This window comes from Spermophilus citellus, assembly GCF_964194105.1.
Source record: "Spermophilus citellus genome assembly, chromosome: 2".
NCBI classification, from domain to species: Eukaryota; Metazoa; Chordata; class Mammalia; order Rodentia; family Sciuridae; genus Spermophilus; species Spermophilus citellus.
Window position 1 is genome coordinate 144,262,870 of NC_138183.1, and position 72,089 is coordinate 144,334,958.

General features: G+C 33.8%; 1 long non-coding RNA gene across 1 annotated transcript; it reads right to left on the reverse strand.

The window, feature by feature from the left end:
- Window positions 1–27,936: 27,936 nt before the first annotated feature.
- LOC308642671 lies at window positions 27,937–39,774 on the reverse strand. Its single transcript, XR_014020604.1, has 2 exons — window positions 39,652–39,774; window positions 27,937–28,172 (listed from the first exon to the last, which is right to left on the reverse strand). It is a non-coding gene; the product is annotated as an uncharacterized lncRNA (long non-coding RNA).
- Window positions 39,775–72,089: the final 32,315 nt, after the last annotated feature.

Sequence of the window (72,089 nt, forward strand, 5' to 3'; positions counted from 1 at the left end):
TACCACTTACGTTTTAACATACTTGAAAACTGTCTTTATGTATAATGTAAACAGATGCATGGGGTTTTTCTTTTGATTGTTTACTCCCAAGCTATTATATTTACACACACACACACACACACATACACAATACACATAAAATGTGTGAGTAGACACCTGTCCATTTCCATAACATATTTATATTTTTTATTCATTTAAAAATTTTTATTGCATTATTTGGTATATCAAAAAATTGCTATTGTTTTATTATTATCACTAATAGAAATCCTTGTAATAACTCATCATTTAAAATTATTTAGCATTTGGGTTGCTATATCAGGTTAAGAAAGCATTCGTTTGTTTCTCCTGTGATGACCAAATGATTATTTTTGCAGCTGTCAAAATAAACAGATGTATTTTTTTCTTTTTCTTGAGGTTAAATATTTCTATTAATGCATTTTTAATATTAAACTGTCTTTGCATTTTTGGCCATGATGGATTTTTTAATATGAACAACATTAATGAACATAAATATAAAACTAATAACTGCAATCTTTGGATCTTTGGAGAAGTAAAAATTGTATTTTGTGTGATTTTTAAATTCTCTTCAATTCTTAGGGATAATTATGTAATGAATCAATTAAATCACAGAATTCATTTAAGGACTATATTAATCATGTATCACAGATAATAGGTTCATCTTTAGCTCTATGACTAGGTGCTTTAAAATTCACTTTTATAAATGTATTAATAATGTTAATATGACATTGAGCTAATCATAAATGTTTTCTGAATGCTTATGTTGTCTATGCTTATGGAATTTCTAAGAATTCTGAGTTCAATTAAAGAGAACACAATCTATGAATATTTATTTCATGGTGTAAATTCAAAGCATGCTGAATAAAGCATCCTGAGCCTCCCTTTGTGGGGAGAACCTTTACAGATCAAAACAAAAGTAATTGGACTAATGGAGCAATATCTTGTGGCAGAGATGAAAGCACTATTGGTCCTGGACTCATAAAACTGTTCCCTAACTCTTTAAGTATACTCCTCAAAAGTTAGTGTCAAAAATGTTTTCAATTTCTCATTTCAGTCCTCTCATGTTGAAAATTAAATTCTGATTTTTTTCAGATATTCTGCAAACAATTTAGAAACTATTTTACATTGCTCAAGAAACTGGTATATTAGATTTTTTTCCTGATCTTTTAAAGTGTGTGACATCTTTTAAAGTTACATTTAAAGAAGTGAAAGTACATCATTCAAAGGTTTACAATCCATGAAGTGCTAAAGATCAAGGGGCAAGTCTATAAGCCATAGTAGCATGCTCAATCATTGCATTATGATTATAGTCCTAATATGAAGGAATATATTCTAATAGGGTTATTACATAGTTAATTTTTACTTATTGAATATAATCATATCTTTTACATGTATTTAGCAGTGACTATGCATCAAGAACCTCACCATCATTATGTGTATATTAACTTGTTTAACCCTCACATAAACCATTGAATTGACATTATTATTCCCCTTATGGACATAGGAATTTTAGGAAAAATATTTTGAATAGTTTCCCCAGGTTAACCAGTAGATAAAAGATAGAGCTGTGATTCAAGTAGCTGGGCTGCAGATCACATGGTCTTAACCCTATGTTGGAATTCTGTCTGGCTGCTGGTAACCCAAATGTTATGATACAATGAGATTGATATCATGAAATTCTAATGATGCATACTAAATTTTAGAAATTCATATACTATATTTTTGGGGGAAAATAAAGAGGAAAATTATCTTCTGTTTGATAAAACTGCTTTGATCCATTCTTTTCTATAGTGAATTTGAGCTTGAGTAAAACTCCCACCAGATTATGATTCGAAGAAACTTCTGTCTTTATTAAATAAAATATTCAACATGAAATAAATGGAAAAGACAGTGAGATTCCTGTCTACATAAGTAATTTGTTGTAGAGCATATAAAGGTAACATTTAAATTCAAGATGAGATTGGGAATTATTTCTCCCTCAGCTTGCCAAAAGCTTTTGGACTGTCACAGAGGATGGACTGAAAGAAATACTGCCTCTCCCTGTTCCCCAATAGTGTCAGGATCAACATCAATGTTGTCATGATGGAAGAGAACATTTAAATTATTTTTACTGGAGAACAAGTATGAAGGGGGAGACCAGGCAAGCATTATAAAATGTCTATTTCAATTTACTAGTAATCTTTAATGTACTTTGTTACAACTAAGATTAACACATTTACAATATAATAACATGTTTACAATGGAAATATTCAAAACTAAAAGAAGAATGCTCTAAGTAACACATTTTGATTGAGCACTTAGTACTTTGTCAAAAATCTTCCCACTCCCAGTCTCACATGGTCTTCACTCCTGTCCTCATTTTACCAAGTTTGCAGATTCTCTGTAAGAAACTCTGAACTCATTTCCATCCCGCCTAATCTCCAGTCTGGTGGAATAGAGTTATTTTCACCAGGATCATTAATCATTTACTGATCTCTATGGGCCTTTATTTATCTTGGATGAACAGATACTGCCTAAGGGAAGAGAGGAAGACAGAGGTTCTATCATATCCTCCTGAAGATTGGTGCATGTTAGTCCTTACAGGACATATCTAAGTATGAAAGCATACTTCCAGTGTCTCTAAGTATCAAAGAGAGAAAGTACGTGATCTAAACGTGAACCAAACTTTATTATCTATGGCATATGAACTGAGGTCTCTAGACAATGTTAAGTAGGATCTGGAAGTCATTATAAAATGAGGCTATTATAAATGTCCCTTTAGAAAATCAGCAGAAAGATTATAAAAAAGAATAATTCTTTATATTATTCTTTTATATTATTATATGTCTATTGTACATCAAGGCTGACGGTGGAGGGAGGGATCAATGACACATGCAGTAATATCAGGATTACTGTTTTAACATCACTTCAGACAAGCGGCACCAATTTCTGGTTGAGTATATGGTGTTGAGTCCTCACACCTGAGAAATGTTAGATGAAACTGGTAACTCGAGACTCACAGACAGAACAATTTTAACTATAAAGGCACTTCTAACTCCAGTTTGATCAGTGGCATAGTCTGAATTATAAACTTTATAAAAAAGAGAATAGTCCATTATTGCCAAATAGATACTGTACAAAAAATAATTACTTTAAAATCCATGATAATGCTTAATAAACAGCTATTGTTTGAAATTAGTATTCTGTTCATGGTATGCATATAGTTAATTTTAAATATATTTTTAAAATTTTAAATATTTTAAATCAGTGTGTTTTCTTAATTAAGCCAAATGACACCCTCTTCTGAGAGGAGTTTCTGAGTTCTGCTTCCCTTATGTGCCTGCCTAAGCGACTTCTCATTCAGATACAAATAAGACCATTCAGATATTCTTATAATCAATTTTTAAAAGATTAAATGCTAAAAATAAAAGATTAAACTAAAAATCCAAAGTAGTGTTAAATGCAAATCCAAAACAGCAATAATAGAAAATGAGAACTAGGCTTCAAATGAGGTCTTATTTGAAATCACTAGGACCATACCAGTAACTCTCTCCTACCCTCAACCACCCTCCAGGGCCATACACTAGAGTTGATAACATGTTGTCTGGTTCAAGACCTAATGGACACGAGCAAGGGCAGTCCTTCTTCAGTGTGGCTCTTCATTTTGCTCACCAGAAAGGATAATCTCTTTTGCTAGGAATGGCTATAAAAAGCAAAATGCTTAACATCTTTGTTAGAGCACAGAAAAGGAAGCAGAAAAGAAAATGAGGAAAGGGAAGACATAGTTATTAAAAGAGGGCAAAGTTTTGAAGTACTTAAGAGTTGCAGAGGCAAGAAATTTTTGAGAAAGGGCAGAAAAGGGTATGAATGGAAACCCACTGGAGTCCTGCAGTCTGGGGTGCTAGGACAGGGATGAAGCCTCAGATGTGACACTAAGACTGGCCTCACTGTGCTGCAGTGAGGGACCAGCAAAAGGTTTCATGAAGGGGTTGGTGTTGTGGCCTGGCACACAAGGCTTTTCAAAGTCGAGTGCACATTTCACACTGCAGCCATCATCCCTACATTGTACCAGATTACATTGTTTATTAAAATATAAAAATATTCAATACCACTTACAAACTTTCTTCTCCTATGAAGCTATGAATGTTTCACAGATGAAGGAGTTAATTTCCAATTATGGTTTACTGTTGCTTTTAAAAATAAATATAGATCTTATATTCCCCTGTATTTTCCAACAGGGTTCATATTTTGCAGTTAGAAAGATAGTTAATAAATATATTTTGAAATAATCTCTAAACTGTATTAACAATATACATTGTGATCAGTAACTTAAAAGACCTCGATGTTCCTTTTGTTTGAAGGAAATATGAATTTAATAGAGAATATGTGGAAAAGTTGATAGCAATATGTTATTTCCTTGATACATTTTCCTGTTCAACCTTATGGATGTAAATTAAATTATCCTTCCATTTCAAAGACTTCTTGCCAGATAATGAAATCAGATATCACTTAAATTTCTTCCTGTAGTCATACATGTGCTCTTTATGCTTGAAAATGTAACCATTTATTAGTTGTATAACTTTGGTAAAGTCACTTTTACCTCCATTATCTCAATATCTTCATCTGGAAAATATATCAATTTTGTTTTTAACTTATGAGGTTTAAATAAATTAATGTTTGAAAAGACTTAGGCAAGTGATTGCTACATAATCAGTGATATGTAATTCTTTGGTATGATTAAAACTTGGGTTGGTTTCTAAATGACCTTTTCCTGTTGTGTCCTTTTTCCAGATAATTATATCAAACTTTAGTTATCCACTTCGTTTTTCTAACAGCCTGAGCAGCATGCAACAAATCAGATGACTGTTCCATATTTACATCACATCTGGCTCAGACAAAAATCATGGGATGGCTTGACCCCCAAAATTTGAGAATTTAGAAAGAATAGCATCTGTCTTCTCCATCTGTTTAACCAGGACTTCTTAATTATCTGTGAAAACATCCCCAGTGCAAATCACTCACTGTTAACTTAATGAACTGTATTTGTTGTGACATACATTAGAACCTTGTGCATTCATTAAGATTACCTTCTAGTGGTATTTTCCATAGGGATAGGGAAAGCTAAAAATGACCCATATACTTTACTACTTGGATGAGGATGTTAAAGCTATTGTTCCTTTCGCTTTCTGTTGAGGTATTTGTTATCTCCTGTTTTTGTTGTAGGCATTCATTTTTTTCCACAATCAAATCACTGTCACTAATTGTTCCCTCCAGTGATGCCTGTCTGCTGCAGACGTTCTGAAGCAATTGATGTTGATGTTACATTGGTTCAAATTATACTTGAGTTTGCCCTTGAAGCTTTTTGGCTGTCCGTCTTGTGCTTGATTGCATTCCTCACCTCCTCACAGAACAGCTGTCTTGGCATTCTTTTTTCATTTTTCATTTGTTTCACTTGCTGAAATGTAATAGCTTGACTTCATTGCCAATATTTTAATAGTGTTCAGAAGTATCGTTATTGATTTTGATATTGATGCTGTTTGATAATGGATGGCAATGAATCTTGTCCTCCAGCTGAAAACGATTTTAAAAATGAGTCTAAATCTCTTGCCATTAGAGCTCCTTGGGAGGCCATCATTTCACAAGCCTACCATGCAGTTTGAAGCTGGAGGCTTGTTGTGCTACAATTTTTCAGGTTTCCTGTTGTGGAGCTGAATTGTGTGCATTTTTCTTTAGTTTGATACCATGTCACACCCGTGAAAACTTAAGAGTTGAGTGGACTCCGTTTATTATTTTGCTTAGGAAGATGAAAGTAACTCCTATCTCACAGTCACTCCTAATTCATTTGATTGCTTAAATGTGTAATTGTTAGTTATTAGGGAGCATATTTTTATGAGAATGAAATGTGAAACATAAAACTTTTTTAAAAAATTAATTTTATATTTTAAAAAGACTTTTCTTCCTGATTCCCTATTGTACTTTATTTTACTTCTCATAATCTTTCTTTCATGTGTGATTCCTCCCTCCCAGGAGCCTCTCTACCAAGCAGAGGAATACTTTCTCATTAATATTTGCATTTTCCAAAGCAAAGGCAGTTACTCATGCATGTTGAATAACTACTTAGTGTCTCTTATGTGTACACACACATACTCACCCACACACAGTTAAGATCGATTCACCTGTATGTTTTTTTTTTGTAAAATATGTGAAAATTATTTCAAATTTGCACTTTTGACCAACACAGGTTTTCCTATATAAAATAATAATAAGGTATGTAAAAATAATTGCCGCAGTCTTGGCTGGGCACAGAATCACGAGCCACCACACAGCTTTGTAGATTCAAACAGCAATTCTTTATTCCCGAACTCACACCGGCCTCCACACATGTTCTGGGGCCACCCCAGTTCTGCTGCCACCCAATTCACCTACTCCACGAGGCTTTCTTCCCAAAATGCTCTCTGAATCTCACGAGAGCTCAACGGGAGCTCAGGTAGCAGGAACGCCCTATTTCCAGCAGCAATAATCCTCAACATCGAACTTCCCTAAAACCCAAGTTCTTAAACTGGGAATGCCCTAAACCCAAGGACCGGGATACTATACTTCCTCAAACTGCAGGATACACCCTAATCCTGGATCCACCCTCGTCCTTGAGTAGGGTCATCTTTCTCAAACACACATGCAAGGTCACAGCAAATTTAACATGGGGTACGCTGGCAAGGAAATCGATGCGTCATTCCTACTTGGTAATGGCCCTCAGCAAATAATTTTAAGAAAATAATTAAAACCAACCATTATTGCTATGCAACAATTTTCTAGTCATTTAAAGCATATATCCAATAGGAGTATTGTTTTGAAATAGTCTTACATCAATTTAAAAAAAGAAAATGAATAATGTGACATATTTTGACTCATTAATTCAAGCATATCTTCTTAAATCTTCTATGCTTGGACAACTCAAACTTCTCCATTATTTAGACTGGTCTCTCCCCATGTGCCATGGGTCCCTACAATCTCATTCATTTAGGTTTTCTAACTATATAGACAGTAGGAAGAACCTTCTTCCTCTGGCAGCTGCCAGTTCCATGCTCAGAAGCATTATAAGTTATACGCATGTCAAATATTTTTGCTCAGTGAGTCACTAATTGGTAGAACTGTGTTTACTCATTAAGTGTACAATCTACTGACCTTATGTCAAAATATCTCAAAATATCTTTCTGATTAGACTCCAAACTCTATAGTTCACTTTGTAAAACAGAATGAAATTGTACACAGTATACTTAACATATTTTTTTTACTCAATCCTAATGTTAAAATTATTTGATATAGCATTGCTAATAAGAAATTTCCCTATTGATGATATTTTAAACCTTTTGATGTTAATCACTGGTACAAATCATGATACAACAAAATTTCTTTTCCTATTTCCTTGTGCACATTAAAAATCTTTCTATAGAGTAGTTGTCTTGGAATGTAATTGTTTGGTCAAAGCATATTTTATATTTGAATGCTTATTATCTTTTAATTATGGCTTCCAATAATCTAGGACAATGATACTTCTACCAGTAGTGTATCAACGTGTGATTCCTTATGTCTTCAGTATACTTGAAATTAGCAAATTAAGAATTTAAATGTTGTCATTCTCTTCAGTAAAAAATAAAATTATAATTTTAAATTTATTTGTTTTTTTCATTGATTCTTCTGGGTTTGGAAAAATTAGGGAATATTTTTCTTTGGATAATAAAACTTATTTAAATGTGAAATAATAATCATGTGGCTAATATATATTAAGGGCTTAGTTTTTTCTGGAGAGTGTTCTAAATATACTAATTGAACACTTAATATTCACACTTTATCACACGTTTAATGAGGTACTTTCTCTTACATAAAATTATTTTAATAAAAGCTTTGACATCAAATTTTAGGATACTTAAGAATATGGTCTTAGATTTTATATATGTGCCCAGACAGATAAATAGGTGCTAGATGACGAACAGTAGATGACAAGGTAAGTAGATGGATCAGCAATTCTTTATGGGAAAGGAATTAAAGAAAATATAGAAACTTTGAAACATCAAAAATAAAAACCAGTTGTCTTTCAAGGTTTCACTTTCAGTGTTGTGAATTTCATGTAATTGATGATTTAAATGTTTGTGTGCCCCCACATTTATGCATCATCTAATATTCTCTCATACAGGTATACTTATTGATCAAACGTATTTAATGATTTTCATAGTATTATAGCCAAGTCTGAATTCTGAACCAACCTCAGCCAAGAAGAATCCCTGTAGCAGCCCAGTTAGAAGGAGTTCATCCCACCCCAGGCATACATACATTTAACCACCCCTCTCACAGGGACTTTTCCTATTCCACTGCATTCTCCAATGTTTATGCACATATCTTTGCATCCTTGGTGATTAGATTATAAAGTTCTTATTAGCAGATACATTGAATTTTAAAAGGTATTAGTCAAAGCTTAATTCTTCACGTAAGATGGTATTCTTGTATGGGAATATAAAATATTTATTCTTCAAAACAATCCTGTGTGGTAAATAATATGGGCTTATTATATCCATTGTATACATGAAAGGCAATTAGAGAATGATTTAAGCCATGCAAGGTGATATACTAGAAAGTACGAAAAATAGTGCATCAAATGTAAGTGGTCTGAATCAAAATCTGGAACACATTTTACTATGATTGTGCCTGCCCAATATAGTCACAGAAATTATGCCCTCTGTGATACTTATATTTCCTGTACTATTTTAAGTAGTAATTGAGTGGTAACTTTTTGTTTAACGAGTGAATATAAGTACAGTATCAAAAATAATTAACTATTATTTCTGATATAGGAGAAAAATTAGAGTCTACTTCACCAATATTCTTTTCCTCTATGAAAAGGTGGTTTGGGGAAAATTGCTCATAATCTTTAGATCAGTTTTTTTTTCAATTGATGGAATATAGGAATTAGAGCAGACAATTCTAAGCTTCTTTCATGTTGGAACATTCTGCAATGTGGTTATAATTAGTTTTTTATATTTCTAACAATTCCCAATGGGAGTTTTATTGATAGGACAGAAAAGATTCAAGCTATAGTCTTATTCTACCTCACCCACTTATTTTCTTTTTCCATAAGACGTTGCAATTTATGAGCAACTTCTATGTTTTATTTAATCTTTACTCAACAATGAAAGCAGTAAAAATACATAACACATGTAAAATTAAAAATAAAAATACCCTCAGTATAGCATGTGAAGTATTGCCCTGGTAATAATCATGGTGGATACCACTCATTTGAAAACCTGTAAATATAATGCCTGCATGTCTTCATTATACCCCTCTTAAGAGTTCACTTAAGAGTTCCAGTTATGTGTTTTTTCCCCCCAAATCACCAAATGCTAATATTTCAGTTGCTAATATAGCAATTTACCTTAAATTGTTCTACTCTTTGAGCATAAAATCATTAAGTATTAGTATTCACTTGTGACAACTAGACACCAGCTCTTCGATCTATTCAAACTCTTCAGTCTGATTTGGTAAGCATGTCTAAATTTCCCTGAAAACAGGGTTTCTAAATTTTATAGACTTTTAATGTGTTTAGGGACCTTACTGAGCCTGATCATTAGTTAAGGTGCTAAAAGAACATTCTGTTTTCTTCCTGGAGCCTTGACTGAACTTCCTCAAGTGCCTATAGTCACAGTCAAAGCAAAAGTAAGTGTCCTGTCAGATAAGTGAAATGAAGAATCACTGAGAGTAGAGAAGATGGGAAGGGAGCTGGAGACAACTGGAAACTACTACAAACTGAGTGTTGTGATATTATTTCCTGATACATTGTAAAACAACAGTAGCAACTTCTGTGTGATCTGGAGGTGCAGTTCCCTGACAGAGTGCTTACCTAACATGTGTGAGGCCCAAGGTTAGATACTCAGCACTAGAGGGGGTGGAAATACCTTTCATAGTCATTCTTTAAGTAAACAAATATTTGTTGAGTGCATTGCTGTAAAGCAGTGAATATATATATAAAAAAATCCCTGTCATGGAGCTTGCTTTCTAAATCTTATCTAACTCTATTCTATTTTAATTCTGGACTATTCTGGTATATATTCCATAACTGTCATTTGCAGCCTTCCCTAGATCTGCTTATTCTCTCTATGATCCCATTACTAGCCTTTGTCATTCATTACATCCCATTTGACAAGGCCCTCCAGGTTAGCTACCTGATTAATCATGTTATCGATTTCATTCTTAGATTCTGGCCATCATAACCTTCTGTCTAGAATGACAGTCCTGTGAAGGCAATAGCACTGGAATTAGATTAATTCTTTTAAATCTCAAGCAAAGTAGAGCCAAGGTTCTCTATTTGTTGATCTCTTCTATAATGGTCATAGATTAAGGGAAGGTAATGCAACACTCCAACAAGAGCATTTGATTTTTTTTTTCTGAACACAAGGACCTGACCCATTGTTTCCACCAGCCAGAAGGATATTTACCTTATGTGTTAATTGAACCTTTTCCCTCTTTTTTATAATAATTGATTATAACATTATAACCTTTCTTGATAAAAGTTTAATGATTCAAAATGAGTAAGATGTGCATATTTATTATATATATAAATGGACTAAGATAAATGAAATCTTCCTAAAGTGGCATGCTAGAGTTTCAAGCTTTCATGAGTTTATACAAAGTGCAGATGTCTCATTGTGCCTTACTTAGTAAAATGTAACAAGATCACCTACTGGTGTAAGGTTTCCACTGCTTGCAGGTATGAGCAAGCACTACTGGTAAAAGGTCAAACAGGTGTTTTTAATTTTTGTGTACTGTCCAGTCTCTATTTGGAAATATATAGGATATGGTGTTCATGGATTCTTGTCAAAACAAAAAGGCTAAACACATGAATTATACATAACAAACTTAGCAGTCAGTGCAACTTATAACACATCTATCTCTGTCTGATCACATTATGATTGCCAGTAAAAATAATGCATATTAATACACATCTTATTTAAGAAAATAAAAGCTTAACTATACCTGCAGAGGAATAGATATAATTGGTAAATATAAACAGATACAAAATACAGTTTGGTTTGACACACTATTTTTTTTAATAGAATTTACCTCTTGGGCTGGGGAGGCAAGTGAGGCTGGGGATAAAGAAAAACTCGAAATTCACCTGTGATTTTTTTCTTATATCTATTTACAAACCAAACAACTATGATCAACTATCAGTTCTAGTAAATGAGTGATGTCTTAATACTCTTCTCAACTTTAAAAGTACATGAAAAAATGCTCAACATCGCTAGCAGTCAGAGAAATGCAAATCAAAACCACCCTAAGATACCATCTCACTCCAGTAAGATTGGCAGCCATTAAGAAGTCCAACAACAACAAGTGCTGGCGAGGATGCGGGGAAATGGGTACACTTGTTCATTGTTGGTGGGACTGCAAAATGGTGCAGCCAATTTGGAAAGCAGTATGGAGATTTCTTGGAAAGCTGGGAATGGAACCACCATTTGACCCAGCTATTCCCCTTCTCGGTCTATTCCCTAAAGACCTAACAAGAGCATGCTACAGGGACACTGCTATATCGATGTTCATAGCAGCACAATTCACGATAGCAAGATTGTGGAACCAACCTAGAAGCCCTTCAATAGATGAATGGATTAAAAAAAATGTGGCATTTATACACAATGGAGTATTACTCTGCAATAAGAAATGACAAAATCATAGAATTTGGAGGGAAATGGATGGCATTAGAGCAGATTATGCTAAGTGAAGCTAGCCAATCCTTAAAAAACAAATGTCAAATGTCTTCTTTGATATAAGGGGAGTAACCAAGGACAGGGTAGAGACGAAGAGCTGGAGAAGAAGAATAACATTAAACAGGGATGATAGGCGGGAGGGAAAGTGAGAGTTAAGGGAAATTGCATGGAATTGGAAGGTGAGCCTCAGGGTTATACACAATTACATATAAGAGGAAAGGAGGAGTAGGAGAAAAATTATATAAGTGGAAGAAACGATTTATAGTAGAGGGGATGGAGAGAGAGTAGGGGAGGGGAGGGGAGGGGAGGGGTGAGGGGACAGTGGAGAATGGGATAGACAGCAGAATACATCAGTCACTAGAAAGGCAATTTGTAAATCAATGGAAATGTAACTGATGTGACACAGCAATCTGTATACGGGGTAAAAATGGGAGTTCATAACCCACTTGAATCAATCTGTGAAATATGGTATAATAAGAACTATGTAATGTTTTGAACAACCAACAATAAAATAATTAAAAAAAATGCTGAAAAGAAACATACACGTGTATGGTGTGTATGTGTATAACTTATTCCACGTGTCACACTTAAAAAACAGAAATATCTTACCCTTTATCATAGCTTAGAAATTCCCCCATTTTATCTTGTACTTGTACAATCCTTTGAAAATAGATTTGGGATCAGGATCAAAAAAACACCATTTTCTACACCTGCTGCTGTCTCATTTATCCTGGGACCATCATGGCAGCCTCTCTGCATGCTCTACAATAGATTTTCATATCAATTTCAGCCAGACTTATTGCCTGGACTTGGAATATAGTTAAAAATGGAAGAGCTTTCCATCTCTCTGAATTGATTGAATCATGTGTATTCTCCAGTTGGAGATTCCAGACTAAGCTGCGTTGTTTCATCAGAGGTGATGCTTTGTAAAAATGAGAAATAAGTGCTAGCAGAACAGTCTGTGAAAATGGAATAAAGTAGGAAGGATTAGGTCCATGCAGAGGAATTGTCAAACACTTTAAGAAGCACTGCTTTCATCTTTACCCACAGGGACTTCACAAGAAGTTATTTTCTGAGTTTGAGGTATTTATCTAAAGCCTACTATAAAATCCTTCTTCTGAAGTGTAGGAGCTGTGTTTTACAGTAGAGATTCTTAGAAATGGTTCCTATTTCTTCCTAAAAGAGACCTAGAAATATATCTGACTAAAATTTGCTGTTGGAGTGGAGGGATAAATTCAGTTCACATGTAAATGCTTTCCTCTTATATTTTGACCAATAGTGATCTTAATAAAATCTTTTCTTTCAAAGGTAGACCTTCACACTGATTACAAAGATTGTGATGATAGGGTGGAACCTTCAATTTTGTGGCTTAGGTGACTAATGGACTTTTTAAAAGAGACATTCAAAGAGTCAAGCGGCTCTCTTTAAATTAGGGATAAGTGGGAATGATGTCCTCTCAGTCATCTGAAAGAAATTAGTCCAAAGACATTTTTGTCCTAGAAAAATAATATCCACTTTCATTGTAAAGGACTTGATCAATCTGCAGAGGAATGAGACTATGTTCCAAATCAGTGTTTTCTGAATATGTCCTGGGAGGAACTGTTCTGAGAGATCCACCTAGGGAGCCAGTGGCCGCTGAGGCACCTGGTAGGGAAGAGTGCTATTAAGTGTAATCATCCAGAGACTCTACTAACTCCAGAGGAAACAAATAAAAAGGCAAAGCACAATCAGAAAAAGAGGAAAAAGAGAAATGATAAAGGATTAAAAATGTGAGTAAAATAGAAGATACATAAGGAAAACAGAATATATCTGAAAATAAAAACATTAAAAATTAAGCTGGGTGCTGTGGCTCACACCAATAATCCCAGCATCTCTGCAGGCTGAAGAAGGATTGTGAGTTCTAAGCCAGCCTCAGCAAAGTGAGGTGCAGAGCAACTCAGTGAGACCCTTTCTCTAAATAAAATACAAAATAAGGCTGAGGATGTGGCTCAGTAGTTGAGTGCCCCTAACTTCAATCCCCAGTACCACCCCCCCAAATAAAAAAAACCCCAAAACATTAAAAATTGAAAAAAAAATCAGTGATCACGTTGGCAGCATCCAAAATAAAACAAACAAAAAGATAAAGTAAAAATAGAATGAAAATAGAGATGTCTGGAAATAGGGATGATAAAGAATTAATACAGTAGAAAATATAAAAATGAAAGTAAGTTATAAATAATAGGGTTAAATAGGATCCTTTAAGAAAATAATAATAAAAATGGAATTTTTTTCCTACAAAAATACTGAGTAATAATAAAGATTTATTATCTTAGAGAAAGGCCATATAGAAACAAAAACTCTAAAGATACAGATAGTAGGTAAATTCAATTAGTAATTCGATTATACAGAAGGAAACTGAATTAGTAATTAAAAACTAGCAGACATTAGAGCAATGAAAATTTTTTTATGCATTGCTGAGGTACCTTTACTATAAGAATCAGAATATTTCCATAATGTAAAAGGGAAACTAGTCAAAAATGAGAAATAAAAATAATAATATAAAAAATATAACCTTATAAATGCCTATGGTGTAAGTCCTTAATATATCTGTGGTGATTGTTATTTTTTAGATGTTAGGTGTCTCACAGAATCTCATGTGTGAGATAATACAAGAAAGTTTAGAGGTAAAATGGTTGGGTTAGGAGAGCCTTACTTAATATAATCAGTGCACTTATCCCCCAGTAGGGATTATCTGGGTGGTAACTGTCAGCTGGTAGGGTGTGGCTGGTGGAGGTGGGTTATTGGGAATGTGTTTTGGGGGAATATATTTTACCCCTGGAAAGTAGAGTGGCGCACCGCTCTGGTGCCCCGCCTTCTCTCTTTCTCTTTCCCTCTCCTCCCTCCTCCTTCCCTCACCTTCCTGATTCTGGTGTCCTGATCTGCTTTCCTCTACCACACACTTCCACTGTGATATTTTTCCTCATCTTAGGCCCAGAGTAATGGAACTGACCATCTATGGACTGATACCTCTGAAACTGCAAGTCCCAAATAGAATTTTCCTCCTCTAAAATTATTCTTATCAGGTCTTTTGGTCACAGTGACAAGAAAAAAAAAAGCTGACTAAAACATCTTTGCTTCTCTTTTAATTAAACTAACGTATCTGAAAGACAGAAAGAACTCTGAAAGCTAGTAAGTTCCCAGGACAACAAAGCTCCTCCTTTAGCCTGACATGAGGATAAGCAAATGGGTTGGAATTCACTCTGGCTATTAAAGAAATCTGTATTTCTTATCTGGTTCCATGCTTTTCTGAGGTCTATTTTAATATTTCATTCCCTAGCTCTGCCTAGTTCCTTATACAAGGGGATATTTCCCACAATGGAACTTATTAACTTCATCTGGTCATCTGGATGCCTTTCTGATCAGCTGACACCATTAGAATCTGCAGTGATTTACACAGTACAGTATTCAATTTAAAACTGATCAAAAAAGCAAAGGGAACCTACCTACTCACCCCCATCTCCCCTGCCTCATTCTCTCCTTTCTCCCTCTCTCTTTTTGTTCTCATCTCTCTCAACTGTCCTAACCTGACTTGTGCATTCCTGCCCCACTGCCCCCAATACTGTCAACAACTTCCCTGTGAATTTCAAGTGTTATTCTCAGAACCATTGTGACAGAGACAAGGTCACTTTCAGCTTCCCTTTCCTCTTCATTGAGTAGTTACACACACACACACACACACACACACACACACACAGTGAGGTTTACACTAGAAAGATGAGGTAGATTAATAAAGGTGCAGCAGCTGGATCTTGTTAATTTAGTGCAGAATACTCCAGATGGGACTCAAAAAGTAACTTCATTCTCACTATTCTTATGAGGTCTTGTGTTTTCTTTAAGATACTTCTACATTTATGAAATCTAGGTATAGTTGATTCATGACAATTCATGACCAGGGAAAGTCTGAAATTTTCATGAGAATTTCTGGTAATCCATGACATTTCACTCCCCATGTCTTGAGCTAGTGCACCACCTATTTTACTCCATGATTTTCTTGGTGCAACTGAGCCCCTCAGCATTTGATGATGATACAAATAATTACTCTAAGGCTTTATTTATACTGGTCTAAACACCACTTATTATTCAGTCATCTTTTAAGGGTCCATTATGATTTACAGAGTTTCAGGAATGATTTTGTATCTGGCTACCAGTTCATTGGAAATTCCACTATGAAGGACAAGCTTGGATTGAGACATAGTGATGATTCACTCCTTTGGGACTTTTGAGCTCTATTTATCCTTGTTGTCACTACCAGATCTGAATTCTGATGGGGACTAACCAGTCATGGGTGTATTCACTACAGTAATAATGAACTTCTTGGGCAAAATATCTCAAGTCTATCCAACTGTCTCTTGGCTTACATGATTTTCAAAAACTAGTTAGAAACACTATTCATCATTAAAGTATTGCAAAAATCCCAACTTTTTGAAAACCCTGTGAATCAAAGTGGTAAAAATATTTAATTGAGCATATTTTGTGCCAGATAATACATTAAGCACATACATATAATCTAACTTATTATCTATCTTAGAAAGTTAATACCATTGCACTTCCCATTTTTTGAGTGAAGTAACTGAGGTTTAGATATGTTGACTGAGCCCAAATCACAGAGTGACATTGATGAAAAAAAAATTCTTCTTTGATCCCCGACATTTCTGATGCCAAGAGTCCTTTGTACATGAACTCTCTATTACATTTTTTCTGGTCAACTCTGTTTCTACAATCTCTTAAATCACACAAGTTTGTTTAGAATTATCTGATTATACAAGACAATACAATAAAATAAGCAATATAGATAATGCATGAAGATTCTTTCCCTGAATAGAACTTCCCACTGATTAATACCAGTAGTTTAGTTCTCCAGAAGAATTAGTCAATAACACATAGTTAAATATTATATTATATATTAGTATGTTCATGGTCCGTTCTTTTAAGATATCATCAGCGGCACTGTTCATGCAGCTCCACATGTTAAAGTTCTTGCAAAGGGTGGATAAGTTGAAGGAGGAGGGTTTTGGTCTATAGCCTTCTTGAATTACCAGGATCAGCTAATTTTCAATGTTTTACTGTGGGCCTTCCTAGCAGGCTATGTTTAAATCAAGTTAATCTGTGTTTAGAATGAAAAAATTCTTTCATCATCCCTGTTAATCTGAGTCACCTCAAAAAGTAATTTTTGTAAGTTGACAGGAAACATTTAAATTGCAATTTTATGAAATGTCATCATTAATATAAAGATTATTTTGTATGTGAAAAAAATATGTATACCAGGAATCAATTACTGAGTTAAGTGTGTTTTACCCAACATCATAATGCTTCCTGTGAAGAAATTCTATTTCACTGGTTGTTTGACAGAAAAGGACATCAATAATGAATATAGAATTTAGTCATTTTTTAAATTGAAATATTTATTGAGATAATTATATATTCATATGCAGTTGTAAAAAATAATATAGAGATGTCTTATTCATTTTATCAAGTTTTCCTTAATGATAATATTTTGTAAAAAGAAAACAGTATAATATTACAACCAGATACTAATATTGATGCAGATTTTCCAGTTTGAATCCTTGGTGTCTGTTGCTCTGTATGTATCATACACTATATGATTTTATCACATAAGTACACTTCTTATCCACTAGTGCAGGCAAGATATTGGACATTTAAAACAATGCAAGGATCTCTCCTGTTTCCCTATTATGATCACACAACTACTTCCAGCCCTCCTTCCACCTATCTCTACTCTCTATTAATCCAACCACTAATTCACTCTTCTAAACTCATGTCATTTCAAAAATGTTACTTAAAGGGAATGATTTAGCATGTACTGTTTTGGAATTGTCTTTCTTCATCATCATAATTCCCTGGAAAGCCATCTAAATTGTTGCACATATCAGTATTTTGCTACTTTATTTCTTTTTCCTTTTTTTCTTTCTTCTTTTCTTTTTTTTTTTATTGCTGAACAGTTCCTGTGGTTTGTGTATACTCACCTATTGAAGTTTGCTGTGTAGCTACAGTAACCATGTCTATGTAATGGGGTCAAAGGGATAGACACATGGGCAGTAGGATAGAAATAGTCTAGAATTAGAATCCACAAGTAATTTCAACTGATATTTGATAAAGGTTCAGAAGCAACTCAACCACTCACCTATTGAAGGATGTATAAGCTGATTCCTGTTTGGCATTATTAAAAGTAAAGCTACTATGAATATTCACTTGCAAATATTTCATTTGCATTTTATAAAAATATATATTAATTATTCCTCTGTAATAAACATCTAAGAATATGAATTCTGCTTTGTATGGAAGTTCATGTTTACTTTTATAACAAACTGCCAAACTGTTTTCCAAACACACTATACATTCTACATCCCTTCGGATGTGCCAGATAATGCATTAAGTACATACACATAATCTAACCTCCTAACCATTTGATGTTGTTATCATTTTTTGATTTTAGTTATTCTGATAGGTGTGCAGTAATAGCTCACTGTGGTTTAAATTTGCATATCCCTGATAGTTAATGACATTGAACATCTTTTTATGTGCTTATTTGCCAAATGTCTGTCGTTTCTGTTGAAATGGATATTAACAACTTGTGTATTTTCTTATTAGCTTGCTTTCACTGATTTGTCTTGAGAGCTCTTTTAATAGTCTTCAGTTAGATGTGTGGTTTGCAAATATTTCCTCAAAGTCTCCAGCTTGTCTTTTTGTTCTTTTTGTATGGGCTTTCACAGAGCAAAAGTTTCTAATTTCCATGAGGATCAATAAATAAATGTTCATTTGGTGGCAATTCTAAGAATTCCTGTGCCCAAAGATTTTTCAAGTTTTGTTCAAGTTTTATAAATTCCCATTCTGTCTTCAATTTCTATAATTCTATTCTCTCTTACCTCCATTTTATGAATAAGTCCATCCAGAAACTTTTATTTTTTTATTTTTCAGTTTAATACATAACACTGATACTTTTGTATAAATTCTTTGCGAATATATATATATATATATATATATATATATATATATATATATATAAAATTTTCCTTCATTTGTTTAAAGATAATTTTGTAATGCTGCTTTAAAATCCTCGTCAGATTATTTGAACAACTGATTCATGTCAGAGTTAACCCCAAGTTGATTGTCTTTCAGTCAAGGTATGAGATTCTTGACTTTTGGTATGTAGGACATTTTCAACCTATCCTGAATATTTTATTTGTTGTATCAGCAGACCCTTTATTTTGGGGTCCCTTTATTTTTTTTCAAGAAATCAACCTGTTTAGTTCTTAGACATGTGTCTTGTCCTACATTTTTACTGTGTGTGATTCATTATTCAGTCTTCCTGGTATTATTATGGTCTACTCTATTTATCTAATGCCACTGAGATCCTCACTCACTCTTGCTATTGCTGCCTGACGGATTAAATGGGGATTCCTCCAGGCTTCCAGATACTTATTATCAGATGAAGGGGTGTGGAGCCATCCTACCCATGCTTTCCCTAACCTCATCTACTGTCTTGATGTCTGGGCAGGTAAGGAGATTCTCAGGCCCCTGAGGACAAAGAAATTTCCTACACTAAGGCCATTTTCCATTGCTGGGTTTCGTCTTCCCTTTTAGCTTCTGTATCCTAGCAAGTCCTTTTTTTTTTAATTGTTGGTCGTTCAAAACATTACATAGTTCTCAATATATCATATTTCACAGTTTGATTCAAGTGGGTTATGAACTCCCATTTTTACCCCGTATACAGATTGCTGTATCACATCAGTTACACTTCCATTGATTTACATATTGCCATTCTAGTGTCTGATGTATTCTGCTGTCTATCCTATCCTTTGATTAGGTCCTTTGTAACCTTTTATTTACAGACCACTAATATATCACTTCTCCTTTGTTCCAGGAGTGTAGTACTCTCGTTCCCTTAAATATAAGCCTTTTGATTGCCTAGCACAGATCAGAATTCTTTAGAGAAAGCAGAGAACGTTCGTGAATTATTATAAATGTAAAATTTATGTCAAAAGACTGTAATTGGTTTGGCTGAAAATGGAATTCAACAACAAAAAATCTTATTGTTTTGTAAATATGTAACATTAAACAACTCCTTGCTAGATCCAAGTGCTCAGTGCACTTGGTTTTCCATACCTGGTGTGAATATCGGTGTGGTAGGTACACTGGTAGGTGAGGGAAAATGGAAGACCATTACAACTATAATGGTAGAAGGTTGTTTTTAGTAACATTTTTTTTCACATAGAGGTCTAGTGGCTTAAATTAATAATACACTTCTTTTAATATGAATGCATTAATTTCAAACACTGCAGCATATTTTCAGGCTGACCTACTGTAATATAAATCAAGGTTCTGAGCAAAACAGAATTGACTCCATTTGAAATAAATAAATAAATAAATAAATAAATAAATAAGAGACCTAGGTTAATAATTTTATTTGTATTTTTTGGTTTATAAGCATTTTCATGTACACATTCATATTTAGTCATATAAAGAGTATGTGGTAGATACAGAAGACATCATTAGATATACTTTTATGTATTTTTCCAATATTTCAAAGCTAGTAAATGGAAATGGAAGGGATTGTGCTTAATTCTCACTTAGGCTTTTCAATTGATAGGGTCCCACATCCTAGAGATTGTTTTTGGTTGTAGATACCTTTTTTGAACAGCGATAGAAGAACATGACTCGATATTTGCTGTAAATCCTATCCAACTTTTAGTAATTTCTGTGTTTAACTATCCTGATAATTCACTAAAAACCTGAGTGCTTTCTTGACTTTATTTAAATTTAGTTTAAAATAATGCAAGGCAGTCTTAAGAGAAAACATTAAAGTGATAGAACTTATTTTTTATTTTCAGATGCAATAAATTGTTTCCTTGATATGCAAACAACTTTGTGAGGGTCAGCATCATTGCAGGCAGCATCTAAATGCTGTTTCTGAGCTGGGAGCTAACTCTGCTGTGAACTCTGCATATGATGCCTGGTTCAGTGAGCAAAACTTGCCTGGTGTCACTTTGAAGATAAAGTCATGTCTCCCAGGGTACATTGTCAACAAGCCTAATGAGACATAGTGTTGATGCTTTGACTCTTTAGCTGTGCTTTGACTTTCGAGTCCTTTGGGTTATTCTCTAATAATCTGTAGAGATCACAGCTTCTGGCTACTTTATACTGTTTGAATAGTTAAACAAGCTTGACTGTCAGATTTCCAATACTCAAAGAATGTAAAAATGAGAGAAACGACCTTAGGCATTATTTTTTAATATCCATTGAGATCATCTGTAGACTTAAATGAAAGTTGTAGATAGAGTTACACATTTAAACATGGGTATTTCTTTTTGGTGGATAGGAAAAAGTGTAATTTGTAAGACTATCCTTTGCTTAATTTGGGTCTGAGAGAATGACTGTTACTTACTGATTTAAAGAGTAATCTCTCTTTTTTTTTATTGGTTGTTCACAACATTACAAAGCTCTTGACAAATCATATTTCATACATTAGAATCAAGTGGGTTATGAACTCCCATTTTTACCCCAAATTCAGATTGCAGAATCACATCGGTTACACATCACATTTTTACGTACTGCCATATTAGTGACTGTTGTATTCTGCTACCTTTCCTATCCTCTATCCCCCCTCCCCTCCCCTCCCATCTTCTCTCTCTACCCCATCTACTGTAATTAATTTCCCTCCATGTTTGTTATCCCATTCCCCTCAAAAAAAAGAGTAATCTCTTTAATAGAGTGAAACCCCATAACAAAACCCCACAGAGATATGTTTTTTATTCAGCCCTGCATTCAGTAATGCTATGGGTCATAACATGGTTTTCTTAAACAAAATGATGCATTCTAATTCTTTCAATGTAGAAATAAAAGACTCCTTTAATTGTCTTATCCCTTTCCTTCTGTCAGTTTCAATATGAGCATCAGGGTTTTCTATACTTCAGAAAGCGTTTAAGATAGTATCACTTAATCTTGAATGTGCTTATTTTCTTCTTTTAAGGGTCAATACAACATAAAAGGCTTTGAAGCTTGAGAACATACTCAGAACAACCTGCCTTTTTGGAAAATTAATTGATTCTGTGAATAGGAGGCATTTTGGATGCTTTGCTTTGTTCTCATTTCAAAATACTTTTCAGTTTTTCTTAATGTTTGAATTGTTACACAGAAAACACTGCAGTAATAACAACTTCCTGCAGATAGTTGCTTCGATACTCTTCTTAGTCCTGATTGCTGACAGATTATTGTCAGGGTCGAGAGATTTGTAACATAGCAGTTTATTCTGTAGGAATTCTAAAATACAGGCTCAACAGAAAATCATTCTAATCTAATGGTTGTTGCTAAATTCCAAATGAATCATTATTGCATATAATATTTTAATTTTATAGTTACTCCACGTCCTCTAATTTTGTGAATTAAAGCCATGCTCAAACAACATATTTCACATAATATTTTTAATAACTACTTTGGATACTGTTGTCTAAGTGCAATGAACAATAAAAATATACCTTTAATCAAGATATACACTGTACATATGTACATGAACATTTTCATCTTTGATAATTTCTCTGGATACTGTTACAGGTTGGATATGAGGTGTCCCCCAGAAGTTCCTGTGTCAACCAATGTAGTAATGTTTTGGGGGCATGCTTTAGAAGGGTTTATCTTTTCTGAGTCCCTCCCCTTTCTCTCTGTGCTTCATGCATCCATGAGGTAAGCAGATTTCTGTCACCATTCATCTGCCATCATGCTTGCCTCACCCAGGCCAGAGTAATGAAGTCTGCCAACCATGGACTGAAACCTCTGAAATTGTAAGCCCAAAATAAATTTATCCTCCTCTAAAATTATTCTTGTCAGGTATTTTGGTCACAGCGACAAAAAAGCTGACTAACAGATATCCTCTGCAATATCACCTTCTACAAATAATTTAATTTTTAAGTAGACATATGCTTCTAAACTGGGATGATCATATAAATAGGTAATATTTTATTTACAACAATCAGAATATGTACATCTTAAATATGTTAATTAATGTATTTCAAAAAAGGAAGTTAACTCTTGAACCATGTCTTAAAATGTTTGTATATCCGACAACTGTTTTTTGTTATGGAACTAATTTGTTCACAAATTGGTATTAAAAGACAGGATTTTGATAAGCACAAAAGTGGCTGTTTGATTTAAAACAGTGATAGAGAAAGAGAAAGATGTCTAGTTTGGGAAAAACAGAAAAGTTACGGAAGTGACAAACACATTTTTTGAATATCCCACAGCCATCTTGGCTGCCTTTCAATGAAGCCACTGATTCAAAGTAGGACAAAGTAGTAACACTGCTCTGTCACTCTGATAGTGAGTTTTGACTATGTTCTGGCCAATAATAATAAGCTTGTTCCTTTAAATATGGAGACAATTTAAAATATGTACTTCAAATACTACTAGAAAATAAACCATAAAATTGGTGGCTTACAGAACACAGAAGTGGAGAAAACACTTATACCTGAAATGTTTGTTCTTAATTTTCCTGTTTCTTCCTCTCCTGTTATTTTTGCAGTTCCTTTCACTTAGAACACATTCCAAGCTTTTGAGTATCCATTTCCTTCCCTTTAGAATGGAGTTATTAATAGAACCTACTTTGTAGGATGCATGGGAGAATGAAATAAGTTAAAATATTATAAAAGTGCTAAGCATCCTAAATACTAATCCTGGCACACTGGATGGGCTTAACAAAATTATTTAGTTGGCATTATTATACAGTTTGCAGGATTCAGCTCCCAATTCTAGAACTCTTTAAAATTTAAAATGCAGCTACTCTGTGTTGCTCTTGGTGGAGATTATACCTTTTAAATTGGACTCTCTAAGTAGAATTTCCCTTGAATCTAAACATTTTAATTTTACTCTCAACCTTATCTGCTGGAATAATGTTCTCTTGGACTTGAGACTAATAATTACTAATGATTATTCTTAGTAAATAATGTTTCTTTAAAGTCTATCATATATTATCTGATGTCTAGTTCAGTTCATAGTAATAGGGCTATGGGAACAGAGCTCCCTATATGATCAGGGTTTAAACAGCCAGGCTTGGGCTGGGGATGTGGCTCAAGTGGTAGCGCGCTCGTCTGGCATGCGTGCGGCCGGGGTTCGATCCTCAGCACCACATACAAAGATGTTGTGTCTGCCAAAAAAACAAAAAAAATAAATAAATAAACAGCCAGGCTATCAGGTCCAACTCCCTCAACCCAGTGCCTCCTAGACATGCATATGCAGAGGTTGGGAATCTCCTTATTAAAGAGATTTCTGAATTCTCTGGGATCCTGGGCTAGATGACCTCTAAGAGACCTTGCTACCAGTCTATGAAGACTCTGTAGCCGGTTTAAGAAAGCTAGGATTTTATAAAGCTGCATTTGGGAGTCTACCAATAGAGAGAATGTTTTCAACATGATTTCTGATTTCTGCTTGATTGACCACCATTTCCAAAATTATCACTCAATTATGATTTTCCCCAAATGAGGCAACAAAGCTGTTTGTGCATGCTTCAACCACCCATGTCTAACTTTGCATAAATGGCGTTCTAAGCTTTGTGAGGAGTTTATGAAAATCCGAAGTTTATTTTTAGTTGTCCTGTAAGCATGAAGAGTTGCTAAATGTGTTTTTCACTAAAGAGATAGTGATGCTTCATTTATTCTCTAGCAGTATATGCATTTATTCCATCTTTAATTTATATATGAATTATCTTATAGCCCCTAGAGCTACAGAGAAAGTAGGCAACATTCCTGAAGAGGGGAACTGCATTTCAATAAAGGCATTACTAATTACTGTAGTTTTGATTTGTATAAATAGATTAATAGTGTTGATCTACCCCCATATACCATGACCACACAAGTTTGTATTACTAAGAGTAATAAAAGAGTTGACATTTTTAATCACTCACCACAGTGCCTGGCACTTTAAAATATTGAAGCCATAGGAGAAAGATTTAAGGTACATGTCAATCCTTGAGTACTTTGGTTTATGTGAATTCTGCACAGCACCGAATGATCTGTGTCCCATAGAAAGTGTCCATCTTTCACACTGAAGTGCTTTTATGCCAATGTCTTGGCTGGGCACAAGATCACGAGCCACTCACAGCTTTGTAGATTCAAACAGCAATTCTTTATTGCCGAACTCACACCGGCCTCTACACACGTTCTGGGGAAATCCCAGTTCTGCCGCCGCCCAATTCACCTACTCCAGGAGGCTTTCTTTTCCAATACTTTCTGAATCTCAGGAGAACTCAACGGGAACTCAAGGATCGGGCGTGCCTGAGGCAGCAGGATACGCCCTATTCCCCCCCCCCCAGGGTACACCTTAAACCTGGAACTTCCCTAAACCCAAGGACGGGATACTCCCTAAAACCTGATCAGCTCTAAACCCGGATCCGCCCTGGTCCTTGAGCATACATGCAATGTCCCAGCGAATGTCCTCTAAGCAACATGGGGTACCTGGCAAGGAAATTTCGATGCATCATTTCTACTTGGCAATGGCCCTCAGCACTTTTAAAGTTTGGAAATATTCCATGAATTATGATAATTGTGTACATTTTCACAATAACAAAGCTTAATTTGATGTTTTAATCATTTTAATTAAAAAATCTATTTCAACCTAAAATGATACATCTGACAAGTTACAATAACTCATCTATAGTAGTTAGGGAATTATGCTTAGAAAAACTGCGCTTTTATACTTTTTCATGCATGGATAAAATATTAAATAAATTATTCAATTTTCCTCTCAAGCATTATTTTCATTGAGGAAGTCCCTGCAAACTAGCAAATGGAAAATTGAATTCACTAATGGTGAAATTCTGCTATATTGTCTCACATCATACCATAAAAACATTGAAGTTTATGATCAGAATTTTAACTGTAAGTAAATTTTAATAGATGTATGATAAGATGAAGCAGAGCCACCTATAATACTTTGATTAGCTGTAAATCCTAGTTTCTTCAATTTAGAGTGAATTCGTCAAATCTACAATATCTTAAAATATCAGATGCCCCCCCCCCCACTACACACACATAAAGTCAGATACTTCTTTAACATTAACTATTCATTCTAACAACTGAGTTTTTATAATGGAGTATAATATTTTTTTCCATTTTTATTACTATATTTTCAAGTCTTATGTAATTCTATGAAATTATTCTATAGTAAAAGTTACTTAATAAAATTGTGTTCCATTAAATAAAAATAATTTATATCTATAAATTTTCTTAATAAACATTTAAAACTTGGTTTGTACATTTATTCTGTATAGTTGACTATGAAAAGGAGCACAAATTTTCCTTTTTTCTAAAGATTTTTTTTTCTATGGAACATTTTCTAAATACTGAAATACCTGACAGTAATTTCTCACTAACAGAGCAAAGTATTCAGAACTCAATAGAAAAACAAAGAAATGTTGTTCTTGTCTGAATTCAAAATTTTAATAGTAAAAATAACTTAAATCCATACCCTGGAATCTCCCTCAAAATTAATCCTACTCACAATTTATTTTTCATTCAACCCATCTTTTAAATATTTTTATAAGCCTGTTGTTACTAAAAAAAAGTCAGAGGAAGACGAATGTGAAAAGTTCATTTTATTTTCATTTTTCTTTTGTTCCTTCTTTATTTCAGTCTCTCTCTTCCTCCTTCCCTCCTTTCCTTTCTTCCTTCCTTCCATTTTTTCATGTTTAATTTAAAAACTCCATTTGTTTTCTTGCAGAAATTTTGTTCTTTTATCATAGCAAGTATATTAAATTCTGTATTCCTATAATATCCTTGAAAAACTAAAATAAATTCTGTTTATAAGGACTCATGTAAAAGGTATATAATGTGTGAGGTTGTGGGTGAAAAATATTAAGTTTAAGATTAAGCTTCTTACAAATTGTTGTATCATTATTTTACTATATGCATGTCCCTGGGATTCATGTAAATATTGAACTGAACAAATTGCTTGGAACTCCTACCTTTAAGCTTCAGAGAATGAAGATTGTTCTCATTCGTGACCCCCCACATTTCTGCAATGGTCTCATTTTAAGTCTCATTTGAGCTAGGAGGAATGTAAATCCCCCAAAATGCCTATTACATGGTCTTCATTTCATATTCAACCTTGGAATCAGATTTGGCAACTTAAACCTGAGGGAGGGGAACAACTTTCTTCTATGCCTGTTGTATGACTGGAACTGTGATGAATTTGCCCTTTTAGTCTTAACCCTCCTGAAACAGCCCGGGTGGTAGATGAGTATTCTCATTTCACAGATGAGGAAAGAGACTATGAGAAAGGGTAGCCTAACACCAGAGCGGACAAATGATAGAGTTGAATAAGATGTCCAGGTTATTGGCTCTAAAACTCATGTGGTTTTTCTAAACACCAAGGAGGAAAGAATAAAACTTTCAATTAATGTCATACTGTTCATGCAAAGGAACAGTAGGATGTTGCCATAGTAGCACAGACTGTAGATCAATGATGCTTGAGTTCAGTATCTAGGACTACAAGCTTTAAGCCATATGTCCTTGCACAAATTATTCAACCTATCTGAGCAAAGATTCTTTATATACAAAATAATGGTAATAATAGCTGCTACTACATAGCCATAATGTGTTGTGAGGATGAAGTAATCAGGACTTGGCATACAGTAAGTGCTGCCTATTATTACTACAATTAATTTTTTTAAATATTTTTTAATGTTGATGGACCTTTATTTTATTCATTTATTTATATGTGGTGCTGAGAATTGAACCCAGTGACACACATGTGAGGCAAGCACTCTACCACTGAGCCACAACCTCAACCCTACAATTAATTTTAATAGAAACTTATGCAGAGGTAATCACAATTAATCCCTACTTTTTCTCAGTTGGAGACTAGATCTAAGAAGTAGAATAAATTGGCCAGGGTTATAAAACAAGACAGAAACAGAATCCAGTTTTCCCAATGTCCAATCTGCTGTTGTGTTTGCAAGCAAATACAGCATTCACAAGGTAATGCATGCTGATGTTATCCTGAGAAATTAGTTGTATCATTCTATAAATCCCTAAGATTCCTCTGTAATCTGAGAAATAGTATCATCTAATTGTAAATTTGTATGGATATTGATAACAAGAATTAATCAACAAATTATGAGCATTTTGTTACATTGCATAAGTCCATAAAAGTCCATTTAAGGATAGACTCTTTTATATACACATAAAATATTATATAGAAAACACTGAATGAAAAATGATGGTAAATAACTTTACTTAAATGTGAAAGATGTCTTTTTTTGAGCTTAGGAATTTAAGACTCCTTGAATATTTGTCAAAATTAATGATGTGGAAGAGAGTTGTTACTCTTTCCTGTTGTCTCAAATGCGTTGGCTTCCTCTGCATTGAACATTTTGTTCTAAAAAAGAAGAGAGCACAATGATTAATGCACATATATTTTATTTTGTTAAAGTTTCAAAAATGATAAAACTCTGTTTCACAATGGATTAAAAAGATTTTGTTTCTCTGGAAAAAAATGTAACGAGCAACATAGATATAAAAATCAAAGTGGTTGTAAATGATGAATGCTAAAATATTTCTGAAAATTTATTTTTCTCTGATGGAAAGAAGAAAAGCAGAAAACTAGTCTTTTTGGATTACATAAACTTGAAGACAGTTTCTGGACTTTTTTATAGATTACTAAGCATTTACTATACAACAAGGCAACATGCTAATTGCTGGAGACACTGAAATGGATAAACTAGACCTTGACTCTCAAAGACATTGCAACTACTTCTATTTTTTGTTCTAGTTGCTTAGGTCCAATACAAACTAAAATTATTTAATCACTTTGAACAGTTTGGTTAATAAATACCATAGAGTTGAGACAATGTCAGAATATGTATACTCACTAATGGTCTCTTGCTTTTACCATTCTCTATAGCATCAAGATACAGTTAATTTTACTTTCAAAAGCCATTGTAATTTCTTTTATTTGTATAATTAATATAGAAGAACTATAATACATTAAAACAGTGGGTGCAAAATTGCTTAGATGATAGCATTTTGCTTTGAGGTGAAAAAATAAAACATTTTAAGAAAATGTAAGTAATCTCTTAATTAAGCACCATTTAGATTGCAAAAATGCTTATTTTATTAGTAAGATTGTATCTTTATTTGCTTATTTGTATTTTATCAAGTGCACCATCTTAATATCGTTGGCATTATATTTTTCTGGAGAGTACACAATTTACCAACTAGCATGCTTTTTTTGTGGAGGAGGTGGTACTGGGGATTGAAGTCAGGGGCACTCAGCCACTGAGCCACATCCCCAGCCCTAATTTTGTATTTTATTTAGAGACAGGGTCTCACTGAGTTCTTAGTGCCTCACCATTGCTAAGGCTGGCTTAAACTCCTGATTCTCCTGCCTCAGCCTCCAGAGATACTGGGATTATAGGCAAGTGCCACCACACCTGGCTCAAGTAGCATAGTTTTTAATATAATTTTAGAGTGCAAATTTCCCCTAATAATTTCCAAGGGTAATTTATTTTCATGAGAATATTATGTATAGTGATGTTAAGTTGTCCTCAGTCTCTTAAATAATTTTCCTAAGCACTAATAATTTTACTTAAAATTTTTTTTCTCAGATACAATTCTAGTTTTTCTTAGTAATGATATATGTCTATAGATGCAAAGATATAAATGAAATATTCACAAATAAAAACTGTATTCAAATTTTATTTGTGATCTTATTTTTATTTTTTTGTTTCTTAGACTTTTTAGTTGAAGTCTATCAAAGGAATGAATAAAGTACAGCACTGAGCAATCCCCTCAGCTTTAATATGTTGAGGTTAAACTGAAGCCTATTGCTGCAATGGGGCTCAAGGATAAGGTGCCAAATAAAGAGCAAAGAGAGCTCATTGGGGTGGGTGATCCACGTGCAATGTAAACTAAGATGAGAAATTGATCCTTCAGTGTCAATTAAGCTGGAGAGACAAATTCCTTGAGGTGGGGACTCACAGTGTGTCAAAAGTGAAGAGGGAAAGTTCACCCAATAACAACCATTGGATGTGGTAAAACAGGTTTACTAATTAAGGCAAGATTGAACAGGGGGAAATGCAGAAGTTTGGTAATGATCATGTATTCAATAATTTAATAATAACAAAGAATTGAATATCATAATAAATTTAACAAAGAATTGAATATCATAATAAATTTAACAAAGAATTGAATATCATAATAAATTTGACAGTGGGGTCAGATCTTTTGTTTTCTTCTAATATGCTGTTTATTTTTCTGTGAGATGTTTACATGATAGAAGGACATTCAGTTATTCATTATTTAAACCAGAAAATGTTTATGGAACATGTTCTTTGTAAAATAAAACATGGTTTAAGTCATGTTAGGGCATGAAAAATATATAGGTGAAGAAGTTTTCAACTTAACATGAAAAAGGTAAAGATTGTTGAGGTCAAGAATTAATGGGATCATGGCCACAAAGAAATGACAATATTAACAGGGAATCTGAGAAGCAGTGACACAAGATGTTAAAGACAGTTGGGTTTTCTGTGCTCACATAAAGTCTACCATAATAGCATATTTGTGTTACACTCACAAATGTGGATTCCATGAGCACAATGTTCTTGCAAGCCAATATGCATTTCTGTGAGTTAGTAGGTCAAAGAACACAAAGAGATCATTTCTGTCTCAGGAGACCAGGCAAGATGTGAGGAGAGTGCAAACATGAGATTCTGGGTGTAGCATTGGAAAGAACTCCAACAATAGCAAACTGAAGGAGAAGCAAAAGTCCCCAAGTGAGAGGGCTCAGCAGACCCTATGTTGAGTTTACTACTGAAGCATAGAATTTATTTAGAGGATTAGCAGATGGGAAAAATGGAGACAGTCCGGGTGTGAGTTGCAAGAGGACCTTAGTGCCTGGTAAAGGGTTGATGCTTTATCAGGGAGGCAGTAAAATACTGAGCAGGAGAAATAGAATAAAAAGGCTTTGCCTCATGAGAAGCTGAAATAGTGAAGGGAAATTTTGTGGTAAAGTATGATCACCTAAAATCTGATACTTTGAAAATAATCTCAAACTAGACTGATTTCTCTAAGAGGTAAAATGTTCGTATGAAATTATATGAGTATTTTCAGGGAAAATTGGGAAAAAAATAAGCTACTTGTATTAATATGTGATTTCCCATTGAAATTTGAAATATAATTAGGAAGTGCTTTGAGGGAAATACTCTTCTAAGGAAATAAAAAAGAACTTGATATTTTACTTTTTTACTTGGGCACAATGGCGATTTAAGAAAAAACACAGTGGTAAGTACTACTGTTGTATCAAAGAGCCTGGACCTGGTTCATTCCATCCAAAGTAGGTCTAGTCTTCCTTTGAATCTGATTAGTCAAATGTAAGCATAATTTTAAAACAAACCAGGTGTGCTGACCCAAACTTGGAATCTCAGTGACTAGGTAGGTAGGAAGATCGCAAATTCAAAGCCAGCCTCAGCAACTTAGCAAGTACCTAAGCAAATAAGCAAAACTCTCTCTCAAAATAAAAATAATAAATAGATAAATAAATAAGGTTGAAAGTGTACCTCAGTTACTTGGGTTCAATCCCCGGTTTTTTTTAAACAATAATTTTGAAAGAGAGAAAAATGTAGAAATAGTTTACTTCTGAGCACTCTAATAATGGAAACTATTGATGAATCATTTGATAATAGTTTTATATTTTTCAGTACTTCTCCACATTATCAATACTCTATGTAACAGTGGAAATCATGGATAAAGGATGATTTTCTTGACTAAGGAATAAACAATGCAAAATGAATGAAAATCCTCACTCAGGCATATTTAAGATGCTAGTTATGACTATACATTTTAAAAGATATTTCTGTCATTATTGTCTCACTGAATCTTTAGAATGAAGAACTGATTGAGTCTCAAAGGTTTATTTTTAATTTAGATGCTTTTTCCCCATAACTCTTAGGTTTGTAGAACACATCTAACAACCAAACATTATGAAAATTTCTCAGTTCTTAAACTTAGCAATTTCAGTTAAGAACTTTTTTTTCCCTTCATGACTCAAGAGAACTAATGCCAAATGTTTTCTCTGATATAAAAAGACTGATGCATAGTGGGGTTGGAAGGGGGAGCATGAGAGGATTAGATGAACTCTGGATATGGCAAAGGGGAGAAAGGGGAAGGGAGGGGGCATGGGGGTAAAAAAGATGCTAGAATGTGATAGACATCATTACCCTAAGTACATGTATGAAGACATGAATGGTGTGAATATACTTTGTATACTACCAGCTATATGAAAAACTGTGCTCCATATGTGTAATATGAATTGTAATGCATTCTCCTGTCATATATAACAAATTAGAATTAATTTTTTTTTAAAAAAAGAGAACATGGGAACTTCAAGACTTGGTGTCTTTTTAGATTACTGATTGCAGTACCAATACATATATTACCTTGATGGGGCTGCTTTAACAGACTGCTAAAAATTGAATATTGTAAACATCTTTAAGTTCTGGGAGCTAGAAGGCTAAGATCAAAGTATCAGCAAGGTTTGTTCTTTCAGAGGCCTGGAGAAAGAATCTGTCCCATGCTTCTTCCAGTGGCATGCATTCAATCTTTGGCATTCTTCAATTTATAGATGTATCCCCTGATCCACCTGCCCTGATCCCTTTCTTTACCTTACATTGTATACATACACTGTGCACAGATCTGTGTCCACATTTCTCCTTCTAATAAGTACACTGGTCAGATTGGACTGGGGCACAGAATACTCAGTATAATCTCATCGTAACTGATTACATCCTCAATATTCTATTTCCAAATAAGGTCATATTATGAGGAACTGTAGATTAGGACTTAAACATATGAATTTGGGGGAATGGGGGATGCAATTCAACCTATAACAATATAGAGTAAATAGATGGGTCTGAACAGTGTTGTCATCTTGCATATTGTCTATTCATTATAGATCTTTCATCTGTTAGTTATCCAGAGAAGTTTTTTAAAAAGGCAATTTGTATCAGAAAAAGGAATGGTTTTTCGTTTGTACTCAAGTTCTACCATTGAGAGCACATCCTCATTGGCTCTGCTAACATCAACACATAATCCAGCCCCTGTTCTCTAACATACTCTACCTAAATCTCAAAAAAATCCATCTCTTTTATATTAGTCCCTCCCTTAGTGACTGTCTTCTTCTTACATGATAAAGTCCAAATGCTTAAGAGCGACATTTAGATTATTTTAACCACCAAAGCATAGCTGTCATTCGTACAGTCTTCACAGGTACAAGTCCATATTCCAATCAAATTCAGCTAATCACCATTTTTAGAACACAGCATTTTTTTTTCTTATTTCTGCGGGTTTGCTTATGCCTATTTTCTTACTGAAAATTCTCTTTCTCTTATGCATCCTATAAACCTGACTGAAATCCCATTTCTTCTTGACACCATCAACATGCACGGGTTATTCCTGAGTCTCATTCTTATACCACTCATGTTCTTATAACTAATCTTGAACTAATTTCTATTGGTATTGCTGTTTTTTTCTTCCCATGTTTATGACTTCTTCTAAAACTGACTTGTAAATGTCTTCGAAGCAAATGTGTTCTGCTTTGTTATCCATAGAAAAATATAGATGCTCAGACATTATTGACAGTTAGAATTGATTTACTGTGCTTTTTCTTTTATCAGTGAAGTACACAGTGGGTGCATTTTTGTTTCACTTTAATTCATTGTACTCCCACAGTTAGTTGTTAAATTCCCAGTTCACAGAGTGCCACATTATCTCATCTAAAGTTGGGTGTCAGAGATCTGAATCCATCCTGTGAAATGACTCCATTTAAACTTTAGTGTCCTTATCTATAAAATCAGACAGTGGTATTAATTTAATTCTAAGTTAACTCTGAGATATGTCCAAGAGCCTATACAATTAAAATGCAATCTTTATATAAAGTTAATCAAAAGTAATTTTTATAAATTTATGCAAATAGATGGATGAATGAGAATTTAGTATATTTTATTTTCTTTGTCAGTACAGATTGATAGTTCGCTTGATTTTATAATCCATGCTCTTACTACACTATAAATAATTTTAAAGTGATCTATTGAAAATAAAAACTGAAAAGCAAATTGGTGGTAATTTCTAACACTATGTAAGGAACTAGTATCAGCAATAAACAATAGGGAGCAGGATTGGGATGGGAGACGTAGTGGAACTTTAACAGACTATATATTACTTTCCCAATTGAAAAGAATAATCCAGCAGCTTGGGGGCCAGTGTCAGGTTTAAAGAAAGATCAACAGGTCTAGTGAAAGTCAATAATAAAGATAAGTGTTTTGTTTTTCTTTCATGTAGTGTCTTACAAGCAAAATGTCAAGTCTAAACATGTCTGTGGAGTACACTGATCGTCTTTTTACTCTTTTCTCATAACATCCAAAATGTTTCCTCCTAGTCTTCACTTCAGTAGCATATATACTAAAATTGAAATTATACAGAAAAAAATTACTATGGCCCTTATTCAAGGATGACACACAAATTCATGAAGCATCCCATATTTCCATATATTTTATGACAAAAAATGTAAAAGGACATGAAAAAAATCTTTGGAGGTGATGAATACATTTATTATACCAATTTTGTATTACAGAATCATGGATGTGTATGTATATTCAGCTCATCAAATTGTATGCAGTAACATAAACAGGTTTCTATATTTCAATTATGCCTTAATAAAGTTGTAAATTTTGTTTAAAAAAGTTCTTACTCCTGACAGTTTTGAGAGACTACCATTTTGAAGATAAAGTAAAATAAATCAGTACCCAAGAGAAGCAAAATAATCTGTGATACTTGGTATCTGAGTTAGCTTAATTAGAAGTAGATGAGAAGTGAATATGATTCTAGATTCCCTGGAAACTCAGAATAGAATTTCATGTGCTGCATCATTTTCATTGTAATAGAAGAAAAATATCTAGGTGAATCTATAGAGAAAAAAGTCTTGGCACTGATATAGAGATAAAATCCATTTTGTTAGCTCTTTTACAAGGAATATTTGAGCAGAGAGTAGACCATGTCTTCAACTGCAGTTTCTAACAGAAGCATTTTGTATCAATGGTCATTTTGTTTATCGAAGTGCTAACAGTGTTGAGAGCACAATACTCTATTTTAGCACAGGGGAATTATCCTGCAGAGAACGAAAAACAAGACCTAAGCCCTTTGCTTTCTGATGATTCAATTCTTTCACGGTTTAACTGGAAGGATTGGCATTTTTTGCTCATTATTATGTCCATCAGATTGCCTTGGAACATCTTTAAATGTATAAGGTGAGTAAGACATATGGCAACAAGAGAGGAAGTAATCTCACAGGTAAGCATGCCCTGTGTGTGGAGTTCCCATTGGGCGCAGCCTCGATTGCAGTAGGAATGAGCCAAACATGGTGCAAATAAATCCAAGGAGTATGGTTTCAATAATCAGGTAGTGGGAATAAGTTGGACAGGAGCTAAGGAGAACCTTGCCTCCTAGGGCCAAAATAACATAAGGGTGGGTGTAAATAGCTATTGAGTTCCCCCTCCAGCATCAAGATAATTTAGGGCTCCTAGCAGCTTGTTCAAACATTGAAAAAGAAATTAAGGCAGCCATTGGAAGTTCACATCAGTTTAACCCATTGAAAATTCAACTGAAGAGCTCAACCTCTTTAATCTCCAACTTGTTAACATGTCAAGGGGTGGCCTCAACTGGTTAGAGGTTTGGTTAACCCACAACACCATGGCAGAGCTTTCCATCCCCTGAAATAAACTCTCCTGGCCACCACAGATAACTACACACTGCCTCCTTAAACAGGAGCATTGATTTTTATGATTCATCTCCTATCTAATGTAGAAAAATATTCCACTGGTAGAATGTCACTTCCTTTTCCTTTGTGCATCAAGAAAATGTAAGATTTGGGGTCTTTCTTGCACCAGCTTCTGAGGGTCCGTTCAGGGATTAGCCAGAATGTTCTTCATTTGTGTTCTTCCATCTTCTTGTCCAACAAATACTCAAAGAGGTATAACTTCTTGAATAAGAGCTATTTTTTAATTTAACTATTATGAACAAATTAATTATTCTAATAATATCCATTTAAAGAAAATTGACATTTATTAAACTTTATCAGTCAGATATTTTGCCAACTACTAACATCATTTTTTTCTGAATAACTTAAACAGGTTCAGAGAATCTCAGTACTTTCTTCACAATCTTATGCTTAGAACCAGGATTAAATCCAGTTCAATTTAATGCCAACATATTTATTTCCTATTGAATATTACTGCCCAAGGAGAAAATTAAAATAATTTTCTTTTACCTTAAATGTATTGTGGCATTTTTTAGCCCAGTTTTTAAAACACAAGTTCTATATACTGAAATTTACCTTCTCTGAAACACTAGACTTAAGAATCTTCCACCAGAGTCATTGCTGGCAGTTGGAGACAAATTTCATCAGGTGCACTAAATATAAATTTTATCATAGTTTTAAGCTGATACTGATAGAATTTACCTCACTAATAGGTTCTTATTTCCTAAAAGTGACTGTGAAATAGATCCTATAACATTCAAAATGACTGTGCTTCTTCTGAGCCAGGACTGGTGCTGGTCCTCACTACAAGACTTAAGGTAAATGAACATTTTTGGAATGCATACACACATTCCTCTACTTCTCTAATCATACACGTACTTACATAGGGAATTTATGCACAAAAGTTTGTCTAGGAAAAATCAACCCTTTCAATAGACAAATAATAAAAAATGAACTGGCAGACAATTGCTATAAAAATACTACTAGAACAAAATGTAAAAGAGAGCAATAAACTTGTCAACAGATGGGAAAAAATGTTGCTACAGAACAGATATGAAGTTGTGACTGAAGTTTTACTATGCATTTAAAATGTTAATAAAGCTCTTAATTCTATGAAGGAAGACCATGAATCATAAATGTAAGAACTCAAGAAAGTGATAATGAGACAGTGGGAGGAAATGAAGTGTCAATTGACAGAATTCAATGAAGTAGAGAAAAACCCAAACCACCACAGAACTGTAAGAAAATTGCAAGGAACAGATATGAGATTAGACACTTTTTGAAAGACAGCAAGACCATAGAGGCTATAAATGAGCTGATGCAAGAAAGTCAAATAAAAATGGAAGATAAATAAGGATTTGGGAAACAGTGATAAATGTATAAACCAGGCAAAGAAGAACCTATAAATGCATAATTGGGATTCCTGAAAGAGAAAAACAATAACAGTAGAACAGAACAAATATTTGAAAATAGAACTTGAGAAAAAAGTTATGAACAGGAAAGCACACCTCGATCTATTAAAATCATATACCGTGTATTATCAAAAACTGACCCAATCAACACTGAGACATATCCTTCTGTCACATGCCCAACACACACATGTGTTCAAGATATATCCTAGTAAATTCATTAGCTTTTAATGACACAGAAAGCAGAGGTGGTGGGGAGGAAGAAGGAAAGGAAAAGGGAAAATATTGGTCAAGGGTACCAAGTTTCAGTTAGACTGCAGAAGTTTTAGTGATCTATTTTACTGCATGGTAATGATAGTTAATAATGAATTGTATATGTCAAAATTGATACAACAATAAATTTTTAACCTTTTGAAAACAAAAACAAATTGGTGAGATGTTGTATATGTTAATTAGCTAGATTGAATCTTTCTACACTGATAGATTAGAACATCATATTGAAATCCATAAATTAAAACAACTATTATTTGTCAATTAATAATACATTTTTAAAAATACCTCTTAAATCACCAGGCAAAATAATCTAAATTATAGGAAGAAAGAGCATCAGGATTTCCCCTTGGTGGTCAGTGGAGCAGTTAAATTCTTAAAGAAAGAAAATGTAATCCAAGGACTTTATGTCCAGCCGACATGTGCATTAAGTATAAAGCCTACAAACAATATTGAATGTGCCACAACTCAAGAAATACTGGTCACCTACCAAAGGTTGAGCTTCAGCCAATCAAGGGATGACAAAGAAAACTGTAGCAAAACAATTGGTGGTAGGCATTTAATTTATTTATTAGAACCAAAACTGATGTAAACACATGGATTAGATTAAAAATGTAGCATAAATTTTAAATGCCTGACAACTTAGAAATATATAAATAACAAAAATTGAGAGAATGAGGGAGAATTTTAGCAGTGTCTCAAGAAAACTAAATATCTAGTTACCATATGTAACACACCACAAGTATAATATTTAGTGATTGTCTCATATGTCATTGTATGACATCAAAGGATATAACTGATAACAGATCTATCAAGTAATGAATTATAAGTTGGTATGGTTATATGCTTTAATTTTACAGAGATTATTTTTAATAAATATTATTTTTAATAAAACATTCTTTTAATAAATATTATTTTAATAAAACATCGTTGATAAAATTTAAAATGCCCAAGATTTTTAATGACAAAATTAATTTTTAAACACTTTACATTTAAAAATTGAGGAGCCCTTTGAATATAGTGAGGTAAACATAGTTTCTTTTATCCTGAGGAGATATTCTTAAAATTTCATTTACAGCAAAACTTAACCTTTAAATAAATGTTACTGTTCTTCCTTATACTTCTTTCTAGAAACTGTAGTATGTTGCATGACATTATGGTTAAGTTGATGGCTGTAAGTTTAGTGGAAATTATAAATGGTACAAGGTCTACTGATTTTGGGCAGCTAACACACACTTCAGTAGGTATAGAATTGGTGACTTTTGCTTATCTCTGAATGATGTTGAAGAGTCAGGGGAACACGGCTCCACAGCAGGAAGTGGTTGTAGTCCCATGGCTTGATAGGCCATCTCCCCTCTCAAGTAAACAACTGCAAGTTTCTCCTATCACGTGTGTTGGTTTGTTAAAGAACTCCTTGCTCTTTCATTTCAATACAACAAGAATATGTTTTATCATGCAACATGGGTTACAATATGTTTTGGGGTACCAAAACACCTTTGAGAACCTTATTGAAGCTCTAGTACCTTCCCGCAGGAAAACGCACACATCCCATTTTGCCTATCATTATATGGGATTCACAGAACCCATCAGTTTCATTCAAAGAGATCCTCGGGAATTATGGAAGTCAGGATAAAGATCCTGGTTAAAAATTTTCTTTGTAATTTTATCAGAATCCACTCTTGATCTTGCTTGTCATAACCACAGATGTTACTGAATGCTCTGAAAGCGGAAAGGTTGCTTAAATAGCCCCTATTAATAGTTCATCTAAGCCATCTCTCTTCTTGATTTTGAGGTGTAAGAGTGGTGATTCTCAAAAATCTGTCCCAGAGCATCTACAGCAGAAGCACTTACATGTCAAATTAAATATTTTGTGCACATTTCTATACATATTTAAAGTTTCACTTCACCTGAAGATAAAGAAAATTGCAAAGGGAAAAAGCTACAGCATAAACCAGCAGTTCAGATAGAGATGCACTGGAATTTGAACAAAGTAATCTGAGGAGCTGGTTCAAATTAGAGATCTTGGAACAGTTAAAGGTGATGACTTTAACTTTCAAATCTTGATGTTCATTTAGCTCATATCCCCTTGGTGGTAAAAAGAAAATTAAAAAAAAATGGAGACTTGTTTTTAAATCACACACTAGACTAGAGAAGACAGAAGCAACTACAACATCAGAGCTGGACTCTGCTTCTCCAGACTCTCTGTGGGATAGCAACAGATAAAAATAACCCCAGCCCTAAGCCTATGCCCCCCTAAGATGAAACAGTCCACAGCTCCAGCAATAGATTGCCAAGGGGAATAATTAATCATTATGAATCTAAAGTTTTTTTTTCTATTTTAAAATGACTAACATTTAGAGAATACTTACCACATGCCAAGCCTGCAGGTAGACACTGTCACAAAGAGGAGTTTTATATTCATTTCAGCTCAGTCATCTCTTGTCCTAAAAATAGGTAGGAAGATGTTCCTGGGTCACTAGTTTGGCTCCTTTGCAAGAAGCTCAGTGTGGGGGAAGTGCTGAAGCAAGTAACAGAGGATGTCTGAATGGTGCAAACCATATCACCATTAAGGACTGAGTTGCCCATGTGACAGCTAGGTGGGATGGGAGTCCTGCCTTCTGTCATTTAGCCAGAGATTAGAACATGCTTTATGAATGAGTATTGTCCTACCTAGTTATCTGCATGAACATTGTGATTCAATTCAAAGAACAGAGAGCACCTCAGCACAGCATATTTTCACATTTGTACTCTTTCAAGAGGTGATCTAACAGGCATCTAAGATAAACAAATGTCAAAATACAAAGATTAAAGTCATCACCTTAAAATGTACCAAGAAGAATGGACTTAATCTTGATCTCAAATTTGAACCAATTCCTCAGATTACTTTATTCAAGTATGGCTGCATTTCTTTCTGCATTGCTGATTTATGCTGTAGCTCTTTCTTTTTGCAATTTTCTTTTTTTTTATTGGTTGTTCAAAACATTACAAAGCTCTTTACATATCACATTTCATACATTAGATTCAAGTGGGTTATGAACTCCCATTTTTACCCCAAATACAGATTGCAGAATCACATCAGTTACACATCCACATTTTTCTTTATCTTTATGTGAAGTCCTGGATGTGTAAAGAAATGTGCACAAAATATTTAAGTTGGTACTCTGCACCCTGCAGGGCCAGAGCAGCAGAGTCTCATATGCTCCTATTTGTTATTACACTTCTATAGAATTTACAATGAATTGCACAGTGGAATGCACAATGTAAAAATACCCTCAATTTTATAAAAAGATTCCTTGAAAATACTATGAATTCAGACTCAGTGAACTAAAAGAACTTTTGTTATTTGTCTAGTAAGGATTTTAAATTCTAGGGAAAATAGATTTTTTTTCATCTGATTTCAATTTCAGCTCAAATTATTTTTAAATGAATTTTATACTGTATTTGAGCTTTACAACATGATGTTGTGGGATGCATATATAGATACTAAAATGGCTACTGTAATGAAGCAAATTAACATCTCACATAGTTAACTTTCTGTGGCAAGAGCACTTAAAATTCACCTATTTAACAAAAATCCTAGAACAATATAGTTTCATTAATGACAGTCTTCATGCTGTGTGATAGATATCTAGATTTATTCATCCTACTATTTGCTGCTTTAGATCCTTTGATTTCATATCCCATTTTGATGCCACATCCTGACTCCTGTTCCTAGTAACCATTGTTTTATTTCCTACTTTTCTACATTTATCCAAACTCAAAAAAGGAGACCTTGTCATTTGCTACAACATTGATTGATCTGAGGAACATTATACTAAGTGAAATAAGCTGGACACAGAAAGGAAAAAAAATTGTATGACCTCACTTTATATGTGGAAGCTAAAAATAAAAAGTCAAATATTCACATTTAATTATTAAAAGCCACTGTAGCATGAGAAGTCAAATATGGCATTAACTCTTTCATCTTAACACACTACTTCAGCTTTCTCTATTTTTCGATTTTATGAGAATATACAATATCATTGAAATTTGAGGAGGCTTCTTTTGCCTTCTGCTTAACTGATACTTCTACCTCAGCCTCCTGAGCACCTGAGACTACAGGTGTAAGCCATCATGCCCCATCTTCTTTTTTTTCTTATTTGTATTTTTAATCTTTATATTGATAATTACTTAAAGTATATGAAATATAACAATATTTAATCAATCCCATATTGTTATTTAGATGATGCCAGTTTTAAATTTTATAAGTAACTCTACCATAAATGTTTTTTAGTATAACGTAATATACTAGTAGTTAAGACTGGGGCTTTGAAATTGGGCAGGTTAAGCTTGCCCTCCTGGCAAAGTCTTTTAATAGTTGTGAGACTTTGGACATAGTTATTTAACTTCCCTGACTTTCAATTTACCTGTGTCTTAAATGAATACAAAATGGCATGTTCTTGATAAACCAGTCTTGAGAATTAAATGAGATTATCCATTTAAAGAAATATATTGTAATACTCAATAAGTGTTAGCTAGAATTATGATGTAACCCTTTTTCTCTTCTGAATTATTAATTTCAGTTGATTTTTCTAAGAATGAGAATATTGGTCAAATGATCAGAGTACAATCATATATTTAGTCACAATATATTTCATTAAATGTCTACTCTATGCCAGTTGTCAAAAAACATTTAACAATATAGGTGTGAACTCCAAATAAGAGATGTTTGGAGTGTGTAGGAGAAGACAGATATAATTAATGCAGGCTGTTAGGGATATATACACCAGGGAGATATATATTGTCTAATTAACGTCCAAACTCTTGAATATTTTAAATACTATATATAGGAGTACTGTTCCTAGTTACCAAAATTCTCAGTATATTTGAACTAAGTTTTTAAAATTTTTTTCCTAAGTTCATAGCTGGAGATTTTATTTTCTTTTAAACTTACATTTAAAAAACAATTCTTCCTTTGAAGTGTGTTTGTATGTCATATGATTATGAGTTTTGGAATTTTGTCCAAAGGATTTACCCATCTTTGCATATATTTTGGATTCTTCTTTTTCTAAGTGTATTTGTTTGTTTACTATTTTTCTCATGTTAATTTTTTTGATTATTGAACCATTGCAGTTTTGTATTATTATATATATCCTGCTTTTCTTTTAAATTTTCTCCCATGGTTTCAATATCTCTACTGTACATTTTCCAAGGATGCTTTTTATTCTTGACCTTGAGAGTTCTCTTGCTGTATCCAAAATGCCATGGATATCACAGCAGGAATTTTTTCCTTTTCTATTCATAAACCATGGTTACTGATGTTCACTACAGCACTGTGCAGAGAAGCAAAATGCAGCTTGAAAACACAACCTAAAAACCCTGCTCTGATAAAAATAAACCCTTGCTAAAGTCATTGTAGATCTTTCCATTTTTGTTCAGAGAAAATGATTCATGTTGTCAATTTTGTAAGATCCTCAGAATATCTGCATGCTGCAGAGGGGAACTTCCCTCAAATTGAAATGAACTGTCACGAGGTACATTTATATTTATGTTGTTCATATACAAGGATGATTCACCAATTCATAGTCCAGCCATGTAATCCAAGAAGAAATCACTTATGCTTGAGAAAGTTCAACATGAACTTATTGACTCTTTCTTAATATTAAATCATTCACATGTGAATTGTTGGTACAGAAGTCATATGTGTATAATTGAATTATGCTTTCAAAATAATTGGCGATGTTTGATAGAGTGATATAATTTAATCAGTACAGGAGGACAAACTATTTCATCATTACAATTTCCTAATTACAGATCTTTAATGGAAACGTCATATGGCTGTCATTTTAATATCTCCTGGGTTGAATACTATCAGTGAAGCTCTTTGAAATTTTCAAGAGCAATATGGCTAGAGGCAGAGACTGAAAAACAAGAGCACTCTGTCTGAAAACATATCGTAGTTTATTGAAACAGAGACCATACTCCTTGGCATGCATGAGTGTGATTTAATAGAGGGTCACCTAATAGAATGACTCAGAGGAATATTAAAATTGTTTAACAGCTGATGCAAGTATATATCTAAGGCCTTCTCCAGGAGCAGGTATTGCTCCGAGTGACTAGATTCTGGAGAGATCAAGAACAGGAGGTTTGGGCCCTGTCTATTTATCATCTTGTATGAAACTCTTTCAGTATTTAACTAGTTTAGCTGTATCTGGGCACAAATTTTTTTTTTTTTTCATTTTGGTTGGATCAGTGGCTTAAGGCAGGCCACACTGGGCTTGGGTGCCTTTTGATACCCTTACACTGGAACAAAATGTAAAACCCAGCATATCTAAAGAACTGGATTCAGGTGGGAAAAATTCTTAGTTATTGAAGCAAGTCTGTGATTGTAGCATGGACAAAGATGTCACAGAGTAATGGCAGAGGGAAAAAATTAACTAAAAGGAATATTTACCATATCCTTTTTTTATTTCGTCACCCATAAGTTCTTCCTGTCAAAATCACGGTTTGTGATTCATATTGTGAGCTGAAAATGGAGAGAAATCCTGGACTTTTGATCTGCTCCTTTTCCAATTTGTTTCCAACAAAAACCTTATGAGATATATATGTATATATGTGTGTGTGTGAATATATATATATATATATATATATATATATATATATATATATATAATTTTTTGGCTATATGATCTGCTGATAAATTCGTTCCCCTGGGACAGATTGTCATGTAAGATTGACACCTATTTTGTAGAATGGAATACAAAGAGGTGTGACTCCATGTGGAAACATCTCAAATTCTATAATAATTCACTCTGAACATTCTTATTTGTGGAATGCATGTTTTAGGTATCTTCATTTTCAGACTGAAATAGATAATTGGTGCCCAAGCCAGCTAGGGATTCAGGTAATTGCTTTTACAGGATATCTTTCTCTGTGAGAATAGTTTTGTTTTTATAATGTAGTTATGTTAAAGAAGTGTCTCAAAGAACCTGTGGACCAGATAGGGATTGGGAAAAGAGATGCCCTGCAACATAATTTACATGTCTATTTTCATGTTGTTCATTTTTTATTGTTCTTTCTGTCTCTCCTTTACATCCAATAAGTAAGGATGTTTTTCTCATATAAATGATAGAGGTACAATGGGCCTACCATTGAGAAACTAGACAAAGAGATATAGGTTTCATCAAAGAATTGAAAAGTCTCCTCCCTTTTTAAAATTTTTGGTCATTTATTTCAAATCTTAATCATGTTTTTTTTTCCATTTTAGTCGATTTTTATATTTTTCCAATATATTTTATTGCAGTTAGAGAACATATCAGTATACCTGAGGTTAATGTTTGAGGCATAAAAGAAATAAATAATGTTTACTATGCTTTAAATTATTGCATCATTTGGCAACAATAAAATTTTTATTTGAAAGCATTAGCTATGAAAGAAATTATGAAACTATGTATGAAAAAGAAATCCTAAATTAAATATCAAAATTCAAAATGATATTTTTCAGTCTCTTGAGAGCTGAAATAGTCATTTCACTATTTTTTGATTCTTAGCCATGTCCACTGACATTATCAATAAACAAATATTCTACTAGACACTGGATATCCATCATCTTGTGCAATATTCACACCCCAGTGAAGGTGGTAATATTAATTCTGTTTCGTGGAAAAGAAAAGAGAACACTTAAGTTAAATAAAAAGTTAAATTCAGAACCTGAATGAAATCCAGGACTCTTAACTCTATGTCCTTTTTTTCTGTTCAGTGTCACAGCTGTCAAAGGAATTTATCAGAGGCTTGGGTGGAGAAAATGGATGTATAGGTGGGTGGGATATGGAATAGCAAATCTATTTCACTATTTATTCATAATCTCTCATGTTCTTTACTCTAAATTATTGAATTTATCTTGAAGCAAAAAAAATCCCACAAGGAAAGAAAATCACCAGAGGATTCTAGAAAATTAATTTTTAAAACGTTGTTAGGTGTAAAATTCTTAGACGAATATAGTGGCCTGCTACCTTTAAAGAAAGGAAAACTACTTTCTCTAGCTGAGTTGTTTGTATTACTGTTTTCAGTTAATCTGTGAAACATAGTTTAACTTCATTGTCTTTTATATTTTAATATCAAGTAAAAATATTTTGAAAATGTGGTTTATAAATTACACTTTCAGTAAAATCACCTGTATGCGTACAGTAGTAATTTCAATGGATTTGACTATCATGTTTTACAACTCTGGTTTATTAACTCAGGGAAATACTATGCATTATTTAATAATATGTGAATATATTTCATGATTCCCAAATGTAATTTTCTGCTTCTGAACATTTCAAACTTGAATACATATCAGGAGTCCTAAGTTCTACTTTGCTCTTAATATTTCAAACCAGAAGAAAGGATGGTCCCATTTGTGAGAATAAAAGAGGGGAGGGGAGGGAAGGGGAGCAGGGATAGTAGAGGATAGGAAAGGCAGCAGAATACAACAGACATGAGTATGTCAATATGTAAATCAATGGAAGTGTAACTGATGTGAATCTGCAATCTGTATACGGGGTAAAAATGGGAGTTCATAACCCACTTGAATCAAAGTGTGAAATATGATATATCAAGAACTATGTAATGTTTTGAACAACCAATAAAAAAAAGAAAACCTGAAAAAAAGAATGTATCTTTCTTTCTACAAAAAGATATAAAAAAAGTAAGATTGTTTTTCTTATGACATAAGAAAAACTTAATAAATCTGTTCCCTTCTGACAATAAGATCTAAAGAATCTACCCTTCTTTGCAAGTTTCACAGCAGCTGAGCTCACACAGAATGGTTTTATTATGTGGTGGCATGGGACATGGGACATGGACAGGAGTGGTGATCATGGGGAACTTGGAAATAGAGGCAATACTCCCAGCAAAGCTCTTAAAAAGTGAAAATTATTCTAATTGCTAAATCATTTGTTACCTAATTAGGTTTTGTGAGGAAGAGATCCTGAAGCTTGAGATAGCATTGGGATCTGCAGTGTGTATATAAAACAAGACAATTACACTCAGTAAATTCATAGGCAGAGATTTTGTAATATGAGGCACCAATCTGATTAACATATAACTGGAAGGAAATATATGGTACCATACATGTTATTTATAGCCAAACTCTAGCTTGGAAGTCAAGCTACATAAACCTCCCCAGGCAAACCTCTGTGTGTCTATTCAGAAGACAGATCAGAATTCAGCTCTTCAAAAGAAGCAAAGTGGGACGTGGAGTGTGCCTGGGCATCAAGAGGAGAATCTACTTGGACATATGTGGTCTTGCAAGCATTTATATCATAGGATACAATTTATATAATAGAAGAGAGGATGGAATATTAGTTGGTCAGGTGGAGGCTGTTGATATCCTTTCAAAAAAGATTTCATTAAGATGTAAGGCAGAAACAGAATGAAGGTGTCACCCATTAACATTTCTCTTTTTTTATTGGTTGTTCAAAATATTCCAAAGTTCATGACATATCATCTTCCATACATTTGATTCAAGTGGGTTATGAACTCCCATTTTTTACCCCAAATACAAGTTGCAGAATCACATCAGTTACACATCCACATTTTTACATAATACCATATTAATGACTGTTGTATTTTGCTACCTTTCCTATCCCCTACTATCCCCCCTCCCCTTCCCTCTCATTTTTCATCTCTACCCCATCTGCTGTTGTTTAATTCTCTCCCTTGTTTTTTTTTCCCCTTCCCCTCACAAACTCTTATATGTAATTTTGTGTAACAATGAGGGTCTCCTTCCATTTCCATACAGTTTCCCTTCTCTCTCCCTTTCTCCCACCCCACTCGTCTCTGTTTAATGTTACTCTTTTCCTCATGCTCTTCTTCTGTGTTCTGATATTAGTTGCTCTCTTTATATCAAAGAAGACATTTGGCATTTGTTTTTTAAGGATTGGCTAGCTTCACTTAGCATTATCTGCTCTAATGCCATCCATTTCCCTGCAAAATCCATGATTTTGTCATTTTTTAGTGCTGCGTAATACTCCATTGTGTATAAATGCCACAGTTTTTAATCCATTCATCTATTGAAGGGCATTTTTTCTCAGCAAGAGAAACAATAAGAGAGGTAAACAGGGAACCTACATCCTGGGAACAAATTTTTACTCCTCACACTTCAGATAGAGCCCTAATATCCAGAATATACAAAGAACTCAAAAAATTAAACAATAAGATAACAAACAACCCTATCAACAAATGGGCCAAGGACCTGAACAGACACTTCTCAGAGGAGGACATACAATCAATCAATAAGTATATGAAAAAATGCTCACCATCTCTAGCAGTCAGAGAAATGCAAATCAAAACCACCCTAAGATACCATCTCACTCCAGTAAGATTGGCAGCCATTATGAAGTCAAGTAACAATAAGTGCTGGCGAGGATGTGGGGAAAAAGGTACACTTGTACATTGTTGGTGGGACTGCAAATTAGTGCGGCCAATATGGAAAGCAGTATGGAGATTCCTAGGAAAGCTGGGAATGGAACCACCATTTGACCCAGCTATCGCCCTTCTCGGTCTATTCCCTGAGGACCTTAAAAGAGCATACTATAGGGATACTGCCACATCAATGATCATAGCAGCACAATTCACAATAGCTAGACTTTGGAACCAACCTAGATGCCATTAACATTTCTCAATGAATGTTTACAGAATCTTTTCTATACTTACCAAGCAATAGTAAGTGTGATTTAGTATTGCAAAAGGTAAAGTTTATTATATATATTATGCCTTGACTTCCAGATGCTTTCATGTCTGCCTGATCTTCTACCTATTGACTAAACTTTATATACTTTGAGAAAGACAAATTAATTTACTTAATCTTTACAATGACCCTTTCTGTTTTATGGATAAAGAAACTGAGACACAGAGAGCTTAATTGTCAAAAGGCTAGTAAGAGACTGAGCAGGAGTTTAGCCTTAGGAATTATAGCTGTAGAGCTAGTCCAGCTCCATACTCTAAATCACTAAAGGAAGATAGAATACTCGGGGCTTAATTGTGATTGATGACTAACTTCTGGTAGAAGTATTAATATTGATGGAGGAAAAATATAGATTATCTTAAAATTTATAATATTGTTCCCCAAAATATATTATGTGTGGTCAGGTTAATATCCAAGAATTCATAAAGTCGGTTTATAATTTTAAATAATAATATAGAATAATATAAATATGGTTCATAGCCAGAGAAATAAGGAAATTTTTGTTTCAGAAATATGAGTAATTTGTCCAAAGAAATTATTCTGATATAAGAAGAAAGAAGGTAGATACCTGGTAAAAAATATAATCAAAGCAGATTAGCTTTTAAATGATACGTTTGTATGTGTCCACTATGGTTGGACGAATGATGGATTAAAAGGGGATCTGAGGCTATTTCATGAAGATCTGTCATGTGACATGAGTTTGGGTCTCTAAACCCACATAAATTATCATTCAAAGAATTGAAATGACAAGCATATTTATTGGATAATGTATTGAGTAGGAACTTATGCTAAATATTTTAGCTTTTTACATTTAATCTTCATGACTACTCTTTGTGGATCTGTACTACTAATATGGCTGTTTACAGACAAAGAAATTGAATATTGGTCCATTAAATACATTGTCTAGGTGGAGACATAGGCAGTTGAATTAGAATTCAATTGCACATAAGTTGCAACTCAAAACTTGTGCCTTATTCTAAAACACTAAGTCCAATGTCCAAAATTAAAACAATAGAGGTAGTGGGTCTCAGAGCTTGACATCAATATTCAACAAAATTCTAAATATTTATTGTGTAATTTTTTAATAAGAAGGTATAAAATAAATAGAATAAATCCCAAAATTTTAAAGATGGTTTCAAAGGCTAGTCATTAAGAGGAACACTTTAGATATACTATGTATAAACTTTAGAAATTCATTTGGTCATATTATTTTTAAAAATTATTTAAAAATAAGTATTGAATGAAGATCTAAAGCTATATCTCATGTAAATTGATTAATTGAAGTGAAATAGCCATAGTGACAAGTTGGAAAGCAGTCTGTAAGCCAAAAATAGGCTCATTTTAATTTTTTTCAAATAAAAAATCAGAATAAAATATGATTGATAAGATTTTCAGACTGGGAAAATAGTTAACTTTTTAATATTTACTTTATAATTAAATCAGATTTCCAAGGATGATAAATGTATTTGTCCCCCCAAAAAGAAATTTAAAAGGGATAAATATAAAAATGAATAAAGTTTAAAAAAATCTGCTTAAGTGTAAAAGAAGGGATATAGGACACGCCAAGAATAAACATAAACTTGGTGCAGTGGTGCATGCCTGTAATCCTAGTGGCTCGAGAGGCTGAGACAGGAGAATCCTGAATTCAAAGCCAGCCTCAGCAACCTCAAAGTGCTAAGCAACTCAGAGAGACCCTGTCTCTAATAAAATACAAAATAGGGCTGGGGATATGGATCAGTGGCCAAATGCCCCTGAGTTCAATCCCCGGTATAAAAATATATATAAATATATAAATAAAATACTTGGAATTGTATTTGATTGCCAACACAATATGACTAATATGCAACTAATACTAATATGTAACTTATGTCCTTCACCTCCAAAATAGTTATGTACTGATGTATCCAGTATGTTTTGTTTTAGAAAGTAACTAGTATTTCTGATGGATTCTGTACTTACTAAAATCATGCAATTGCTTTTGACGCTACATTTAAAAGGAAATGGGGAGTCCATTCAGTAAAGTGCAATAGGAATAGTCTATAAATCTTGTGCCATGAAACTACTGAAGAAATGGAGCACTTTCCCTGAAGAAGCAAGTAGAACACTCTCTAAGTGTTCAAAGGACTACTAGGGATAAAGGAGAAAATTTGGACTGTTAGAATCACCAGTACAGTTACAGACTATGAATGAGTGAAAGTGATCAAGTTCTGGGTTGGATCTCAGTTTTAGGAAGACCCATGAACAGAATTAAATATTTACCTCCTGATGTAGCAAGCTTTCCATCATCCAGACTGTTTTGCGCAAGTACCTAGCTTTGCATTAATCAGCCCTTGTCGATTCAATCATGCAACTGAACCTCTCTGAGCTGCAAGAGAAGTGGTACCGGTACCTACCTCATGGAGTGTACATGCTGATTAAAGGACATACTATGTGTAACAGGTTTAGTGCAGTCCTAGGCACACATAAAGTGCTCAAAATGGTATTTATGTTATTACTAGTTGACCAGTTCCCCCAGAGGACGCTATAGATAGTGTGTTTTTGTCATATAAAAATTAAACTAAACAATTCCAAATTGCCTTCCAAATGGTAAAATAAAAAATTCCATGACTCCAACACTATATGGCCAATAACTACATTTTCATAGTTTTCTTAAACATACTTACATTGTGGTTAGGAACACATTGAAGCAAACAATTTGATATTTTTGGTCCATAAATAAACCCTGGATATACTAGTGTATATTTAATATACACTAGTGTATATGTGTGGGAAGTAATCTATATAAAGTAACTTCATATGTATAGTTCCCATGTAACTATATATTCCCAAATGCCTACATTGGTATTTTACTTAAATATGATGTATTCTATTGCTTTTATTGTAATTTCAAATAAAGTTTATAAATATTACTAGTATTGGGAAGTTGTTATTTCTCTAAAATAATATATGGAATACATAAAATATCTATCTGTATATAAAAGTTATATATTTGGTGAAACTTTGCATATTATAAACTCATTAAAAACACAGTAGGACATGTAAATGACTTTACCTGCACTGCAAAAGCCTTAAATGTAGTTATCATTTTTCTCTGTCAAAGACTGAAAAAGGAAAGGATATTAACTTTTAATAAGTGGAATTATCTTTCACTCTGAAATTCAAGTACACACTTACATCCTCTAGACTACTGAAAAATCCTCCCCAGTTCATGCGAGTGGCAACCCTTAACAAACACTCTTACCAGTAGATGAAAATAATCAAACAATGAATGACAGTGAGGGTTGGAGTCACTTCAGAGCAAAATGACAAAAAGGAATGTCTTAGTAATATCAAATACAATAAGTCTGAAGTAAGCCTAAGGAATTTATTTGAAGTAAAAAAAATGTATAATGCATTTGAATTAAGAATATATTTCATAGAAATTTTATTGCATGTATACTAAGTGCCAGATGCCATGCTAAAGGTATTATATTTCTATACATTTTTATATACTAAATGCATAATTTAACATGACAATCTTATAAAGCCAGTATAATTCCCACTTTCTGTATGAGAAAACTGAGACTCAGGGAAGTCAAGAAATTCACCCTCCCCCACCCCCAAAAAAATACAGGTAGTAAAGGAATTGTGAGTTCTAAAACCTTGGGTTAATATTCACCCAAATAATATATCTACAGCAGCTACAAAATGTTCTCCAATACAAATTTACACTCCCTCCAAGCATCAATAAGATGCAGGTAATATGCATCTTATTGCAGGTTATATGCTGTTAATAGTCCACAGTGGGGCTAGAAGTGTTTGACCATTCTTCATGGCAAGAACAGTTTGTTTCCTTTATTTCTGTTTGGACAATGATCTTGTTTTTTAATAAAAAAAAAAAAAACACAATTATCTCCAGAGTGTTCATGAAAGCCCCCCATATCAGGGTGGAATTTTGTTAGTTTTTGACTAATTTATAATAAATCCCAAACTTGTCAGCTTTTGGTCTTTGTATAAGTTTTGGTCGTTTAAGAAGTGTCTGTAGAATCCCTGGACAGCAGTTCAGAATTATTAAGTGCAAGATTACCTTATATACAGATTTTCACTTTGGTGCACTGCTATTAACAAAGTGTAAAATGGCTTTCAATGCAGGAAGGCTATTAGTAGCTAATACAGTGCTCCTCCGTTTAAAAATCTTCACAATAATGTGAAAAGAGTAAAAATAATGCTTTGTTTTTATGTAGCACAAGTCTCCATGGAGCCCAGAGAATTTAGTTGACAGGGTCTAAAAATGGCTTTTCCAGGGAGAACAGGAAACTAATATCATCATTATTTTACAGGTATTGAAATTGACACTGAGTACCTATGTCTCTACTAATGTGAACATTATGCAGTCCAAATGAAATAGATGACCTCCTCCAGCTATCTTCATGATCAATAGAGACCATATTAAACTATCACCCATGGGGTTTTTATTTTCTTTTTTGCTTACAGAGACAAACACAATGACAAAACAGTAATTTGAAGACTCAATATTATACCAATTATTGGAATGATATGGTAATATTTTGTATTATTTCAGTTTGCCTTGGTAATATTGAGATATCATACAGATATACTTTCTTTTATTGAATAAGTATATTGCAAAGGTCATGTGGCACAGAATTGCAACTCTAAATATGTTTTAAAAGAATACAATTTTTACCTTTAAAATCTGTTGTTTCATAATGTGAAAAAAGAAAACACTGTAATGTCACGGTGTGAATTAAGATTTTTTAATGCATGGTTGCCTTTTTTTAAGTAGGGGACATTGATCTGTATGGGGATAAAATGGTGAATTTCCAAGAATTAGTTTATCGGTAACTCAGCCATCCTAGATAAATGGATCAAATTGTGTGTGTGTGTGTGTGTGTGTGTGTGTGTGTGTGTGTGTGTGTCTATTAATTCGCTGGAGGGAGAGGACCCATGGATTGTATCACTGTTTGTAAAACTTATTATCAGAAGCATCTTAAATACTTTTTTTAAAATACAGATTGCTATATCCCACCTCTAGTGTTTATGACATGGTAGATCTGGAGTGGGGCCCAAGAATTTGTATTTCTACCAATCCCTAAGTGATTCTAAGAATATTGCTCCATCAGTTTCATCAGCAACAATGAGAACCAGCTATACACCAGTCAGACTTCAACTTCGATGCTTTATAAAGTGAGACATAACTATGACTAGATAGAAATTAAATGATAACCAAATTATATGTTTAATATTCAAGTGTGAGAGGGAGAGTAAAACAGAAACTGTTTCTGCTCCAACAGAAAAAAACAATTCTAGCTAAAATTAATACCAATTCTAAGGTCAGTGTCAATCTAGCCTCTCTGAATTACATTTTCATATTTATTCAATAAATATTTACTGAGCATGTATTATGCAATGGGGGATTTGTATGCAACAGAGAAAAACAAATGATTTCTACATTGTGAAGCTGAATTTGAACTTGATGTTACTTTTGTTTTAATGTACGTAGTATGTCTTTTATTATATATTTATTTTAACCTTAACTTTAAGTTCACATACATTCTTTCTTTTCTTTCTTCCTAATCTCAACATATAATTTGCAATTATAAGCATATTCCCATTTGTGTTGCTTCTGTATCAGACCCTGAAGAGGGTAACACAAATGGTTCTGATTATTGATTGGGTCCTTGATTATGATGAATCTTTAGACTGGAATTCAGTTCTTCATGTCACAGGAACGAAAGGTATATCACAGGTATTTTTGTAGAGTTCAATTATGGAAACTAAAACTATTTGAAACTTATGAAATAATATTCAAGTTTATTATTTTAATTTGCATTTATTTGATTATTAATAATGTAGAAGCTATATCTTACCTATTATGATGGGCAAATATTTTCTTAAAATATCAATAACTGTAAGATGTAAGATAAGAATTCTGTTGGAATACTCTTGGGCAATGTGCATTAAGAACCTTAAAAACACTTCATATTTTTTGAACCAACATTTCTACCTTGTCAATTCATTGAAATTTAAGTAGAGATGCTCACATTAAATGTAGACTTCTGTTTATTATTATGTTGTTAAAATAACAAAACATTGAATATATAGTTTAAATGTCTCAGAGAAAATTTACTTATGTAAATTGTGATATATTTCTAAAATTTTATAATATTTAACCATTAAAATTATAATGGATAACACAATTTCCTGATGTAAGTAAATACAATGAGTGTTTTTGAAAATACAAAATTCAGAGCATTTTAAAAATTTTCTAATGCTAAGTAAGCAGGAGAAAATGCTATGGAAAGAATACACCAACCATTAACTGGGTCTTTTTGTATTGTGAACTATTTCCTTTTCTTTGCACTCTGGTATTTCTTTTCTTTGTATTTTATTATTTTTTTTATAAATCATCATCTAAAGTCATAATGTTTACATTATATGACAAAGAAAGGTGTGTATGTGTGTGCACACGTGCACACACACATATGTGTGTGGACTCACACATATGTGGCTTCATCTATGGAGTATCTTCTTAGGAACCATATGTAGACATTTCAGGATTTAAAACTCTTTGACAGTTCTGATTTAGGTTTCTATCATTGTATAACCATAATCATGCCATTATTCTATTTTTCTGTACATACAAAATGGTCAGTTTTCCTAGATAGGTCATAACTTGTTCTTTAAGTAACAGTGTTGCTCCTATCAGCCCAAAAGAAAAGAACAGATAACTAAGTGGCATCCATGTGTCCTGATGGTTCCATAAGTTTTGGGCAATCTCACCATCTTCCCTCATAAACACATCATTGTCTCTGTCTATAAATGTTCCTCACAAAATCTTTGAGAAGGGACTGGGGTTATAGCTCAGTGGTAGAGCACTTGCCTAGCATGTTTGAGGCACCTGGGTTCAATTCTCATCACCACGTATAAATAAATAAAATAAAGGTCCATTGACAATTAAAAAAAATAAATTTTAAAGATCTTTGAGAAAATATTTCTAAGAATTTATATGCTCCTCATATTCATATCCATGATTAATTCCTCATAACAGTAGTAAAAAGCCCTCTATGCTTCCCACGTGGACAGGAATTAAATGTTAATCCTCCTTGCTATTTTTTGAGGTAGATATTCTTATTTTCCCCATGTTACTAACGGGAAAACTGAGGCCAGCTGCTGGTATGCCATTCAGCTCAGATCACACAAGTGGGGAGCTGTCAAAACCACCCAGCATGGCTCCAGAGTAGACACTGTCTCTGGATCATGCCAATTGATCTCCCTTCCATAGTTTTATTTTATCTGATTCAAACTTTCGACAATGTGAAAAGGAGAGACTCCTAACACGTGATGGTGTTTTTACAGTGAAGACATGTTCTTTTCTTTCTTGTCACAAGTTTGGTGCCGGAGTGTAAATCCAGCAAGTTCCGTAAGCTCTTAAGATCCTGCTACTATATATCGCACTGCCTGCCTAAATGAGGACTCCGGGCCTGAGGGAGCAGCCATTCTGATTTTGAACATCTGTCACAGCAGCTAAATTCCCAGCTGCTCCCTGTCATTATTGGCTGTGTTAGGGTGTGAGGGGAGTTACTTTTAAAAGTGGCTCTATACTTTTTAGTAATTAAAGGAAAATGGGATATATAATATCTAAAACCGTACCACTGATACCAAACTCAATTTTCTTTGGATGACTAATATTTTTAGTAGGCTTCCAAGACATAATATCACCATATAATTTATGCTTATGGGAGCATACATTTCACAGGCCTTCTTAAAAATAGTTTTCTTCCTGTATGAGCTAGCACAGAACAGTTAATAAAATTTTCAAACATAAAAATGCAGACTTATTTACCTATTTTTTTTCTTATTTAGCTTAAATTACTGGAGGGAAAAGCTTAAAAAATTTTGTCAGTATATTAGTGTAGCTTGAGCTAAGGTAAAATCCTTTATCAGTAACCTATATTTTCCAGAAAAGGCCAAGTTTGGGGTTATAAAAACAAAGATTATGATTGTTGGAAAATTCTATGATATTACCATGTAAGCATCACATAAGAAAACCTAGAAGCAAAGTTTTATCAGTGTAAGACCCATCATTCTTGTTACTTTTGGCTTATATTCTTTGTCCATGGTATTTAAAGAAAGGACACAGCTCAGTTTTATAGTGTTTAGAAAAGATTCTGTATGCAGACAGTAATCCAACATTTAAGAAACCAGTTTTCAAGTTGTGTGTTTGTGTGTCTGTTTCTATGTGCCTGAGAATTTGGAATTTTATTTTCTATTCATTGATTTTTTTGTTATGCTTGCACAATCAAAGGAAATAATGATTTTGGAGAGATTGTCAAATGTTCAATATATGTTGAAGTGCAGAACTCTCTCTTTAACACTCAATGTTGCTGAATTTTCATGTTGTCAAATTTTCTCAATAAATGATAATAGCATTGGTTAGGTATATTAGACAGCTAGCTTTTCTCTTTTTTTATTTTTTATTATTTTATTGTTGGTTGTTCAAAACATTACATAGTTCTTAATATACCATATTTCACAGAATGATTCAAGTGGCTTATGAACTCCCACCTTTACCCCGTATACAGGTTGCTGTGTCACATCAGTTACATTTCCATTGATTTACAAATTGCCTTTCTAGTGACTGATGTATTCTGCTGTCTATCCCATTCTCCACTATCCCCCCTCTAGCTTTTCTCTTGAACACACACTTGTATGGCTTTTTAAAAAAATTCCTTCTTTTGAGTGCATTTTCAGAAAAAAAAAAAACATTTTACACACACACACACACACACACACACAAACAATGCATATAAATAAACAAACCATGAATTAGCTGTTCCAAAATTGACTTTTTAAAGAGGCTTTCCTTACCCCTTCAAGGCAGAATTAACAATTCTTTCACTTGTTTTCTCACAACGTTTGGTGCATTCTTCTGCTACAGCATTTTCCATATCCTATTAAATGCAGCCCTGTGTATCTGCTTTCCCCTTTAGAATTTGAACAGCAGCAGCCAACTCTTATTTATCTCCATCTCTCATGCTTAGCACAATGACTGACACATCTGTTAGGATTATAATAAGAGTTTATTGTTAGTTTTGGTTTTTGATATGCTAACAAAAATAGGACTGGTTTCTTGACAGTTTCTATAGAAATCTCAGAGATTGTCTCAGGGCATTCTGGACATGAGCATGAGTTAAGGGAAGGTTATAGTGACATATATTTTATGTTTAGGGGATGGTTGGGCAGTAGGAGGAAAAGCATGGGAACTGGCAGACAGTGGCATGTGCAAGTCTGTGTGTGAAAATGAATCTGGCCAAGGATGATGGATGGATGGTCTCTTGAGATTACTGGAAATGGAGACACTGATTAACATCTGAAGTTGCTGAGGAATAACATGGATATTTCTATGTTTTATAATTGGAAAGGGAAGATAAGAGTAAGAAATTGTTAGTTCTTTGGCTCTCATAAACCAAAGTGTCCCTTAGATACAAGGCAATATTTAAAGGTTTAAGATGGAAATAGCGTGTGTTTCTGAAAATCTGAAAAATGCAAATTATCCTGTTTGATAAAAATTTAACTAGTGGCATTTCTTTTGTTTGTTTCCTTGTATACCGAAATGGCATTTTTGTTGTACAATGAAGGGTTAGGAGACTTGTAACCTGAAAACATTAAGGTTTTCAACAAGTTTCAAAAATGAGTATTATTGCTTTTTAAACATGAATTTCTGAAACCTATATGTTTTTATGTATATACATGTAGATATGAAACGGTTCACGTAAAACCTGAATTTTAATGGATATATAAAATATGCTAGGCACAGATACTAAGATCTTTATATTTGTTGTCTCATTTAACACTATGAAAGAGCAACTACTATCCTAGTTTTCAGATATACATACAGTAATAGCAATAATGCTTGTTATACAATGATTTGCTTTAAATCACTTACCTGAGGAATAAGTGGAACCAAAATTTGATTCTACTATAGCTGACGCCTCATACTTTGCTTCTAGAAACCCAGAAGCATCCCCAGGAGACTGGACACACCATTCCTGTGTTAAAACCTGATCACATGGTAGTGTTAAGTAGAGTTCTCTTTACTGAGAGAAAGTTTATTTGAGCCCAGGTAACGTCCAGCTGTGTATTATCATGTGTACTCAATTAGAAAACATATCCCCCACCATGTTTGAAGCTCTCTTGGTAATCCATCACTTATCACCTGAAACTGTGGACTTCGTTGACTCCACATTACCCACCTCCAACTCTTTTTTGTACTCTAGCCTCTATGTGAGTTTTCTAAAGTGGGAATTTTATTGTATCCATTTCCAGTTTAAATCCTTCAGTGGCTCCCCATTTCTTTCACAATGTTTTACACTCTTTACTGTGGTTTATAGCTCTTCCTGGACTCTACTTACTACCCTTGCCTCCTTTCTTTCCACTCTCACACTCAACATCTCCATCTCTTCACCTCCACATTCATTCCCACTGGGCTTTGTTCCTACCACTTGCTTTAAGCAGAGCCCAATTAGAACACTCTCCTTCCTGCCTCCCACCTGAAGCTGCTACACTTTGAGGCACTTACTGTAGGAAGTTCCTCCTATAGTCTCAAATTTGGGTTATTTTCCCTAGATATTCCAGTAGCATTTTCTAGCACCCTGTCATAGAACATGACACAATCTGAGTTGCGTGGCTATTTATTTTTACCTCCCACTTGACTTCACATTGTAAATGTCAAATATAATTGACATTACATTTCTTTTCTTGCATCCTCAATACTTAATTCTTAATAGGAGCTCAGAATTTGTGTTGTGTAAATGAATGACAGCAGACATCATTCAAAATACATATTGCTAACACTTATTGCACAATTTTCAATATTCAACAAATAAAAAGTCATTTAAACACACAAAAGCTTTTTTTAATTTTTATTTTTTACTCCTATTATTGTGCCCAATGTGATGGGACAGTTGTGCACAGGGAGTTTAAAGAAGCTTCTCAAGATCATACCATTGTAACTGTTGCAATTTGAGGATATGGCCCCAGACAATCTGGTAACAGAGTCTGAACTCTTGACTACCACTGCCCTTCCTCATTAGCTGTAAGATCAACAGTCAGGTATTTCCAGGTGACAAATGGTACCTGGGAGCATTCACAGGTGGAAAAACAGAGCTGGACAACTTTGTGATTCTTGAGCGCGCTCTCTCTCTCTCTCTCTCTCTCTCTCTCTCTCTCTCTCTCTCTCTCTCTTTCTCTCTCTCCCTTAGTCTAGTTATTTATAAAATTATGAAACTGGGTGGAATGATCACAAAAGTGCTTGTTCTTTAAATGACAGTGATTTGAACCAATCACTTATTATACCACTTAGAACAAAATAAAGTACTGAAAAGAAATTACCAAATAACTGTAATTTTAAAGGCCCCATGTACAGACTTTGTCTTCTTATCTCCACTGTTTGGGAAATTTGTAATTTCATCCTATTCTCCGTGATTAAGGAGTTGTGTTTGAATAAGGTTATGGGTTAGGTCGACTAAAAAACCACTGTCGGGCCACCCCCAAAAGTGAAGTATGTCTCCACTGATATAATTTGACTTATGATTTTCATTAATAATATCTTAAATGAGGAAAATATGTCATTGCCTAGTCCTTCTGTTAGCACATAGTAGGCACTCAGTGAAAATTAGTTGACTCTTTGAGATTTTATTTTTCTTGTGAGTTTTTAGTTTTATTGCTATTTTTTCTATCTCACAGCCTCATTGAAAAGGGAGAACAAATAAGCATTCCAACTAATTTAGTACATGTTCCTATTATATAATCACCATGGTACCCAAGCTCTTAACTGAAAGCAAACAAATTTATTGAAAGAAAAAGGTATACTTTGCTCTCTCACTTAAGGTCTTTATCAGTGGGTATTATTTCTCGTTATGTTTCTTGGGAACATTAAGTGGGGTTGAATCTACTTTGAGGGAATAAGAAAGTTTTATTAAGTATTCAATAACATCTTTCATGTTCATCTTTCACTTTTAAGGAATATGGATATTCTTAAGACTGAATATTAAATTATACCAAGCATAAAATATATTAATAAATTCACATGTCACATTCCTTTTAGCAATTTCCTTTTAATGACTAATGCCATGGTGGTCAAGCACTGAAATTACGTTCTTTCTAGGAGTGAAATATGAATGATATTCAAATGTATTTTTTAATGTAAATCCATTTTCCCATATTAATGGTACTAAATGCTTAAATGAATGTAGAACATCTTACTTATTGCAAATAAATGAACAGGTAATACAAATATATAAAGGAACATGGTAATGCATATCATTATCCAACTTATGCCCATCTAATGATCAAGATTCAATAATGACACCCGGAAAATACACCCACAGCAGTTGGTAGTCTGCCCACAGTACCTGATTCTGAATAGGTCATATGTGTGGTATTTTAGTCCTTCTCTCAGCATGTTTCAAAGCAGCTTTTGTTGTAAGGACTTTGAAAGCCACAGGAAAGCATTTTTAGTGGGTTTTGTTCAATTTTGAAAAAAACCTGGGTATGTGCTAACTCATTGCTTGAATCCACCCTGTTTTAAGGTGTCCTCAACATATGACAGCACAGAATCCACCCTGTTTTAAGGTGTCCTCAACATATGACAGCACAATACTTGCCCTGTAACATTTTGAGTTTTAAAAAATAGAAAATAAATAAAACAAATCACCCATCAGCTTCCTAAATATTTGATGAAAAACTGCTACTATTTTAAAACAGTCATTTTTCTCCATCTATTATGCTATGACTTAACATAAAAGAATAATCATTGTTTATTTAAGTGCCACACAATTATTTAGAAAATACATTATTATAGACATACTCAAATATGAGCCAGCAATCAAATGAACCATTGAATATACAAATTTCAACACAGTATAAAACATCTTTTTAAAAATCATTTTAGACCTGTGGCAGGTGAACTGAAGAACTATTGATACTACAATAAAATTGGTTTAAGACCTATAATTTAGAAAATGACAATAACTTTTCATGGACTTTAATATATTTGTTTTTATGATTTTAATTTCAAAATTATTTTCAAATATTACTTGATAATGCTTTATTAAATATAAAGCAATGGTGTCTATATTTTATGTGCATCTAATTTGAATTCATGTTTTTTTGTACATATGGGAAATATTGTTACTATGAAGTAACAATCTTTTACTCTCTAAAATAATATGTGATACAGATTTATTAAAGAATTACCAGAAGGATGCATGAGACCATGAGACTATGATTTGATAATCATTTAGAAGATGTAACAATCTGTACTAGGAATGTCTAAGACTACCTGTAAATTTCCTCAGCAGTCTAGAGAAAAAAGAAAAAAATGAATTAATTTAGTTACTTTATACACTTAAAAATATAATTAAGTAGTCATGCCCTCAGCAAAGTAAACAAAGAAATATTATAATAAAAAAATCACACTTGAAACTAGATTTTAGTTGTTAGGAATATTAATAGTCAATCTTTCTGGCAAATGTGGGTCAATCATATCAATTTGCTTAAAACATAGTTAGCACCTCTGGATTCCAGAAAACACTTCATGTTTTATGATCTAGTTAGGCACAGATTTGAGTTCCTTTGCCAAAAAAAAAAAAGCAAAAAAAAAAAAAAACCCTTAATTATAGTAGAAGGTTATTTTTTTTCTCTCTCAGATAAAAGGAATTCATTAGTAGGCAGTCCAGGCTCTTACAGCAATTCATATTTTCTGTTTTGTCATTCTCAGTTTGAGATTTCCAAATTCAAAGGTCAAGGTGATGACTCTAGTTCCACCAATTGTGCCAACATTCAAGATTGTGCCAGCCACTCATTTTTAAGGAAAATTTCCCATGGGCAAATACTTGTTTCTTCTTTTATATCATTGGCTAGACTTAATTCCATGACTGTAGTCAACTATGAAGATGAGGCTGGGTGGCTTCTAGCTGAGCATATTAGCTAGGATTCTGTTACCAAAGAAGAAGGAGAAATGGATATTGGAACATAATTGGTATGAAAAGCAAGTGTCTGAAATATAGTCATACCATGGAAATTAAAAGGTGTTTATTGAAGTATAACTTCATTTGACTCACATAAGCATTCCTGTGTTAATAATGTTTTCCTTCTAGGCAAGGGATAAGTGCAGATATGTGTGAAAAATAGATAGTGACATCATCCCATTTTATCTGGATTTAAACTGGAGGTAGATGGTCAAATGCAGAAAAATCAAGAAGATTTTGAAGAGATATTCTGAACTTAGCTTCAAATGTCAGAAATTGACTGAAGACTCTGAGTAATAACAGAGTGAAACTTCGTATCTACTTTGGAAACCCCTTCAACTAGAGTGAATCTTAAGTACAGCAGCAAAACATCCCAGAGGAATGCAAACAACAGCTCAGAAACTTTATATATAAAAATATATATTTATTAATAATGCAGTTAGTGGGGGTAAGGTGACTGACAGTAACACAACTCTTTTACTATGACTCATAAACTGAGAGTGTCCTCCATAAACAGGATGTTTGAATTGGGAGGAACAGCAAGTGGTAATGAACATGGAAGAAAAATTTACTGGAGAAAAAAAAAAAAAACATAGCAAATTTGCTTAATTATTCTTTCAACTTTATGTGAAAAATGGTCTTTGTTTCCTTTGCAAAAGCATACATTGTACTAAAGGAGTCTGAAAATTAGTACATAGTACAATGGACTCCATAAATACTCTGGCATTTTTGTTTTCTTTGCTCTGCATTTTGTAACACATGACTAATATATTGTGTCTGAGTAACAACTTGATCAGTTATTTATTCATTCCTTAAATGAAAGCATTGCTGATAGCAATCATACTGACAGAATTATAGAAATTGAGAGAGTAGACATTACTTTACTCTGAGATAGATGTAATTCCACAAAAAGAATGAATATATATATATATATATATATATATATATATATATATATATATATATATATGGCTTCCTTTTCTCAATTCTTTCAATTTACTTAATTAGACAAATAAAATATAACCTACTTGGCCAGCACCTACACACTTCTATTTGAGGAAAAAAAAATAGATCCCTCAACCAAGTAGTGATGGGAAGGAAGCAGTGTGTGTCTGTGAATGTGTGTGTATATGTGACATTTTACAGATGGTATTTTAAATGTGTTGTAAGGAAATTTTGACATGGAATATATAAATATGATTTCATGATAAAGGTCCTGAGGGGGTTAGTTGCAGGTGTCCTTAATGTGTAGATAAATATATAGGCTAGGCATCCTAAAAAGAAGAAAGGGAAATGAATAAGTGTATACACTAATGTTTGTGTAGAAGAAAAGATGAGCCCGAGCACAATCAAAGTGAGGATCTATACATATAGAAGGGGAAGCAGACATCCAGGGAGAAGAGTTTTGAAGCCAAGGAGAAATGAGTGCTAGAGAGGTTAAGTAAAGAAAATGGAAAGATTAGGAAAGGAGGATTCCATTTGCCAGCCTGTCCTGACTGAACTGGTGCCTGAAACCAGGATCATTCCAATGAGTAAATAAATGCAAAAGAGAATGAGTCATTGAATATACGTAACTCTCCATGAAGGCTTGTTGTCCAGGGAAGGAAATGAGAAAGTATTAGGCCCACTAAGGCTCCTATGTAACTGTGCTGTTCAATAGGACAGCGATGGCCATGTGTGGCTATGGAGTGCTTGAAATGTGAGTTGTCTGAATTGAGATGAACTGTGAATATAAAACCTAGACTAGATTTCAAAGGTTTAGTATGAAAAAAAAAAAAGAATGTGAAGTGTCTCATTGAGATTTTTGTACTGATTATATGTGGAAATGATACTTCTTATGTATCAGATGAGATATAATGTATCATTAATCTCATGTATTTTCTTGCTAGACATAGCTACTGATTTTTTTATGCATTTGTGGCTCATATAAAATAGTTGATTGGGTGGTCAGTGCTACTTGATACTGTGTCAAATTTTCCACTTCAATTTTTGACAATAAAATATGAGGGAAAATCAAAAGCCATACTAAAAAACAAAATTTTTTCCTACATTACCTTAGAAATGTAATTTGTTATAGTAGAGAGAACATGAGCTCCTGTATTCAGCTCTGCTACCAACCAGCTATATGGCCCCAGGCAAGTTATTTAACTTCTATGAGTCTTGATTTCCTCATCCATAAAATGAGAATCATAATACTCACCACACAGGGTAATTGTGAGGATTAAATGTGAATATAAAAGGCTTTGCAGAGTGCCTGCCACATAATTTGCACTTAATAAACATTAGTTACCTTCTTTCTTTGCTGTGTGACCTATAACTCTGTTAAAAGAGAAAGAATTGATAAGTCTCAAAATCAGAGAAGAATGAGCAAGATAAGAAAATGACTCAAGGTCATGAACAAGAAAATCAAAATCTTCCTTTGATTTTAGAAACAACAGACAATTAATGCTAAGCTTCTTGGAAGGACACAGAAAGTTTCTTCAAATACAGAAATAAACTTTATGTGTATGTAAATTTATATACACAAAAACATCCACATCCATACACATACGTATTGTTTTGGTCAGCTTTTCATTACTGTGACCAAAAGATCTGACAAGAGAAACATGAAGGAAAAAAAGTTTATTTTGGCTCAGAGTTTTAGAAGTTCAGTCCATGGTCTACTACCTCCATAGCTCTGGGCCCAGGGTGAGGCAGAGCATAGTGGTAGAAGGGTATCATGGAGGAGAGTGGCTCAATTCGTGGCAACAAAGAAGCTTCATTCCCTAGGGGACAAAATATAAACCCCAAACGCTTGCCTGCAGTGACCTACCTCTTCCAGCTACACCTTATCTGCCTACAGTTACTATCCAGTTAATCCATATCCGTGGATTAGGGTACACTCTCATAATCTAATAATTTCACCACTGAATGTTCTCACATTGTTTCACACATGACATATGAGGGACATCTCACAACTGAACCATAACGTGTGTGTGTGTGTGTGTGTGTGTGTGTGTGTGAGTGAGTGTACATGTGTGTGTATATGTATATCTGTTTATATACATATATAGATGCATATATGTGTTTCTATGTCTGCATGTATAAATATACATATATTCCTATATAATATAATTCCCATTCCTCAGTGGCTACATGAAACAGTGTATATAAAACATTTATAAACTGGAATGCACTGATTAAAATATGAATTCTGGTGTTGTTATTACTCTTCTATAAAATTCCATCCATTCAAAAGTGACAAGTGAAGAAAAACATAGAGTAACCCTGGAAATATAAAAATTAAAATTGATATTATGTTGAAGGAAGAGAAAAAAGAGACTACTGTGGTTTAAATATGATTTGTACTTCCTGAAACGCTTGTTGAAATTTAATCTCCATTATGAGATGTTAAGATGTGAGGGCAGGTCAAATCTTTAAGAGGTGATTATGGCCATATTTTCTGAATGCATTGATCCCTCATGCTATTAAAGGGTTAATGGATTATCTCCAGAGTGGGTCTAACTAACATAAAAGCCACCTTGGCTAAGTCTCTCCTGCACTCTCTCACCACCAGGTGATAACCTGCACTGTCTTGGGACTCTGCCTACAGAAAGGCCATCAGCAAACGTGACCCTTCAAACCTAGACTAAAACTGTGAGCCAAAATAAAGTATTTTAATAAGTTATCAAGTATGTGATATTAAGTTATTAGTAACCCAAAATGGACTAGCAAAAAATTTGCCGAAACTCAAAGTGAAGATACACCTCTATCCAGTATCTACTGTCCACAATTTCTTTCTTTCTCACTCTTGAAGTATATCCCATAGAATGATTTAAAGATGCTTTTCTCCCCCCTTCTCTACTATAGTCCTTTGATCCCTATTATTTTTTAAAATCCATAGTTCTCTGTTTAAGTTCAAGCTTGTGCTCTTCAAGATGTCCTCTTCTCACATCTGCACCAATCGTTGATTCCACTCTTGTCTCCATCCCTTCCTCTCTCACCACTGTGCCCAGAACTACTGGACTTTGGTTCTTCCATCACTGGCAATGCCTTATCTCTCTCTCCCAGCCTCAACAGTGTCTTATAGATAATTTGCTTAGTACTTCAATGTTGCTTGAAATTAAGAAATAGTTACAAGGGTTTATGATACATGCGTAGTACTGTGTAATACTAACTGGACTTAGGAATATGCATCCAAATTTGATTCATCAAATTATCTAATACTGAATAACTTTTGATAGAAATTTGCTAGATCAGGATATTATTTTTAAATAATTAAATCTAGTTTATACTACCATTATGAATAAAGTTATATTTATAAATGGTGTGCTTAAAGTTGCAAATCCTAAGGGTTCTGTATTATTTAGAAAACTGTGCTGTATGTGATGGAAAACACAACTCAAACCAGCTTAAGATAGGTGTGGTGGTGCATGCCTTTAATCCCAGCAGCTAAGGAGGCTGAGGCAGGAAGATGGCTAGTTCAAAGTCAGCCTCAGCAAAAGCAAGGCACTAAGCAACTCAGTGAAACCTGTCTCTAAATAAAATACAAAATAGGGCAGATGATGTGGCTCAGCGTTCAAGTACACCTGAGTTCAATCCCCAGTACCCGCCCTCCACCAAAAAAAATAAAATAAAATAAAATAAGGAAAAAAAAAACAGCTTAAGTGAGTGATTTAATATGTCACATAAGAGAACAGTTAAAATTTTTCAAGGCTTTGTCCCAAACTTCAATTTTTCTATATACATTTCATTTCTTCATGTCTGTTTGATTTGAGGACACTACTCTCTTCATGGTCCCTAAATACTGTAAACAGGTCTCAGGGCTACATTTTCTGGTTTATATACTACAGATAGCTTCAGTAAAAGTTGAAATGTATCTTGCTGACTTTGATTAACAAGTTATCATTAAACCGATCACTGTACCCAGAAGAAACAAATAATTGTATGCAGAAGAATGAACCATGTTGGTTTAGAACTTTATCACCAAAAGACCAACTACTAGAAAATAGGAGAAAAAAGGGATACTTCAGGATAGCTTGACTGCATTTAGCAGGGAATAATGATTGATAGTTTCTCAGGAAGAAAATTAAAAGTTTCTGAAATCCCTCTCTGGAGGATACTATTCTATGACTATAGGGCTTAATGCATGTGAAATGCTTAGAGTTCTGCTAAGTACTTTGGGTTCTATTATCAGAAAGACTTCCGGGTGCTAGGACTTTTCTACAACAAATAATGTATGTAAATTGTCTAGCAGTTACTGAAACAAATTAAGTGTCAAAATTACTGTGATTAGTAGATTGATTTGAAGAGTTTCAGAGTTATAGAAATAAAAGTTAATCTAACACTTCTCTTATATAACAAGGCCTTTTATAAACAAACAAATAGAATTGACTTTCCTCATTATATTTATTCTAGTTTCTGTAATTTTCTATTCTATTTGAGTTTAAGTTGATCTCAATAACCCTTAAGAAGCAATGCCAAATAGAATAAATTGCCTAGGTACAGTTTAATCGTTTGATTTAATTTGTTTCTGAGAGAGAGAGAGAAATAACATACAACATACCAAGAATTTCTACACCCTGGAAATACAACTGTGCCGTAAGAGAGGGCACACTGATATAAGCCCAGTCCTAATACTTTTTGAACAGGGTTTACAAACCTGATTCTGTTTCTGGGGGAAATTTGCCTCCTTGTGTATTTCTTCATCGATGCATCAAACCTAACCACCTTCACCTCACAAAGGATTAAAAGAAATAATTTTGTGGTAGCATACTTGTGTTCAGATAAACCCCAAACACATTTTATGATGCATATATTTTTAGTTAAGGTACTCTTTAAGGTAAGGGGTGGGAGAAGAAGGAAGTCTGTAATGGAATTTTTCATACAAGATTAAAATGTATTATCTAGAAAGTATTCCAAGTGATAATTTATGTTTACTTCACCAGAATTCCCTTAAGACATTTAAATGGTTGCTTTAGAAGGTCTAGATAAGGTTGCATAGAGCCCAAGGGAAAAAGGGAGCAGATTGAGGGTGGAGGAAGGAAGTAGCTCACACAGTGACACTGCATTTCAAGTGCTACTTCATCATTGGGACCCAGTCCACATTTTGATAGTAATTAAAGTGTATCCAGATTCAGGGTGATCTTGTTAATTATGTTTTGACAGTACTGTTAACACCATTCATTCATCTTTCAAGAGCTGTTTCTCGAATATCTACTCTGAGCCTGGTGTTTCTCTAGAGTACAGTGGTTGCTTAGACAAAATTTCTGTATTCATGAAGCTTATATTTTGGGGGAGATGAGGAACTGATGGGCAATAAGAAGGATAACTAAGTTAAACCTATTATTAGTTATGAATTCAATGCCCCAAACTTGAGAGATGGACGCTAGATTGTGAGGGCTTTCCATTGTTAGCTAGGATGGACAAACAAGCTTGACTGAAAGAGTGATATTTATATAAAGATGAAAAGGAAAAAAAATGAACAAATCACAGGGCATTCTGGGGAAGCATTTCAGATAAAACAGCAGAAACAAAGATTATGATTTGGGATTTTTGGAATAGTATGAAAGACAATGGGTTTAGAGCCCAATGATATAATATTGGAAGGAATGAAGTCAGGAAGTAAAAAGTGAGTAGGGAGATCATTCAGAACTAGAATTCCTGTCTTGTTCCTGACTTGACATGTTTAGAATTGTCTCAACTTGTATTGATTGGCATGTCTTCACTTGATTTGACCTAGCTTGACTTGAATTTCCTTGACTTAATTTTGCTCCTGAAGGTAAGTCCAAGGATTTGGTCTTTACTCTTGAGTGAGAGGGGATTTTAGGTTTTTGAACAGAAAAGTGACATGATCTGAATCACAGTAATATAGAATCACTCTGTGTACCTTGTAAGAGGAAGATCTGAAAGGAATAGACTGGGATGTTACATTAGAGGTGATAATAAGTGATACTCTGGATATATTTTAAAGGAAGGACCAAAAGGACTCAGAGATGAGTCAGATATGTGATGTGGCAAAAGGAGAAGAATGACTTCAAGATTCTTGTTTGAAGAATTTGAAGTTACAGAATTGCCGCATTCCTGGGTAGAAAAGGCTGTGGAGTTGTAGATCAAGAGAGAGGATCTCAAATGATTAGGAATTTATTTCTGAAAATGTTAAATTTGAGCTTCACGTTGAAAACTCAAGAGGAATTTGGGAAGTATGAGTGTGGAGTTCTTGGGAGATGATCCCAGCCGGAGAGTTGTATTTAGAATCATCTACATGTAGATGGTATGTAAAGTCACAGTGACTCACAGAATTTCTAATATAACTGTCAAGAGAGATAAGGGCAGATAATGGTGGGAGTGGAAGGAAAAGGATAGAAAAATTAGAAGCAAAGGAGCCTGAGAAGAAATGACTGTGATGCACTAGAAGCCAAATCAGGGTATTGAATGTGTTGGCATGACCTAGGTCAAATGCCTTTACCAGGACATGAGAGATAAAGACTGAGAATCCACTCTTGGTTTTAGCAACATCAGGGTCACCAGAGATCTTTTCATGTGCAGTTTTGTTGGAAATGGGGTGATCTGATTGGTGGGAAGTCAAAACATGCAAAAGTAAAGAAACACTGATAAGAGATAATTTAAGGGATTCATTATAAAAAGAAACTTAGAATTGTAATTGAGGGGATAATTGAAATGGAGTTGTGTCTTTATTTTTAGTAAAATGAGATAAATATGAGGATATTTCATATTAATGATAATAGAGAACAAACAGGTAAAATATTCTTATAATAGAAGGGTAAGAATTTCTGGAATATTTAGTAGGTGAGAAAGCATGATAGATATTTGTCAAATTGAGTGATTGGTCTTGGGGGATGCTGTTTGATCACAGTAATAAATTTTGCTAAATATAGGATCATGGGTACAACTATGTAGATAAGTGTTCTGGGAGGTCTTTGGGAAATTCCTTTCTAGTAGCTTCCCCTTTTCTCCTGAAGCAGGAAACAAGATGACTGCCTTTTTTGCTAGTAACTCCAGAGCTTCCCATCTGCACTATGCTTCACTAAGTACTTTTTAAAAAATAGTTTCTAATAATTATTAACCCTGTAAATAATTACCATGTAGACTTGATGTGTGATGCCAAGGAATTTAAATGCATCATAATTTCGTGAAGTATTCATTAGAAAACTCATCCCTGGGTTCCATCTCAGACATACTGAAATATCTCTAGGTAGTGGAGCTAAGAATTTCAACGTTTAGCAAGCTTTCCTGGTAATTCTAATGCACGCCAATTTTGGAGCAAAACTACCCTTTTGATCTTTTGATTGCTTCAATTAAAAATGCCATATTTTCTTTTATCCCCTTGTGAGTTACCATTTCTTTAGAACACTTTTGTCTGTATTTAGTAAAACATGCACACACACACACACACACACACACACACACAAATACACTTGAATGTTTAACACTGATGTAGATATTTTTTTAATCAGAGTCTTTCCTGATAACATTCAGGAACTGAAGAAAAAAATTGTTTCCAGAGTTATGAACACAAGTATACTTAAGGGACTTTTAAAATCTACATACTAGGTAAACACTATAAACGTGAAGTACCTGATAAGTTAAATTTTATGTCACATTTTAATCAGGGCATCAGCAGTTTATACACTGTCTCCAGTGAAACTGGTTTATTATCCTAGAGATTTAAAACTTGAAAAGAGGCTTTGTCTCATGCTGCTATGTATGCCAAGTCCTTAGCAAAAGTCAACTGAATATTTCTACATATTTTAATTGAAAACTCAACCTCTAAATACAATTAATATATTTTTGAATATCACTATAGAGAATTTAAGAAACAATCAAAAACCAAAGCCAAATCCAATATTAAACTATTTTATTCCTCCAACACAAATCCTAAAAAGTTTTGAATACAGGCATTGTCTTTTATTATTATTTCCTCTGCATGTTTTAGTAATCTTTGCAAAAGTGAGAGTTTATATAGTGCATATTGAGATTGTTAGAAATTAACAAATCTATTAAAATAGAATTAAGCCAGATACAGCATAGAAAATATCTACAAAATGGAGATGATTCTCACCAATATATTCTGTGTCAAATAATATGATATATATTTGGGGTTATAACCCTGAGTATGAGTGGAAGAAATGTAGAGAAGGGAATATGGATGATAGTTATAATGAGTGATTTTAACTGAATCTGTTTTTCTTTGTCATTGAATAATTCTGTTTTTTAATCAGGGTGAAGTAAAAAAAGTATTCAATTTTGAATTCATTTTGAGGTTATTAGTATTCTGGGCAATTCTCCTAGATAATTTTATTCTACAGTGCCGTAACTTCTATTTTCTGGTTTTAAGTAACCCGTATATTCTTCAGAAAAGGAATTATTATTACTTTAGAGCAGGCTTGCTTGGCCTCTGAGAGTAATGCTATATAAATTTAAATGCCTAACAGAAATGAGATCAGGTAAAAATGATCCAAATTGTTCCTATTTACTTAATAATTTCTTTATGAAATGATCCTGTTTGTATTTTGATTCCTAAAATATGTTTCCCAATTACTTTAAGCAATTAGGGGTTTAGTGTTCTGCAGTCTTAATAGATGTGTCCCTGCTCTTTCATTTGTCTGTAGACATAAACACCTTTCTGTCAGTTGTAGTGGGATTTGACACTATAGCACCAGCAGGCGATTTCTTGGACAAATTACTATTTGGGCCACTAAAGTGGGGGAAGGGAAGAATGTTTATTGCACTATTGAACTGGCTCATGCATCTAGGGTCGAAGATTGCACTGGAGGACGCTGTGCTGGGAACCATTCCAAAAAGAGCTGAACACCTTCTGTTTGGAGTGACTTGTCTCTGCATTGAGAACACATGTTAACATTCAGAGGGAGAGAACAGAATCTATTTTATAAGAGCAGAGGGAAAATTTAGCTACACGTGTTGGCAAGTTCAATATTTCCATGACAATGTCTATATGAAATATTATTTCATGTTAAAATCATTTTGATATCACTTTATTATGCTAAACACTTTTCCTATACATGAATTGAGTAATAGGATTTTATTTCACATGTCATGTTTAAGTGCA